General features: G+C 36.8%; 4 protein-coding genes across 8 annotated transcripts in view; 1 reads left to right on the plus strand and 3 right to left on the minus strand.

Annotated features, from left to right (window-relative positions):
- The window catches only part of dnajb9b (DnaJ heat shock protein family (Hsp40) member B9b), a 3145-nt gene extending 1134 nt beyond the window's left edge, over window positions 1-2011 (minus strand). The window contains exons 1-3 of the mRNA XM_073838241.1: window positions 1949-2011; window positions 1092-1322; window positions 1-994 (exon numbers count right to left, since the gene is read on the minus strand). The exon at window positions 1-994 is cut by the window's left edge and continues 1134 nt beyond it. Coding sequence (XP_073694342.1) covers window positions 567-994; window positions 1092-1308 — 645 coding nt within the window. The 5' untranslated portion in view covers window positions 1309-1322; window positions 1949-2011 and the 3' untranslated portion in view covers window positions 1-566. The remainder of the gene's footprint in view (window positions 995-1091; window positions 1323-1948) is intronic.
- Window positions 2012-8170: 6159 nt separating this feature from the next.
- Window positions 8171-12815, minus strand: avpr2l (arginine vasopressin receptor 2, like). Its single transcript, XM_073838063.1, has 2 exons — window positions 11966-12815; window positions 8171-8475 (listed from the first exon to the last, which is right to left on the minus strand). The coding sequence occupies exons 1-2, from the start codon at window positions 12813-12815 to the stop codon at window positions 8396-8398; spliced, it is 930 nt and encodes a 309-aa protein (XP_073694164.1). The 3' UTR covers window positions 8171-8395.
- A 3684-nt stretch (window positions 12816-16499) lies between these two features.
- apaf1 (apoptotic peptidase activating factor 1) lies at window positions 16500-58327 on the plus strand. Its single transcript, XM_073838065.1, has 27 exons — window positions 16500-16636; window positions 18468-18688; window positions 18766-18955; window positions 19034-19231; window positions 19889-20078; window positions 20184-20296; window positions 20634-20765; window positions 21254-21492; window positions 21630-21797; window positions 22452-22583; window positions 22694-22807; window positions 29336-29520; window positions 29631-29757; window positions 29841-29966; window positions 30092-30232; window positions 31885-32010; window positions 32650-32802; window positions 33051-33179; window positions 34554-34679; window positions 34785-34904; window positions 34985-35110; window positions 36992-37117; window positions 38703-38831; window positions 39687-39812; window positions 40591-40716; window positions 41637-41783; window positions 56691-58327. Exons 2-27 carry the CDS (start codon window positions 18551-18553, stop codon window positions 56847-56849), a joined length of 3786 nt encoding a protein of 1261 aa, XP_073694166.1. The 5' UTR covers window positions 16500-16636; window positions 18468-18550; the 3' UTR covers window positions 56850-58327.
- A 12936-nt stretch (window positions 58328-71263) lies between these two features.
- The window catches only part of anks1b (ankyrin repeat and sterile alpha motif domain containing 1B), a 258420-nt gene continuing 257594 nt past the window's right edge, over window positions 71264-72089 (minus strand). For all 5 annotated transcript variants that reach the window (XM_073838818.1, XM_073838817.1, XM_073838816.1 and 2 more), the window contains one exon: window positions 71264-72089. This exon is cut by the window's right edge and continues 469 nt beyond it. The gene's annotated coding sequence lies outside the window, so the exon portion shown is untranslated.

Here is a 72089-nt window from a genome sequence, read left to right on the forward strand (position 1 = left end):
AAAATATGGTTCTAAGGACCCTAAATCTTGACTTTATAACAAATGAAAGATAGTTTAGAAATAATCAACAATTAAAGTGCCATTTCAACCCCCCTATATAGGCTATATACAATTTTTTTTATGGGCAAAATATATTTCACATCATATTTCACAGGAAATATATTTTTTTTTCCAAACTTTAGTACAAAATCAGACTTCAAGGGACAAGCCAATACATTTCTAATCTAATTCCATATATAAAATATTTAATTATAAACTATATTTTGCCATTTTTATATATTTTGGAATATATTCAAAATAAATCTGAAAAACTTTTTTGCCATATTGGTAAGGTCATCATGATTACAGTAAATAACCGTTAATGTTAAGTGTTGATAACATTATTAATGTTGTGGATGGTGAATTTTGTATAAAGTCAGACTTAGGATCCCTAAACTGAGGATGTTATGCCCAGAAACGATTTTAACGAGGTCATCAGAGCTGATCCAAAACACACACACAAAAAAACCCCCAATGAATTAGACTTTCAATCAACACAAACCATAGACATTTATGTGTGTGTGAACTCAAGAGCAGTCTGTGTATGTTGTAACCATGTTTCCCCTTCGCTGTGTGACAGTCCTACAGTGCTGCCTGCTGGAACCGTGAAACTTGCTCTGAGTCCGAGTCTGGTGTCCACTAAACGAGAACATCTTCTCCATATCCTCAAACATATCATCAAACATGCCACCACTGAAAGAATGCTGAAAGTGCCTCTTGTGCCTGCTACGTGCTGCCTCGTGGGCCTGAAAGTGCCTCTCGAAATGTCTTTTATTATGCAAATGAGAATTGTGTCCAAATGTGTCAGAGTCTCTGAATATATCATCGAAGTTGAAGCTAAAGTGTTGACGGAAGTGGTCACCCCCGCCGCCTCTCGTACTCCCTCTGGAGAACGGACTGCTTCTCATCTGATCGTACTCCTTTCTCCGATTGTCGTCTGATAGTGTTTCATAAGCTGGGAATGAAAAAGACATAGCTTTAATAACTGATCAACACATGAATTGTTTAGAAAGGTGTGCTCTGAATAGTTTTAAACAGGTATGTTGACTCACCCTCAGCGATTTCTCTGAACTTTGCCTCTGCGTCAGGGCTTTTGTTTTTATCTGGGTGATACTTCATGGCTAGTTTATGGAAGGCTTTTTTGATCTGCCGGTCAGATGCATCTTTGGGGACACCCAGGATCTCGTAGTAGTCTTCCTCGGCCAGAATGAGCTCTGTGATGAGCAGAATGCTCACAGCCACAGTAAACACTGACTGAGCTGTTGCCATCTCTGTGGTCAGAGCTGTAAACACGAAACAAAAAGCGAGATCACAGTTCTTTTGTTGGTTTTGTGTCATGAGACAATTCATTATATACATTATACACACACACACACACACACATATATACACATACATACATACATACATACATACATGCCTAAAAAGAGATGCAGATATATTTTATTAACATTAACAGTTGTCAACTATAAATAATAGGTCTTAGTCTAAATTTAATGTGAACATTTTATTTACATAGTTATTGTGAAAACACTTTGCCTCTGTTAAACATTTTGTGTCTAAGCGACATAAAACATGTCATGATAGAGATACAACTTTAATTTAATAGGTTTAATATGATAATTTTATAAATTTAATAGGTTTAATATGATAATTATCACGAAAACAATATCACGAAAAGGCTTCATTGTCTTAAAGCGAAATATAATTTTCTATTTCTTTTGATGTATGATCTTAACTTGTTCTTGACAGTTTAAAAACTGAGTTATGTTTACCCGTTTATCATTATCCTCATACTCAATACGTGCGACACAACTGAATGAATCTCTAACATGTCTAAACAGCTATTTGTATAAGATATATCTAAAAATAAACAATAAGATATCAGAATATGCTGCTTTAAACTTACCAGTTGCTGGTTTCTGTCTGTAAGTTACATCAACCGCAGAACAGCTGATCGCTTTTCTGAACGCTGTGACAGCGCTAAAGTTACTGCACCACGACTCGCAACGCGATTGGTTGATTCCTGCGATGAATGACTACAAGCGTTTTGATTGGTCCAGATCAAGGAGCACATGGGAACGCTTGTCCGAACGTCACGTCCTGTTTCTATAGCGGGAGTGAGCGCTGTCAAACTGCAAAACAGAGGAACGCCCTTAAAAGACAATGAAATAGTTTTTGCCCGTTAGACTTATTTTTGTAAACTTTTTCTATGCGCAAGAAATATATATATATATATATATATATATATATATATATATATATATATATATATATATATATATATTTAAATTACAACAGTTTTAAAACGTATAGTATAAGGACTTTGTATGTTAATTTAGGTTAATTTTGTCTTATTCCTTATCAAATCAGAAACTTAACATTACATAACATCTCTTTCTCTGTTTGTCTGCAATGCGGTCACATGACAGCAGCATCCAGGTCATCAACTCCACCCTGGAAAAAAAAAAACCAGGTGAGATTCCTAAAGCAGACTGAGCCTGCAAAAGAAGTGCAAGGTGTCTTTGCCAGTCATGATGACTTGTTTGTTGTCCTATCTCCTTCTGAACATTTTCCCACATAGAATTTGCTTTCAGGGATTATATAAAAAAATACAGCATTCTAGATGCTCCTGTTATAGAGACACAGACAGTGCTCAGTTGTAAAACAAACAAACAAACAAAAAAAATCTGACAAATTTTGGCTGATATGGTCTCCCCTTTGGGAATACATAAAAAAGCTCTCTTGATGTACATATAACAATCTTTTATTTACCTTTAATTTTTCTTTAATTCTTTATTTAAGGACTGCTTTGAAATGGTGTGACCCTTTTTTATCACTTGTTTTTTTCTTTGCTTTTTTCCATTATTTTTTACTTTTAATTTTAGGGTTTTGAACATTCTGTAACCTAAATATATGATGTGATATTGTTAATGTTATATGTTTCTGTGGTGGGCAAACACTAAAAAAAAGGGGGGGAATTTATGGGTAATAATTTAATGAATAATCACATGGCCATCTGGGCACTAAAGAGGTTGAGGTAATAGTGTGGTAACGTTTACATTTGGACAACAATTTTGGTAATTTACAATAAGCAATGCATCCTAACATTCTTCAAAATTGGGTCTGGCAGATAGGGGGCCTGAGGGAATTTTTTTAATTATGCACAAAAATTTCGCTTTTCCATTTCACTGGGTTCTGGAAATATTTTTCACATTTGTTTTTGTGCTGACATTAAATTAAATAAAATAAAATAAACAAGCTTTATTAAAAAACAGAAAGTAAAAACATACAATTTTGGGGGCTGACCTGCATGTCAAGTTACCACTAACAAACATCAGAGAAATGTCAACATGTGAATAGGTTGTTAAATGGCTACTTAACCCAGAAATGAAAATTCTGTCATTAATTACTCACCCTCATGTCGTTTCGAACCCGTAAGACCTTTGTTTATGAACACAAATTAAGATATTTTGTAAAGAAATCCAAGAGCTCTCTGACCCTGAATAGACAGCAACGCAACTATCATGTTCAAGCCCCAGAAAGGTAATAAGAACATTGTAAAAACATGAGATGTGATACTTGCTTGTCAGAATTAATTCTAAAAACGTCTAACAATGTCCCCCATTCATGAGCAAAGGTTAAAGCTTTTTAAGTCTATACCTTTCAGTAAGACTTTAATATTTTTTGCTATTATGTTGTGGCTTTGCTGAAGTGCGAAAATATGAAATGGATTTAATAGAGCCTGTCTTTCTTTCCATACATGCATGGCCACACGGTGTCAGTGTGGCAGAGGTCACCTCATTGTTACAGCAGTGATGTTCATTCACACTTCACAGACTGGCAGAGGGAGCTTAATAATAGTTATTCATTCAGTATGGCTGTGACCTACGGTAAATAACAGTGTTTTGAATAGTAAAAGGCAGCGAGAGTCTTGAGGGAGAATTATTGATGGAAGAAAAAATTGGTGCATTACGTACTCTTTGAAACATTTCAGTGTCACTTTAAAAAAAAATAAACTCTACAGTTATATCGATCAACACACTGCTAATGTGTTCTGTTGGTGTTAGTATCTACGAGTGCACTGTTTTTTAAATGTACACTACCAGTCAAAAGTATTTGAACAGTAAGATTTTGTTTTGTAAAGAAGTCTCTTCTGCTCTGTATTGCAAAAACAATACAATTTTGAAGTATTTTTACTATTTAAAATAACTGTTTTCTATTTGAATGTAATATGTATGATCAAATCTATATTTTTTAGCATCATTACTCCAGTCTCCAGTCACACGATCCTTCAGAAATCATTCTAAAATGCTGATTTGCTGTTCAAGAAACATGTATTATTATTGTTATTAACATTTAAAACAGCTGAGTACATTTTTTCAGGATTCTTTGATCAATAGAAAGGTTCAAAGATCAGCGTTAATCTGAAATAAAAAGCTTTTTAACATTATACACTATACCAGTAAAAGTCTTGGAGTTTTTGGGGGAAAGAAATTATAAAAAATGTATACTTTTATTTAGCTAAGATGCTTTAAATTGATCAAAAGTGATGATAAATACATTTATTTTCAGTTTCAGATAAATGCTGTTCTTCTGAACTTTCTTTTTATCAAAGAAACCTGAAAGAAATCTACTCAGCTGTTTTCAACATAATAATGAATGTTTTATTTGAGCAGCAAATCAGAATATTAGAATGATTTCTGAAGGATCGTGACTGGAGTAATGGTGCTAAAATTTGGCTTTGAAATCACTTGAATAAATTACATTTTAAACAGTAAAAATATTTAAATTTTTTTACTGTTTTTGCTGTATTTTGGATCAAATAAATGCAGGCTTGGTGAGCAGAAGAGACTTTTTTGAAAAACATTAAAAATCTTACTGTTCAAAAACTTTTGACCGGTAGTGTATCAGGACTTTGTCTCGTTTGAGAGGTCAGACCATATCATTGTCACTGTTCTTTGTGCGCTATGATGCTGGTCTATTCAGTTTCAAAATAAATCTGCTGTTTGTAATATTATCCAATCTAATGATCTCATATTTTTCAGAGGCTATTTCCTAAATTACGTAATTTACACCGTATTGTATTTGATAAGGGGCATAAAATGCTGTCTTATCCTGACTTCAGCCTTCCCTCCCGCCCTTCGACTACAATGTCTCCTCCATTTTTTATCAGCCTCTTAATGCTCTAATTCCATTTCCCAGCAGCTACCTTGGATACAATGGCCTTAGGCTTCCATTTTGCTTCGAATCCAAACAAAGTTTGTGCAGAGAAAAGGCAAACCAATTATGTTGTGTCATTTGGCAATTCCATAAAGGTTAGATACTTTTTAGTATGTTTTTACAATTGTAACATAAGCGCATTAACCAAGACCCTTTTATGAGTTAATTTGCTTAATTGTTTTGTAGGAAGAAGTCTTTTTTTTTTTTTGGTGCATAAATGGGATTGAGTTTTTTAACATGCTATAAGTGCACAATTAACTAAATATTTAAATATACATATTTTTAGAATAATTAAACCCAAGAGACTCTTCAACCAAAAGATAATCTGTTTTTAATCTACAAATGTGTGAGGGACTATATTCAGGTGTATTAAATATTTAATATTGCTCTATTATTTATGAGAACAGAGAGAATAGAAGCATATACATTTTTGGAATCTATATCTGATCGCTGATGTTTGTATGAATTTGGGTTTCCTAGTAATACAACATTCACTTTTCAGTTCACTTTATTTAAGGGTTCAAACGAATGAATGTGAAGGCATTCTCCACACAGTTACTTTCACAGAAAACAGGCTTTGCAGTACAAAGAAATGTGTGTGCGTGAAAGTACAAGAGCAACACAGTGACTATGGAAACGGTCACACATAATTTTAATCCTATAGAACTTTATATACACAGGCGCTTTTGTATTTTCATTTAAATGAGGAATGGAAAATAACATTACTTTAATCACATTAAATGGATTGCAATTTACATAGGTCAGGTAAAACAATTCACAGTGTTTTAGAAATTATACAAAAGAACAAAATGTGACCCCCTGACCAACATTACAATGACAACCTGCAGTACTAAATGCGCTAAATATATCAATTTTTATGCATACTAAGAAAAAAATACAATTCTATCTTGATTTTCTTAAAGTAAGAGCCATTTTTCTTGAAACCAGACTTTATGATGTTAATGAGTCATTTAATGTTGAATGGCTGGTTCATTACCTGTAAATCACAAGGCATATTGCCACACAAAGGCGAGGTGCCATTACTCATATCATTTGTCAGAAACTCCAAGGAAACCTCAGTCTGTGAATATTCAGTTGCTTATACATTTACCTTAGCACATGCACATGCAGCGATGAAAACGAAAAAGATCTCCTTTATTCACTTGAAAGCAGTACAAGTATTTATTTTCTTTTTTTAATTGGAACAAATTATCCTGCCAAATTACAGTACATTGCGAAAGTATTCATACCCCTTCGTTTTTTTTTTTTTTTTTTTTTTTTGGTTTTTGTTGATGTCTTATGTTAAACTGCTTCGAATTACTTTTTCCCCACATCAGTCTACACTCCATACACCATAATGACAAAGCAAAAACAGAATTGTCACAACTTCGTAAATTTATTAAAAATAAAAAAACTGAAATAAGTACATTGCATAAGTATTCATACCCTTTACAGCCTCATGTCTTTTTGGACACAACAAGCTTTGGTCATCAGCATTTGGCAGTTATCTGCCATTCTTCCCCTCACCTCTTTACCTCTCAAGCTCTGTCAGCTTAGATGTGGTCAGGCAGACATTTTCAGGTTTCTCCAGAAATGTTTGATTGGGTTTAAGCCCAGGCTCTGGCTGGGCCACCCAAAAACATTCGCAGAGGTGTCTATAAACCAAACTTGCTGTGTGCTTTGGCTCATTGTCCTGTTAGAAGGTGAACCTTCTGCCCAGTCTGAGGTTCTGATTGCTCTGGACTAGGTTTTCCTTTTGGTGCATTGAGCTTTTCTTCTACTTTGACGAGTCCCTTAGTCCCTGCCACTGAAAAACAGGCCGCATGTTGAGATGGTACTCTTGAGAAGGTGATCAGTGTCTGGTTTTCTTCAGAAATGATGCTTGGAATTGAGGTTCATCAGACCAGAGAAACTTGTTTCTCAGAGTCTGAGGGTCATTTAGGTGCTTTTTTTGCAAATTCCAAATGTGTCTTCACTAAGTAGAGAATTGAGTCTCGCCACACCGCCATAAAACCCAGATTGGTGGAATGTTTCAGTGATGTTTGATCTTCTGTACACTCTTTAAAATAAAGGTGCTTTAAAAGGTTCTTCAAGCGATGCCGTAGAAGAACCGTGTTTGGTTCCACAAATAACCATTCAGTCAAAGGTTCTTTAAAGAACCATCTCTTTCTTACCTTTTTATAATCTGAGGAACCTTCTTTCGACACAAAGAACCTTTTGTGAAACAGAAAAGTTCTTCAGATCTTAAAGGTTCTTTATGGAGCCATTTAAACAAAAAAGGTTCTTCTATGGCATCATGAAGCACCTTTATTTTTAAGAGTGTAGGTCTCTCATTTCTCCACATATGATCATGAGGCTCAACTAGAGTGACCATCAGGTTCTTGGTCACCACTCTAACCAAGGCCCTTCTCTATGAATTGCTCAGTTTGGCCAGGAGACCAGCTCTAGGAAGATTCCTGGTTGTTTCAGACTACTTCCATTAGGGTTAACGGAGACTACATGCTTCTGTGAACCTTCAATGCATCAGAAGTTTTTCTGAACCCTTCCCCAGATGTGTGGCTTGATCCAATCCTGTTTCTGAGCTCTACAGGCAGTTTTTTGACCTCAGGGCTTGGTTTTTGCTCTGATATGCATTTTTCAGCTGTTAGACCTTTTATTAAGATATGCGCCTTTCAAAATCATGACTGTTCAAATTAATTTGCCACAGGGTAACTTCACTCAAAGTGTAGTAACATCTACAAGCAATATGAATGCTCCTGAGCTAAATGTCAACTGTCCCAGATAAGGGTATGAATATTTATGCAATGGAATCATTTAACTTTTTTATTTTTAATACATTTGCAAAAATGTTAAAAACCTGTTTTTTGCTTATGGCATTATGGCATATGGAGTGTAGATTGATGTGAAAAAAAGTAATTTAAAGCAGTTAACCTAAGGCAGCAACATGACAAAATGTGGAAAAAAATGAAGGGGTATGAATACTTTTGAAAGGCACTGTATGCAGCAACTTTCCATAGCCAAAATCACTTCAATTATTAAAAAAGGCTGGAAATTGGTGTGTAAGTGTGTGCTGAGACCATATCCATGCACTCTTCAACAGCAGGAATAGTGGGTGATCAGCAGCCATGAGGTTTTAGCTGTAGTACAGGTAGATCCATGGGTTTGTGCAGCTGTTAAGACTGGCGAGGAGCATGATAGTGACAAACACTGGCCCTGTTGGATAGATATGAGAGTGTAAATAAAGAATCACACACATTGCACATATATAGGAAGTGTTCAGACGTGGAACCTATTGTGTGCTCTGTGCAAAAATATTGCCTGTGTGCACTATCTGGTGTCTACACATGATTCGTTTTAATCTGATCAGGCTTTTGGTCGGCTAATAAATGGTTTTACTAATGCCAATGTATCTGCTAGATCTGAGGCTGAGCGGAGGTAGACAGTTCCCACAACAGAAAATGGGAATATATGACGTATTCACATGAATGGGCCTTTAGTCACATCTGTTATCTCATATCTATAATATGAGAGCTAAATATTGCCTAACACACTGTAAACATGTGGTTATATACCAGTATGGAGACCTTTTATTATTTGTTAGGGGAATTATTTTATTAATCATTGACTAAATAAAGTGTACTGTATAAAAAAAAACTGTTTCCCATATAAATGCATTTAGACCTGAACATAAAATAATATTTAGAAATTGCCCAAATATGTATAAGTAATTTTTAGGTCTCAGCACTTTTTTTATTTTATATTGTTATATTATATTACCATTATATTTTAATTTAAATTATATATTTTTTAATGCATTTAGGTTTAAACATAAAGATGAAATATGAAATTTTGAATGCATTTAGGCCTAAACATAAATATGAAATATTTTTTTTTTAAATGACAAAAGTAAGTATAAATGTTTACAAATATAATATATTTTAAAATATTTTACAATAATATATGAAACTAATGTTTAGGATTCAGCACTTTTGTTTATGATTTTTGCAGATTTGTGGACAAACTTGAGTTCAAAAGTTCTGCGGTGTGAAAATAAAAATATTCCTTTTAAAAATATTTAATTGTAATGCATTTAAACCTGAACATAAAAAGAATATTTGGAAAATGCCAAAATATTTATGTTTACAAAAAATATGTTATTTTAAAATATTTTACAATAATATATGAAACTAATGTTTAGGATTCAGCACTTTTGTTTATGATTTTTGCTGATTTGTGGACAAACTGAGTTCAAAAGTTCTGCGGTGTGAAAATAAAAATATTCCTTTTAAAAATATTTAATTGTAATGCATTTAAACCTGAACATAAAAAGAATATTTGGAAAATGCCAAAAATATTTATGTTTACAAAAAATATATTATTTTAAAATATTTTACAATAATATATGAAACTAATGTTTAGGATTCAGCACTTTTGTTTATGATTTTTGCTGATTTGTGGACAAACTGAGTGAAAATAAAAACATTCCTTTTAAAAATATTTAATTGTAATGCATTTAAACCTGAACATAAAAAAGAATATTTGGAAAAATGCCAAAAATATGTATATTATTTTATTATAAATATTTTACAATAATATATGAAACTAATGTTTAGGATTGAGCACTTTTGTTTATGATTTTTGCAGATTTGTGGACAAACTAAATAGAAAACCTGTGGTGTAAAAAAAAAACCCCATAATTATTTTAAAAAATGTTTAATATTTTTAACGCATTTTGACCTGAACATTTAAAGAATATTAAAAAAAATATTTTACAATAATATATAAAAGTAATAATTAAGATTTAGCACTTTTATTTATAATATTTGCAGATTTGTGGACAAACTGAATACAAAACCTGTGGTGTGGAAAAAAACTTAATTCCTTTTAAAAATATTTAATATTTTAAATGCATTTAGACCTGAATGTTAAAAGAATATTTAAAACATAATGTTTTAAAATATTTTACTATATTATCTGAAAGTAATATTTAGGAATTTAGGCACTTTTTTATAATATTTGCAGATTTGTGGAGAGACTGAGGACAAAACATGTTCCTTATTTAAAATATTCCATATTTTTGTGCTTTTAAACCTGAACATAAAAAGAAGGGTTTTAGAAAAAATTGTGGGGGAAAGTATGTATAAATAATTACTAATTTAATAATAACAAATTATATGCTAAAAAATTATGCATTTAGACCTGAACAGAAAAATAATATATGCCCAAAATATGTATAATTGTTAACAAAAATATATTTTTTTAATATTGTACGATAATATATAAAAGTAATATTTTAAATTCAGCACTTTTAACTAAAATATTTGTATATTTTTGTAGACAAACTGAGTACAAAATTAGTGGTGAAAACAAACAAACAACAAAAACAGTTCTTTTTAAAAATATTTATTTTTTTAAATGCATTTAGACCTAAACATAAAAAGATTTATATTTAAAAAATGCCACAAATATGTATAAATGTTTACAAAAATACTATTTTAATATTTGATATAATACTTGGAAGTAATATTTAGGGTTCAGCACTTTTATTTATAATCTTTGCAGATTTGTGGACAAACAGTACAAAACCTGTGATGTAAAAAGGGGAAAAAAAAGAGTTATTTTTATAAATACTTAATATTTTTTCAAACTCATTTAGACATGATATATGTATAAATGTTTAATACATGTATAAATGTTTACAAATGTAATATTTTAAAATATTTTACAAATGGAAGTAATATTTAAGATTCAGCACTGAATGAAATGAAAATGTTTGCATATCTGTGGACAAACTGAGTACAGAACCTGTCAAAAAACAGTCCCTTATTTAAAATATTGCATATTTAATACATTTAAACCTGAACATAAAAAGAAAGGTTTTAGAAAAGTAGTGGGTGGAAATATATATATAAAAATTACAAATATAATATTGAAAAAGTAGTATTTAAAAAAATATTGAATATTTTCTTAATGCATTTAGACCAGAACATAAAAAAGAATATTTAAATGCCAAAAATATGTTTACAAAACATAATATTTTAAAATATTTTACGATAATATATGAAAGTAATATTTAGGATTCAGCACTTTTATTTATAATATTTGCAGATTTGTGGACAAACTGAATACAAAACCTGTGGTGTGGAAAAAAAAATAATAATAATGCATTTAGACCAGGATATAAAAAGAATATTTTTAGAAAATGCCAAAAAAAAATGTATAAATGTTTGCAAATATAAAATTCGAAATAATTTATGATAATATATATATAAGTAATATTTCAAATTCAGCAGTTTTTATTATAATATTTGCACATTTATGGACAAACTGAGTACAAAACCTGTCAAAAAACAGTACCTTATTTAAAGTATTGCATATTTAATGCATTAATGAAAGGTTTTAGAAAAATGTGGGGGGAAATGTGTATAAATATTTACAAACATAATAGTGCAGAATATTTATGATAACATTTCAAATAAATATTTAAGATTCTGCACTTTTTCTATAAGTGGTGGGTCACATAATCAAAGACATTGATCATATGAACTCTTCCATTAACATTTATAATGTTCTTTGGATCTTTTCAGTGCATCTTTACACTCATTATTAAACTGACAGTATAATTTGTATCGAAAAATGTCGCATAAAAATGCTAACCAGAAGCATATCACACTTTTGGACTTTGGAAGCATAGCAGACTTGCCTTGCGTGGGCGCACTGCTTGGACTCCAAGCTGACCAGAGCTGGACCACGAAGAATGGGCTCCAGCAGAGGGTGTACACCAGGATGATGATGAAAGTCATTTTGACAGTCTTCAGCATTGCGCTTGATATCCCTTTAGAGCTGGAGCGCCCATCACCTGTGCTGCCCTGCAACGCTTTCCTCTTCATGTTGAAATAGATCCCTGCGCAAATCTTTATCTGACAATACATCAAGATCAAGGCAGGCAGAACAAACACAGACAGAGTGATCCACGTTATGTATATTCTGCCTCCCCAGGGCTCAATAAACGTCGCCCAGCAGTCGAAAACATTCTTCTCAACTTCTTGGAGAGAGAAGATGAACATCTGCGGAGCGCTGAACGCCAGGGAGACGAGCCATGCCGCGCTTATAGCAACATACCTACGGAAAGACCCTCTAAAGAACGACACCATCGGTTTGCAGACCGCGTGATAGCGATCTATGGTCATGGCCACGATCATGTACGTGGACGCGAACATCCCGACCACTTGAAGATACTTAACTGCTCTGCACACCAGGTCGGAGCCTTTGAACCGGTGCGTAATCTCCATGGATAACTGCGGCAGGACCTGGAAGAACGCGACCACCAGGTCAGCCAGGCACAAGTGCAGAAGAAAAAGCTGGGTTCGAGTGCGTCTTTTCCGTCTTTTCCAAAGGGCATGGAGGAGGAACAAATTGCTAAATGTTGCCAGCACGAAAATGCACCCAAGAACTGCAGCTTTCACGAGCGCAAAGTGTCCCTCGGATAAACCAAACGCTTCCTGGTGCGCACTGGAGCAGTTACCGCCGCTGCAATTAAGGCTATCAGCCATTGTAAATTGAATCCTGCCTTAGAAACTTAATGTGACTGTTTAGTGTGTTAAGTGAGAAGGGGTTTGACTCCTGCAGTTGAGCGCTGACGCACGCGGCACGGTGCGCTATGGCGCAAATTGGTCCTACAGGTACCTGTGTTCACGCACGTCAGGCATTCAGTCATATTCAATTACGCGCTAACCAAACACTTGAAATCATTTTTTTTTTAACCGTTGAGCTAATTATTATAATTTTTTTGAGGTCATTGACATCACCATACTAAAGCAGCCTTTTGATTTAATTTCCATAAGGGTTTAAGCATTTCTATGTAATTTATGATTTGGATATTATTAGGCATGAAAGTGACAAAGGAGTACTGCAGTGTGATAAATGTGTTCTATATCCACCTTTTTCTTCCTGCAAGAGTACAGTTTGTTTTTCTGCTTGATGTTGTTAATTGGTCTGTTTTAACATGTTATTTTAATGTATTATCTTAATTATGAACACACTGGTTATACAGTTTACTGCATGTTTTGATTTTTCTCGTTGTTTCCCTATAGTGGCTAATGAACCAAAAGTGTCGAACATAAGCTTATTTCTACTTGCGTTGAAGAAAAAGGTGGATGAAATGACTTTAAACTGTCTTTTCTGTTTTCTGTTTATAATGCAATTGATCTGCAGTGAATAAGTGCTGTCAGAATGAGAGCCCAAACAGCTGATGAAAACATGACAATAATCCACAAGTAGTTCACACGACCCCAGTCTATCAACGTCTTATAAAGCGAAAAACTGCTTGTAAGAAGCAAATCCATCATTTAAAGGGGTCGTCGGATGCAAAACTCACTTTTACATGTTGTTTGAACATTAATGTGTGTTGGCAGTTTGTGTACACAACCACCCTACAATGATAAAAATCAACCCAGTGGTATTTTTTAATCTTTAAAAGTAATATCCCCTTTTTAAAATCAAGTCATTCTCAGCTTCTTGTCGGTGTGACGACACATCGACAGAGGCCACTCCCACGATAGTAGATTGACATGAGCGCCTTACCTTAGACCCGCCCTCACCGACTCCGAGCGCCATTGTGTGACTCAGGTGCAGGGGAAGACAAGAATGTCTCTGATTGAGCGATTTAAGTGTTCTGTTGAAAACTGAAGACGCAGAGGAAAACGTTACTTTCGTTTTTAAAAGGAAAACGCCAACCCTGATCTACATATGCCTCTATGTTCATGCGAATCGTTCCTGATGCAGCTTCACCCCCAGCAGAAGTGAGTGTACAGGTTTTTTATGCATCTTTGCAAACTGCCTTACTTAATAACGTGCTTGTTGGCAAGTTTCGCCACTAAACGTGGCTAAATGCGGCTAAAGTAAACATTACGGCTCATAATCCCACATCAGAGAGGGGCGGGGCGAGCAGAGCTCATTTGCATTTAAAGGACCATGCAATAAAATTAGTTGATATTTTGCAGAGCTGATTTTGACAAGGTAAAAGGGTGTTTTTTTTACATTACTATGGAGAATTTTTAACCAAAGTATAGACTATTCATTAAGACCCTAAAGAATCATATGAACTTGTGAAAAATGGCCATCCGATGACCCCTTTTAACTTTAAAATACAAGCCGATAATTCATAATAATGCTTCCACCAGTGAAGACATCCATCCCCTGTTGTCCTCTCACATCAAAATCCACCTACATACTTGTTTTGGATTGTTTTTGCTTGTAAAGGTTGCTTGATCTGCATATTTCTATCCTGATTCAGACGAGACTACGTTTTGCTTTACAAGATGTTAAGTGATGGACTGGAGTTGTGAACTACTTGTGGATTATTGTGAGGTTTTTATCAACTGTTTGGACTCTTATTCTGATGGCACCCATTTACTTTACTGCAGAGAATCCATTGCATGGTAAGCAAGTGATGTAATGATGAATTTTTTCAAATATGTTTTGAAAAACAACAAAAAACAAACGCATCTACATCTTGGATGGCTTGAAGGAGAGTTGTTTTATTTTTATTTTTATTATTATTATTATTTTGAACAGTAAGATGTTGAATTTTTTTTAAAGAAGAATTTTCTGCTCAGCAAGCCAGCATTTATTTGATTCAAAGTACAGAAAAAAACAGTAAAAATCTGAAATATTTTTACTATTTAAAATAACTGCTTTCTATTTGAATATATTTTAACATGTCATTTATTCCTGTGATCAAAACTAAATTTTTAGCATCATTACTCCAGTCTTCAGTGTCACATGATCCTTCAGAAATCATTCTAATATGCTGATTTGCTGTTCAAGAAACATTTTTTATTATTGTCAATATTTAATACAGTTGAATTTATTCTTACAGGATTATTTGATGAATAGAAAGATCCAAAGATCAACATTTATCTAAAGCTTTTGTAACATTATACACTATACCAAAAGCTTGGAGTCAGTAGTTTTATTCAGCTTTTATTTAGCAAGGGTGCTTTAAATTGATCAAAAGTGATGATAGAGACATTTATAATGTTAAAAAAGATTTCAATTTTAGATAAATGCTGTTCTTCTGAACTCATCAAAGAAACCTGAAAAAAATTATACATGATTTCTGAAGGATCATGTGACTGGAGTAATGATGCTAAAAATTTAGCTTTGAAATCACAGGAATTAATTAAATTTTAAAATATGTTCAAATAGAAAGCAGTTATTTTAAATAGTAAAAATATTTCAAATTTTTACTGTTTTTGCTGTACTTTGGATCAAATAAATGCAGACTTGGTGAGCAGGAGAGACTTCTTTAAAAAACAAAAATAAAGCAGAACATTTTGATGTGACTACACTGTGTGTGTGTGTGTGTGTGTGTGTGTGTGTGTGTGTGTGTGTGTGTGTGTGTGTGTGTGTGTGTTTTACTTTCAAAACACTGGTAATGAATTGACTTTGATATTTGATGAGCACTCTGAATGAAGAGGTTGTGACTAATGAGCTGTTATAACTGTATGAATTATTTGCCAATTATTTCAAGCTTTTTTTTTTTAGCACCGCAGCAGCAAAGTCTTATAATTTAGCTGCCTCACTGCACAATTCTATATAATCTATTAGGCCTATAATTTAATTAAGTAGGAATATGTGTTTCCATTTTACTACAGACAAAATATTTATAAATATCTATAAATAAATATCTATAGTACAAGCATTGTTTCAACATTTCCTACAGACCTCACCTGTATATTTTAAAATATTGGATCATTTTTTAAGTCACTATTACCTTTGAGCAAATAAAAACAAAAAAAAATTAGCATTAACACTTATAATATTAACATTTATAATATTAAGAATAACAAAAAAAATAAAGCTTTCTTAACATTTGTCAGTTTGAAAGACTAAATGAGAAATGAATATTAAAATACCTTCCAAAATAATTTGGAAATCTTTTATGAATTAAATATTTACCACGCGATGTAAAATAATAGCTACCTACTATTTTACATAAATATGGAATTTAATGTTCTTATTATTTACATCTTAAATTTTAGTTGTATTGACTTTGGTAAAAAAAAAAAAGAAGAAAAAAAAAGCCATAGTTTGACGTTAATTCTGAAGTGACTTCATTCGTTTCTCTGCCTAGTTACAGACAGATGCACTTCTGCATTACCTCAGCGCGTCACGTGACTACACAGCGTCTCGCTATTGGTCAGCTTCGCACCGGGGAAGTTGTTTGTGTCAAAAAGCAGGAAGCGCACATTTTAGGGGCGGACAATTGGGTTTTTAAATTCTTTGTAATATCATACTGAAAGTAATTTGTCTCTGTCAAGCAGTTAATAATCTCTGATGTCTCTCTGATTTTTCTCGAAGCACTATATCTGTAAGTATAACCCTGTCTATTCAAATTAATTTAACGTTAGATGTTTTACTAACTGATCTGAAGTCAGTTAATAAACACTACTAACGTACCATAGGTTGATTAACCACACCTGAGTCTATAAATTAAGTGTGTCGACAGTATTTTCTTCTTGCTAGGCGTCCTAGTAGTTTCTCCGCTGAGCTAAGTTAATATTATTATGTTTTTTGGACGCGTGTATTATTCGTTGGCATTAATTATTCGTAGCTTTTTTTTCTTTCTTTCTTTCTTTTTTTTTTTTTTTTTTACATTGAGAGACCGACCGTTTGTCTTCTTACTCAGTGACATGCCCGTGAGTACACTACTTATGTAAGATGTAAGATTACGAACAGCTGTATTTGTGTTAGTAGTTTTAGTTTTGCTTTTAAAACACTTGTTTAACAGGTATGCTACTCCTATTGTTCATTATCTTGTGTCATGTTGTCTGTTTTATGGGTTACGTTTGATTAAACATGTTATGCATTGACGTTAGTTAACAAAACAGTTTAAAAAGTTTGGACACACTTGACTGAATATGTTTGTTTAAAGGTAGTTGTTAGACACTACGCATTGTAGAAATTTGTAGCCATGGCATGGCTGTTATTTATCATAGAGCAGGGCCTTAAAGTAATAAAAATATTAAAGGCATAATATATTATTATTAAAACGGAAAATGCATCCTTCCGCTGAATGGTATAGTGCCCTGCTTAACAGAATTAGTGTTTTGAGCTGTTCAGTTTAATTAAAAATAGTTATATATTGAGAACACATGTTGTATTATCAATATTTAAAAAAAAAATAGTCCATGGGATAATTGAACATTGTTGGTTCACATAAGAGCATCTGGAGATTTGGTTTGGTCCTCACACTGCACAGTGTGACCCATGAAAACTTACTATAAACAATAATATTAATAATGATAATAGTGATGGTCAATAATAATTTCATATACATTTAAATAAACTAATACAGTGTGATAATATAATATTTTCAAATAAAAAGGGAGTATTAAATAAAAATGCAATTGTTTTATAGTAAACCTAAAAATAAAACGCAAATATTTACTTTTATACACAGAGTCAAAAATCTTTGAACAGTAAGATTTTTATTGTTTTTTTCAAATGACCATTATAATGTTTTTTGAGCAGAAGCTAAATCAGAATATTAGAATGATTTCTGAAGGATCATGTGACTGGAGTAATGATGCTAAAAATTCAGCTTTGAAATCACCAGAATAAATTACATTTTAAAATGTATTCAAATAGAAAACAGCTATTTTAAATTGTAAAAATGTACTATTTTTGCTGTACTTTGGATCAGATAAATGCAGGCTTGGTGAGCAGAAGAGACTTCTTTTAAAAAAAGCTTAAATCTTACTGTTCAAAAATTTGTGACTGTTTTCATCATTTAAAACTTAAAATCATCAAGCTTTTATTTTGGCAGGCCACATATGCATTGATATGAATCAGCTGTTAACATTTGTTGGATTTTAATTGCTGACCAATCAGCAGCCAGGATCGGAACTATAGCATTTAAAAATCATTAGGGAGCAGGTTAGTTGCCTAAAACTTTAATTTCCAAGTGAACCATGTGTACATGACTTTTGTTGAACTCCACAAGTCTTTCCACTTCCTCAAATTGTTCTGAAAGTGGTTCCAATGGTATAATTTCTGTTACAGTTGTGGTGTGGACTTAAATTAGGATCTGAAAAATGAAATCTTCTAAAGATTCTACCCGATTTCTAATCCAAGTGTTCAGAGTTCCCGTTTTTTGTGTTCGCAATCAAAGTGCTTAATTTGTATGTTCTCTCTCACAGTTCGATGTATCCTGCACTGTTGCACTAAGTAACTGTCAGTTAAGTGCAGTGTTCCTCAGAAGAGCACTGCGGCTTATGTGGAGATGGAGGAACGTGCTCGCAGCTGCCTGCTGCGCTCCAAAGCCACTTTGGAGCAGGACATCAAAGCTTCCTACTTGATGGACCACATGGTCAGCGATGGCGTCTTGACGAACGACGAAGAAGCAAGGGTGCTTAGCAAGGTTTGTTGTGGCGTTCGAGCTCCATTTTAATTCTATAAAAAGTAAACGCAAGTCAAGTTTTCCTTTTCCTCCTCTAGCCTACTAGAAGAGAGCAGGCTGCAGACCTGCTAGAGGTGCTGTTGAGGAAAGACAACAGGGCCTACATCTCCTTTTACAATGCGCTGATCAGGGAGAGTTATGGAGATCTGGCTAACCTTCTTCATGGTGACCTGCCTCTGCTCAGCCCTGAGGGAGAGAGGAGCTTTGCTGATGGAGTGTCTCACTCTGGTAACCACATGGACATGTATGAACTTGTTTTTGGAAGTAGGTTAGTTTGAGGTTCTAGAGTTCTTGTTTTTGTTGTAGTCCAGGCGATTCTAAGTGAAGGTGGGGTGCCTCAGAGACCTGTGGTGTTTGTGAGCCGACCCACTTTGCTCAACCTGATCCGGGAGAAGCTCTACCGGCTGAAGAATATGCCGGGATGGGTCACTGTGTTTGGCATGGCGGGCTCAGGGAAGTCTGTGATGGCTGCCGAGGCGGTTCGAGACCATGCCCTCATTAAGGGTAATGACTTAAAACTGTGTTTTTATTCATTTAATTATATTTTATATTTTATTTATTTTGCATTAAGTTTATTTTTTAAATGGTCTATTTTGGGTGTTTCTTGGCATTTATTTATGCATTTATTATATTGTCTTATTTTTTTATTTAGTTTATTTTTTTTCAAATTGTAATTCTATAATATTCTAAAAGTGATAGTGGATGAATCAATTGAATTAAAAACAAATTAAAAGTGTGTTTTAAGATTTTATTTTTTCTTGAAAGTGTCTATATGATGTCTTATTTTTGCTCTTATTTTATTTTGTCTTATGTTTAATTTAAGTTTATTTATTTTTGTATGTATTTGTTTTAATTTATTTTAATTTGTTTTTTTTATTGTAATACTATAATATATTCTAAGAGTCATAGGGCAAATTAAATTAAAAATAAATTTGTGAAAGTATGTTTTACAAGTTTATTTTTTGTTTTAGTGTTTTTTAAAATTTTTTTATTTAGTGTATTTATTTGTTTTATTTTATTAAATTGTTCTATAATATGTTCTAAAAGTGATAGAACAAATGAATTTGGCTAAATAAATTGGAAGTGTAAAAGTATGTTTTAAGAGACTATAGAGCTGAAAGTGCCCATATAACTAACTAACTATTTCTCTCTATTGCTCAGAGTGTTTTCCAGGTGGTGTTCACTGGCTTTCTGTTGGCCAATGTGAGCGGGCAGACCTGTTGGTAAGGATGCAGTCTCTATGTTTCCGTTTGGAGCAGGGTCAAATTTCAGATGCCAGTCAGCGGCCACCCTGCTCCGTGGAGGAGGCCAAAGAGCGGATGCGGTTCCTAATGCTCCGTAGGTTCCCGAGGTGAGTGCATAAAGGATATGGTCTTAGTTCACTTACTCCGAACATGTAATTTTTTTTTTTTTTTTTTATAGATATCAGTTCCTTTCTCTTATGTTTATCCATCAGGTCCTTGCTGATTCTGGACGATGTCTGGGACAGCTCTACTCTGAGGTCCTTTGATATCCAGTGCAGAGTTCTTATGACCACTCGCAATCGAGGTCTGGCTGACTCTGTAAGCGGTGAGTAGTTCATTTTTAGCGTATCCAGTTTGCATTTCACAGATGGATTCTGGATCAACTACACAGAGTGGTTATTCCTAAATGTCTAGTGTCGAGGTGGATCTTGTGCCTGCTTGCGTTGCTGCTTCCATTTGCAAATCCGGAACTAAATGAAGTTACATAAAACTCTGATAATGGAAAGCAGCTGGGCTTAGAGATAAGCTATTTTCAGCTGAGGTTATGAGAGAGATGCTGCTTTGTCTGCGTTTGCGGTTATCTTGCTTAATTCATTTAACATCCTGATTTCATTCAAAAATAAGGTTCATGTTTGTGTGTGCTTCTCTCTGTTTGTGTGTAGGTACAAGGTTTGAAGTGCCTGTTGAGAGCGGTCTAGATGAGGAGAAAGCCCTGGAAATTCTTGCGTTGTATGTTAATGGGAAACTGCAGAAACTTCCAGAACAGGCCCGCAGCATCGTGAGCGAATGTAAAGGTACAAATCACCATTTTTATGCAAAACTGAAAATCAAACAGCTGATCACGTGACCCACATGTTTTTTTTTTTTTTTTAATGCCAAAAAATCATTAGGATATTAAATAAAGATCATGTTCCACATTTCCTACCATAAATATAAAACTTAATTTGATTAGTAATATGCATTGCTAAGAACTTAATTTGGACAACTTTAAAAGTGAATTTCTCAATACTTTGATTTGTTTTTGTTTTTTTTGCACCTTCAGATTCCAGATTTTCAAATAGTTGTATCTTAGCCAAATATTTCCCTATCCTAACCAACCATACATCAATGTAAAGATTATTTGTGTAAATCAATTAAAAAAAAACACTTATGGCTTTTTTTTTTTTAAATCGCCTTTGAATAACAATTTGGTAGTAATAATACTTAATACTATGGTTAATAATTAAGTACTATTAATGTTGTACTTTACACCTCTGACCATTGTAAACGTTTCTCCTGTTAGGTTCTCCACTGGTTGTTTCTCTCATTGGAGCTCTATTGAGAGAGTTCCCTGACCGCTGGAGCTACTACCTGCGACAGCTGCAGAAGAAACAGTTCAAGCGGATCCGCAAGTCATCTTCATATGACTATGAAGCTCTGGACCAGGCCATGAACGCCAGCCTGCAGGTTTTGGAGCCCGAACACCAAGATCTGTACAGAGACCTCAGCATCATGCAAAAAGATGTCAAAGTGCCTGCAAAGGTCAGACAGAAAATCTGTTACCAACTACTAAAAACTTTGATATAACTGTGATATAAGGATGGGTTTTTTAAATTGCTTTTTTTTTTTTTTTTCATGTAAATGAGTACTTTTGTTGACTTCTTTTATTTGTCATGCAGGTTCTGTCAGTGCTATGGGGTCTTGAGTTTGAGGAAGTAGAGGACGTCCTACAGGAGTTTGTGAATAAATCTCTGCTGTTTCGAGACTGTAACCAGCGGCCATATCACTATTACCTTCACGACCTGCAGCTTGACTTTCTCATCGAACAGAATCGTGATCAAATAGCTGTGAGTTACTTTGCATCTCTTTTTAAACGTGACATATTAGACAATCTCACTTTTTAAGTGTTTAAGTGTTATAGTGTCCCTGCTACATCCAACCCAGAAAACTTTCCCAGCTGTTTGCCTTGAAGTTGAACTCAAAGTGCCTTTTTAGCTTTTTAGCTAGTATTTGGCAGTTTAAGTGCAATAAGACATGAAAGAGAACTTAGTTTAGTACTCACATGCTGTGTGACAACCGTTTTTTGTCTGCGTGCTTCGGATGTGCGCTCAGAAAACCCTATATCAGAATTTTAAACTAATATGGTTTAAAACGCAAGATTTCTGCATGATAGACATGATAAAGCCAAACATGTTTTTTAGCAGAGTACATGAGGTACGAGCTATAAAGGCACGGCCCTATTCTGGAAAATGGAGCAGGGTGCAGCAGCTCATTTGCATTTAAAGAGACAGACATGTACAAAAACGGCACATTTATGCTTCCACTCAAAATAGGCATTTTCAAAATGATATGATTTATGGGGTATTTTGAGCTGAAACGTCAGTCACAATCTGGGGACACCCAAGACTTGTATTACATCTTGTAAAAAGGGTCTCTTTAGTAATAGGTCTCTTTAAGAGAGACCACCAGAGAACATGGTCTGAATTGTCTATTTCCTCTAGGAACTGCATAAAAAGATGGTCCGTCAATACCAGGAGTTCTATAATGAAAGGCCACCCAACTCTGGAGATATAGACTGTTTGTATTGGTACCGCTTTCTCCCGTACCACATGGCTAAAGCAGGACTGTCTAAGGTAATGTTACAGAGTGTGACCTGCAGTAACGTTTTCACTCCTCTGGAGTTTATGTAGAATTTTCTAATGATTACTGGTGAATTATGAACATTCAGTTTTTTTCATTTCAGGAGCTTTATTTACTGATGTTTTCCTTGGACTGGGTCAAAGAGAAAGCTCAAATCATGGGATCTGCCCATCTTATCAACGACTATGTAGAATATGGTGCTATACTAGACAAAGAGGTATTTATACTGTTAAAGTTTGATTTGTATTTGTTCCTCACAATTGCACATCCTAAATAGTTTAGAAGTGACGGACCAAATGAGTTTTTACATGAAACTGGCACAGAATACAGTTGCAGATTGCCAAATGTCACTTTATTTGATTGTTGTGCCTCAGTTTGGACACCCATACGTGTGATAAACATGTTTGACTTTCAGACTTTTTATTTTTTTACGTTTTAAACTTTGTGTATAAATGTGACCCTAGACCACAAAACCAGTCATAAGGGTACTTAAGTTCTTAGCAATTAATATTACTAATCAAAAATTAAGTTTTGATATATTTACAGTAGGAAATATGCAAAATATCTTCATGGATCATGATCTTAATTTCCTAATGATTTTTGACATACAGATCTGGCCATTAAAAATGCGTCTATTTTCACGCGGCAGCCTGCAATTCGGCACGCGTGGGCACGCGTCCTGCCGCAGCGGCTTTTTTAGATTTTTTTACAACGTTGTTGCACTTCATATAATATCCACCAGGTGGCGCAAGGAACAACATTCTGTAGCCAAACACCATGGCCAGCTCTAGGGGGCGTTGGTCACAAATACCAGTACAATAGTTCAATGATTCCTCTTTCCTGAAATTATGGTTCAAACCAATAGCAAAAAGATAGCCTATTCATAAGCAGGTGCAGTTGTATTGTTATTTTGTTTTCTTTCTTTGTTTTCCTGACGAACATTTATTAGACTGCATCGGAAACAGAAATGTTAATTTCGGTTATTTTATTTCTCCAACCGACAACTGACGTAAACCGCTAAATTCGTTTTCAGGGATTAATTATACACAAGCAAGAAGCAGCATAAACATCAGAACCTCACGCGCAGAGCTTATGCACAGAGAAAAACCCAATAAACCTATATATAATAATAAATAAAATAGGCCCACATAAGAAATATATGTTTTTCTTTTCTGAATGAATAATAATTTAACAAATTAATAAGTAGCAAGCCTATATGCAGAATTTTAGGCAATTTCTGTGATGCGCCCTTAAACCAGCATCTTGTTTCCAATTTTTTTTTTTTACAAATAGCCTACACGTTTTTTTTTTTAATTTTTTTTTATTTTTATTGTGATTGTACACAAATAACATAAATATGTAAAATATCATAGTTTTAAGCAATGCCGTACTCTTGAACGAGTATTGTAAGCTGTATCCACTTTATTAAGGGGAAAAAAATCAAGTGATCCTGACGGCGCCGCGGGCAGTTAAATTACTCGACAACTTTCACCTTCAGAATAAAATACATTAGGCTATATATTTCAGCGTTTTAAAGCAACATCAAATTAAGATATGCATGTTTAAGAGGTAGTTCGTCTTTTTCTTTTTCTAAGATACACAATTTTAGATACACTGACAATTAATTTGAGTAGAGACAGATAGAAATGGGAAGGATAAATATAAACTACAGTATTTTTGCGATTTTGGTGCTTAGAAATTTATTCTAAGCGGGCCGCGGGCGAATAATATAGTTAATATAGCGCAGAGCGGGTGGATGCGGAATAAAACCTCGTGGAAGCGGGACTGGAAAAGCACTTTGTTATATCCTATAGACTATTTAGATACTTCATCATCAAGCAAAAATTTATTCATAAGCAGGAGCAGTTTTATTATTATTTTCTTTTATTTTTTTCCTGTTGAACTTTTATTAGACTGCATTGAAAATAGAAATGTTAATTTCTGTTTTTTTTTTTTTTTTTCCAAACGACAACCGACGCGTTTAGTTATTATTAACGACAAGATTGTGTTAAATTACATTTAAATTGAAACGTGGCTGTGACACATTAATAACAGTTAAATTCGTTTTGAGGGGTTAATTGTACACAAGCAAAAAGCAGCATAAACATCAGAACATCACGCGCAGATCTTATGCACAGAGAAAACCAAAAAAAGCTGTATGTAAAATAAATAAAAATGCCCAAATGCGAAATATAAATTTCTTAATGAATAATAATTTAACAAAACGAAATAAAATAAAATTAATAAGTAGCAAGCCTATATGCAGAATTGTAGGCAATTTCTGTGACGCGCCCTTGAACCAGCATCTTGTTTACATTTTTTTTTTTTTTTTACAAATAGCATACACATCTGTTTTTTCGTTGTGATTGTACACAAATAACAGAAATATGTAAAATAGCATAGTTTTGAGCAATCCCTTACTCTTGAACGAGTATTGTAAGCTGTATCCACTTAATTAAAAGGGGGAAAAAAAACGTGATCCTGACGGCGCCGCAGGCAGTTAAATAACTGGACCACTTTCACCTTCAGAATAAAATACATTATATATTTCAACGTTTTAAAGCAACATCAAATTAAGATATGCATGTTTAAGAGGTAGTTCCTCTTTTTCTTTTTCTAAGATACACAATTTTAGATACACTGACAATTAATTTGAGTAGAGAGGAATAGAAATGGAGAGGATAAATATAAACTACAGTTTTTATAGAGTTAAAAATTAATTAATTTATTTATTAGTATTATTACTATTATTATTTTGATTTGTTTCTGCGATTTTGGTGCTTAGAAATTTATTCTAAATGGGCAGCGGGCGAATAATATAGTTAATATAGCGGGAGCGGGTGGATGCGGAATAAAACCTTGTGGAATCGGGACTGGAAAAGCACTTTATTGTTATATCCTGTAGACTATACTTCATCAAGCATGGGCGTCGGAAGCAAAATAAATGTGGGTGGGTCCTCCCCCAGAAAAATAAATACTTTAGTATATGCCATTTTCTGTAGTCTGGTGCCTTTTATTTAATGTTTTTACACAATGCAAATACTCCATATTTACAAATATTACAAAAGACGGCTATACTGCAACATTTTCAGTGGCGTAAGTGATAATACGAGTAACATATCGTTTTTGACGCGGGAGACCCGAGTTCGCATCCGCCTTTTGGTGAAATCATTTTCGAAATCGTCTCCCTTTTCACTTATATCATATCGGAAAGGCATTTGTTTATTAGTTAATTAATGAAATAATTGAAAAGTTGAAATAAAGTATCAACTAGGGTTAGGTCACCTACCGTAAGTGTATCTGAGCACTATACTGTACTTTTAGGAGTGTTAATAATTAATTTTATTATTATTATTGTTATTATTATTATTATTATTATTGTTGTCTTTAGATTGTTCTTACATTTTGATGCCGTACATTATTATGACGCACTGCCCATGCAGTTTTTTTTTCTTTTTTCTTAAAAACTAATTGAAGTGAAAGGGAAGAAACCCATGTAGATTTGGCCTAATGTCCATAAATACTATAGCCTAGTATTATATCCTAATATAGAAAATAATTTAGACAAATAAACAGAAGGCTCACTTTTCAAAACAATAAAGCTTTATATGACTGACAACGAATACAACAATTGTTAAGTATCAAAAGTGCTCCAGTGAGTTATGCAATTTTTTTCCACCTTTTTTTCTTTTTCTTTTTTTTTAAGTGGAAAAGTAGTTCTTCTATTTCGGAGAAGTTCATTAAGTCTTTCTCTTAACAGCTTCCAGTCACGAACTGCGGGTTGAATCTCCGACCAACGATCAGTAAAAGTTTTTTTTTTTTTTTTTTTTTTTTCATCTTTAAACAGCTCCGATTTACATCATTTTAGCCTGGAACTAGGCTTAAGTCTGTTCTGGGAAACCAAAGGGAAGTGTATTTTTTTTTTTTTTTTCAGTTTTCTGAAAAGTAGCCGTTAATGAGGCATCAGAGTTAAGCGGCATGCAGTATAAAGAGCGAAATGTTTATGAATGGCAGAGTGGGGGTGGGGTGGGGTGTTGAATGCTGTCTGTTGCCTTGTTGTAATCAACATTTGGAGACTTGGGGGTGCTGGGGGCGGATTCCGACTGCATTCAGTTGCATTTCGAATTCAGCATTCAAATGCATGCCAGGGAGAAGGGGAAAGCTTTCCTCACACGCTCCACTTTTTTCAAAACATTAGTGTCCAACCTGACACGCGGGTCAGTGGATAAACAACCCGAACCCGACCGTTTTCAAATAACCCACCCGCAACTCGGACCGCAGAATAAAAAAAATGAATACTGTACCCGACCCGCCTCCTGACCCGTATGTTTAATACTAAAGTGATTAAGCTGTGGAGATGCAGTCTGAAATATCCCGACATCAGAAATCCATTGGTGTACAAGCTAAAAAATAAAATTAAAATAAAACAATGTGTCCTGTTGTAAAGTCGTTGCCGTATTGTTGTGTATGAAGTTCAGATGTTATTATTTTAAGAAATATATATGTTTTAGGATTCTCCTTATTTTTGTTTTAGACATCCATCAATTACGGTGAATAAAAAAAATTCCGCGCTGGTGGAAACAAGACTTTCGCTTCTACTTTTGAGACCGGTGTTCGGACGTTTTTCTAAAAAAAAAATAAGAATTCAAAATTCAAAATTTATTGTCATAAAAACAGAAGGTGAATATAATTCAAAAATGTTAAGTATTTGCTGATTAAAGAAAACATGAAGGATGCTGCTTAATATTTGGCTTTTACGTGAACTTTAAAGCATATCCCTCATTCCATTTGTTTTCTTTGTTTTGTAATCTTTATATTATTTTCGTGAAATGTATTTTTGCTCAACATGCATTTCTCGTGGCCACGAGTTTAATGAATAAACCAACCTGCGTGACATTAGTAACCCAGAATTATTTGAGATATTTCGTTTTGAGTTAAGAAATTGTTTGCCTATATTAATTGTTATAGAAATTAATACAATATTAAATAATTATACAGGCGATGCTGTATATGCTAATGCTGTCTGTGCGCAATGTAGACAGCTTTCACAAGTGTTTACATGTATTACATGTTGGCCTACTTCAAATTAAATAGCCCTGCAAGAAACATTTCATGCATCCCACAATCTTGTCCATTGACTGACCTTCTTTTTTTCCCATTATATTTGTATTATTCGTTTGTATTCGTTATTTTTTCCTTCATTTTGATCTCGTTACATAACATTCTGAATGTAAATGATACTGTAAAGGTGCTATGACTGGGGTTTTTACTGGAATGCAGTTTAAAGGTTAAATTTAACATATATTGTATTTTATTTAGTCTAACTAATAGACAAATAACTGAAGAGTGAATCATTCACGTAGTTTCATTTGTAAATGAAAACATCATGTATCGTCACACACGGGGATAAATACAATCAAAAAGTCAAAACGTAATTGGCATAATTGTCAGGCGTTAAAAATAAATAGCCCTAACCAGGTATTGAAATAATAATAACCTATAATAAGAATAAATAATAAGTGATTTAGAGCTATCTACTTTTTTCTTTATTGTGAATCGCTTAACCTAAATAACTTTATATATGCTATTTGGCATATATTTAGCAAATATTGTGAACTACAATTATGCCAATAAAGTTTTGACTTTATGATTGTATTAATGCCCGTGTGTGACCATACGATTTACAAATGGAACGTGAATGATTCATTCGACAATGAAACACTATATAGGTTATAATTAGACTAAAAATGAATATATGCCATATAGTATAATCAAAGCTTTCATGGCATGACAGCATTTATCATTTAGATTCGGAATGTTAAGAGATCGAAATTAAGGGGGACATACTGAATATAAACGAATAATACATTTATTACAGAAAAAAAGGATCAATTAATGGATAAGACTTAAGGATGCATAAAATGTTTCTTGCAGGGCTATTTAATTTGAAGTACTTATATGTAATAAATTCTTAATAAACTTTTGAATGCTGTCTACATCGCGCACAGACATTCGCATATACAGCATTGCCTATTGTTAATATATAACTTAATATTGCATTAATTTCTATAACAATTAATAAAAACATTTCTTAACTCAAAATAAAAAATATTAATAAACCTATCTCTGATAATCCTGGGTTATGGTTACGCAGGTTTGTTTATGCATTAAACATAAGGATGTCGTTACCTTGACAAAATAATCTTGTGGCCATGACATAATATGACATTCCCAGGAATTAATATCTCGTGGCAATGACAAAAAGTAATATGACGTTCCTACGAATTTGTGTGGCCACGACAAACATAAGTGAACCGAAGGTGTCCCCTCCAGGTTACCGTACCTTTTAGTTTGCAGCAATGTTTTCAGCCTGCTCCAGTCCAGTGCGTTACATGACTGCCCCCTACTGATCATGTCTTTCCTATGTCATTGTATTTTCCGTGTTCCTTTGGAATACACCGGCGTCACGCGAGACCACTTTACTTCCCGCGCGCATTTTAAATGGCCAGATCTGTAAAAGAAAAATCAATAATTTTGACCCATACAATGTATTTTTAACTATTGCTACAAATATACCCGTGCTACTTAAGACTGGTTTTGTGGTCCAGGGTCACGTATATATTTGTAATTAAAATCATTTTAAATTGATAGTAAACATTTAACTTAAAACTAATAACTTCAACTGTTTAACTCTTTGTCCTTCTGTTCTGTTTAATGAATGATAAATTGTGGCTTTTTCACACAGAATAGTGAGGTGAGATTGCAGTTTCAGGAGTTCCTTTCCCTAAACGGACACCATTTGGAGCAGAGGCCGTTTCCTGACGTAGTGCAGTTGGCTCTGTCTCAGCCGGCACATTCAGAGGTTTACAGACAGGCCTTAATGCAGGCACAGAAAAGAGCCAGCAGAGGGCAGCTCTATCTTGACTGGGTGTATGTATCTCACACTGCCTCAAATTGTAACTTTCATGTAGTAGATTGATTGAAAATGGATTGGTTTTAATTGAAAGTGTTTTGATTTTGTTTTTTTGGTTTTTTTTTAGGAACACAAATAATCAAGACAGTTTGTCCCGGCTGGTCATGCATCCTCATCAGGGATCTGTCTTCTATGCTTGCTTCTCCAAAGATGGGAGTAAAATCGCCTCTTGTGGGGCCAACAAGGCACTGCGGGTAAATATCCAGCTGTGTCCTGTTGTTCGTCCTGACACTGCAGTATTATCTAATGGCCAAATGTATCCATTTGTACTCAACAGGTGTTTAAAACTACCTCTGGAGAGAAACTTCTGGAGCTTCAGGCTCATGACGAAGACATTCTGTGCTGTGCCTTCTCTCCAGATGACCGTTACATTGCAACCTGCTCTAGTGACCGGAAGGTTAAGGTTAGTGTGTTACTGTTCCTTTCTTTTGTTGCTGGACAGACCTGGTCACTTTATACTTTGTGGAAAAGTTCTGTGAACATTGTTCAAAAATCAGTTAGGAGAATGAGAATGGTTTTGTGTTGTAGTTGTGGAGTGTTGAGCGAGGTACTCTTATCAGAGAGTTTGCGGAGGAACACGAGGAACAGATAAACCACTGCGAGTTTACCAAAACGGGTCGACGTGTCCTGCTGGCCACCTGCTCAAACGACACATTCACCAACACTAAGGTGAGATGTTTTTACAGTTTGAATTTTTTTACTTTTTTTTTTTTTTTCTTTCTTCTTAGTAGCATAGTACTATAGTTTTAAGAATTTTTACTAATTTAAAATTTTTCCTCAATGTTTTGGAATCCATGTTGGATTTTTGTTTGTGTTTTTAGATTTGTTTATTTGATTTACATTAAAAAAAATTGACTGGTAATGTTTAAAAGTCTCTCCTGCTCACCAAGCCTGTTTATTTTATCCAAAGTGCAGCGGTAAAAAGGTAACATTTAGAAATTTGTACTAGTTAAAATGACTGTTTTTAAAAAAATTATCTATACATTTTAATATTTGAAAATATAATTTCAGTGGTTTCGAAGCAGAGTTTTAGCATCATTACTCCAGTCACATGATCCTTTAGAAATCGTTATAATATTCTGATTTCATGTGTTCTTGAAAACAGCAGAGTAGATTTTTTTTTTTTTTTTTTCCCTTCCCACAAAGGTTTCTTTGAATCGAAAATTTAGGAGAACAGCACTTTTCTGAAAAAAAGTATTTATTTCTATAATTTCTTTTCTTAAAAGTAAAAAACATTTAAAAAAAAAAAAAAGTAAAAATTTAGCTTTGATCACAAGAATAAATTACATTTTAATATATTCAAATAGAAAGCAGTTATTTAAAATATAGTACAAATTTCCCAATATTGCTATTGCTGTACTTTGGATCAAATAAATTCAGGCTTGGTGAGCAGAAGATAATTTAAAATCTTACTGTTCAAAAACTTTTGACTGGTAGTGTTTATTTTACAATTTTGAGCTATTTTAGTGCATTTTTAATACTAGAATGTTTACTCCTTTATTATCAAGGTAATATTGTAATGAACCAAGTATGTGTAACACCTAGGCATATTCCTTTACAGCCATGAATTGTTCAGTAAGTTGGCAAGTTATTTCAATAGCCACTCCAGTGAAATTTTCTTCCAATGTTTTCGACTTAACTTGAGTTCACTGCATTTGAAATTCTTTATTTAACTCTGCTCTAAAGAATGGCCAGTGCATAGCAGTGCAGAAAGCAGGTGTGTAGTAGTGGTGCTCCAAAGAGTTCGATAATTAAATCATCTGCACTTTTTTTTTTTTCCGCTCCCATTTCCTCTTTCCACATTTAGAGTCAGATTTGGTGAACATGAGTAATGAGAATGACAGCTGGTAGGACGCTCGCTCGGAACAGCAGAGGAGGGGAACGGGGTAGCCGTGTAATTTTACAGCTTGTGAAATTTGCAGAGAATTGTGGGAGATCTGTAGGAGTGTGACAGCAGGAGTCTGCAGTTGAGCTGTATTCATTTGAGGGTGCGAAAACGCAGAGTGAGCGAGCACGGGTGTCAAAAACGTAATGAGAGCACCCCCCCCAGTGGAGGCGTGAGCACAAAAGGGGCATTTTGTCGAATATCTCGGCATGAGGAGCGAAAGAAACACCCTGAAATGAGATTTGGAGAATGTAACCGCAGATGTGTTGAACACAAGAGACATCCTGCAGACTAAATATGTTCTTCTCTTATATAGGCTGTCCTATTCAATAGACCCTGACTGAGTGATCAAGACCCCTACACAAAGCATACGATATCCCTTTGTTCTATTCGTCCTACCTTTTTGCCTTCTTTCATTTCTTTGTTTTTCTTGCAGCTGTGGAACCCCAACAAGTCGACCTCTCAGAACACTATGTTTGGACACATGGAACCTGTTAATCACTGTTGCTTTTCTCCTAACGACGCTTACCTCGCCACTTCATCCAGTGATGGCACTTTGAAGGTTACTTGACTGTTTCTTTGCTTTATTGGATTTGCTTATTGGCAACTTTTTTTACTTGTCTATTTGTGACACCTGGACCTCAAACCAGTCATAAGGGTCAATTTTTTTAAAATTGAGATTTATACATCATCTGAAAGCAGAATAAATACGCTTTCCATTGATGTATGGTTTGTTAGGATAGGACAAGATTTGGTCAAGATTTGAAAATCTGGAATCTGAGGGTGCAAAAAAAAATCTAAATATTGAGAAAATCGCCTTTAAAGTTGTCCAAATGAAGTTCCTAGCAATGCATATTACTAATCAAAAATTAAGTTTTGGTATATTGATCTTTACTTAATATCCTAATGATTTTTGGCATAAAAGAAAAATCTGTAATTTTGACCCGTTAAATGTATTTTGGCAATTGCTGCAAATGCTACTTACGACAGCTTTTGTCGTCCATTGTCACATTAATTGAATTTGCACATTATTAATTTGCTTGATTAGTTAATGCCTTTGCTATAGAAAATAAACACAAGATTTGATCGACAACCTCATCGATATATTTAAATTCATGTTTGTAAGTGTCAAACTGCTGGATCTTCTCTTATGGGTTCTCTTATCTGGGTTTCTTACACTGTTGTCTTTTGTATCTGTCAGCTATTTGAGGTGCAATCTGCGAACGAGTGGAAATCAATTGATGTCAATAGTTTTTTCCCGGAGAGTGACGAGGAAATAAAAGCCATCGTGAAATGCAGCACTTGGTCGGCCGATGGCTTGCGCATCATTTGTGCTGCCAGAAACGCCGTGTTTGTAAGTGATTTTGCGAGTGATGTTGTGAAATGAGGAGTTGGCAGTGCTACTCAATATTTTTGATTTAGTGCCTGTAACAGCTTTTATAAATATATGTATTTTTTTTAATCTGATTCACATCAATCACACAAACACTTAAATTTAACATGCGTAGTCGTATAATAATGTACTTCTAATGCACCAAGTCAAATGAAATGATTGCTGTATTAGTTTTAACTAATAAACTATTGTTTGTTGTATGCATATAGGTGTTTGACGTGGAGACATCAGACATGCTGTTGGAGATGAAGACGAGTCGTATGAGCACAGTGCAATACTGCCACGCGTGTCCCAACAGCAGCCTGCTGGCCGTTGCACTCTCCCATTACACTGTAGAGGTATATAGCACACCATGAAGTGAAAACATTTTGTTAAATTTCTTTGTAGCCAGCATTTCCTTACACATTTTGGCCTCTTCACTTAATTTAGGGTTAGCGTTTTGGTTTACATATAATAGCTTTGTGTGACCAAAAGACAAGTCTTTAATATTCACTTGAATTTATTATTCACTTAAACTTTTTTTTTTTTTTTTTTCCCCCGAGGCTGTAATTATTTGATTAAAAATACGGTAATATTGTGAGATTTAAAATAACTTTTGTTCTTTAATGTTTAACTTATTCTAGTAAAAAAGCTGAATTTTCAGCAGTTATTACTCTAGGCTTAACTGTCAGATGATCCTTCAGAAATAATTCTAATATGCTGATTTGATGCTAAATATTTTCTTTAGGTTAAACTGTTGTGCTCAAGTTTTATAGAAAAGAAATGATTTCCTTTAGATTTCTTTGAGTAGAAATTTAAAAATAATAAATGCAGTTCAAAAGTGCTATATTTAATGGAAAATCATTTGTAAATGTCGTCATTTGACCAATTTAATGCAGCCTTCCTGAATAAAATAATTAGTTCCTTTAAAAATCCTACTGACCCCAGAGCAAAAGTGCAGACTTGCGTAAGTTAGAGCCCTATGGCATTAGTTTTATTTTTTGTCCCAGATTCAGTTTTTTCCTAAAACAGTTTTATCATAAAACTTATGATATTAAACAGCAGTTTATTAAAGGTTTAACAAATTAAATTAAGGCACTATGAATTTTTTTCTCTCTCAATTTGGTTTTCATTAATTTTCTAGATTCAGTATTAATGGTTTCATTAAATATTAATAATCAAATACATCTCTAATTAACTGATTTTATAATAAAACAATTATTTTGTTCAGAAATACAGTCTACATTTTTCTGCTAAAAATGCTGGTAAACATTTTTTCTGGTAAATGTTTGGTAAAAAAAAATATTAGTACTATTATAAAATTAATATTTCTGTCACAATTTCTTCAAGTTAAACAACTTTTATTTTGACTGGTTGCTGTGTAGACCTTAAGTTTCTGTTTGTATATGTTATGACAATAGTTCTACTCAAAGGAAACTAAAACAAACACTCAGAGTGACTCTCAGAGCAGTTCTAGAGATTGTTTGTTCATGTACTCATATATTGAGGTGGAGGCTGAAAACACCACCGAATGCTACATGCACATCAGTATGTGTGCTGTAAACGAAACATTCGTTCAGGCAGACACGCAGAACATGCTTGTTTTGGTTGTTTTGCCATTGTTCAATGTTATTAGCCACATACATTTAAGAATAAACAATGCAAAACATGGGCTAAAGTAATCCTGATTTGTGCTAACACTGGGGCTTTTTTTTTTCTTTTTCCTTTTCAAGTTGTGGAACTTTGAGACCAGTAAAAAGAAAGCTGAATGCAATGGTCACCTAAGCTGGGTTCACTGTGTCCAGTTTTCACCTGACGGCTCACTCCTGCTGTCCTCCTCTGATGATCAGACCATCAGGGTAAGCTATCTTCAGTCCCTCTCTTCCTGTAGCGTGACAGTTTTTCACAGTTATTCCTCGAACAGTATTGACCTGTTATCACAACAAGTGTTAACGCTTGTCTAGCTGTGGGAGACAGATCGGGTTCACACTTCCTCTGCCGCGGCGCTGAAGAGGGATTCTGATGTTCTCTTCTCCCAAAGTGATGTTACAATAGTTGCACCAGACAGCAGAAACCGATTACAGGTACAGTCCACCAGAGACCTGCGCATATAGTGTTAGCTTGCTATATATTTGACATGTAACGTTGCATTGTGTTCAATCAGGTACGGACCGGATCGACAGGAGCCGTTGTGTTCGAGAGTGAAGAATTCCCGTCTAGGATTCGCTGTACGTGCATCAGCAGAAATGCTTCATTTGTGGCCCTGGGAACTGAGGACGGAACTGTACAGGTATTTCAGCTCACCTGTAGAGCGACATTATTAGTCTCATCATAATATACTCCAATTTCTTGGTATTTGGATGAGCATGCAAAGCACTCTGGGTAAAAATAGCCTTTAGGATGCTTGTGGGTGTTTTGACTCACCTCCGGCAATAAGATTTGCCACGGCTGTCAGCTGCACTCAGCCCTCTAATCTCTCGCCCTTCCTTTCCCGAACCCGTCCCTTCCCTTCTTTCTCTACTGAATGTCGTCGTGCTGGAGGCGAGCGTTGTCCTCCTGTGTTGCACAGTGTGTACTGTAGTGTAATAGATGTGACTGGTGCAGCGGGGACGCCTAGAGGTAACAGCTGACTGATAGAATAAGCGGTGTGTACTCAATCTTGTGCTACACCCGTTTACTGCCAAACAACCGTTTATTTAGATTGCTTCTCTCCATCTCTGCCTGATTTGTGTTCACTGAAAGAGATGGACAGATGGATTTCGATGAGCAGTGAAATTAATAAAAGTTGAATTAAAAGCTTGAATTGAACTACAAAAATTAACTGTCAATTACAACAAAATGAACAAAAAATTTAATTTAACTTAAATTACCTTAATTTAATTTTTAACGTTTTAACAAACATTTCTCTAAACAATGTTTGATCTAACATTTCTATAAAGTGATTTGCATTTTTCTTTTTAATACAAATAAGTCATCCCTTTATCTGCATTAATGTTGGTGCCATTGAAACACCAGAGGGCGCCAGATTGTTACTGGACTGTGCAGAAAATGCAAGCATTAACAGCTCCCTATGCAAGCAAATGCCTTACAGTAAATGCAGTTAGTCTGTAATGATGGATTTCTTCCCCCTCTAAGGAGAGCCCTGGCATTATTGAAGTGAGTGGAAAAGTTGAAAGATGAGGTTTTTGTTTGTGTATGTGTGCGCAGACAGGAAGAGTGAAAGTTAGACAGTTTCTGAAGAGCGTTGGATGGAGAGCCTTGGAGCTGCTGAACTTACAGCATGATTTTGTGCTGGCACTAGGGCTAGAGACAGGTACAGTGCAGGTATGGTGAGTGGCAAGTGTGTGATATGTTACGGGGCTGTTCACTTATGTATGACCTTTTCTTTACAATGTTTCAATTTAATGCTGTTGAACTTTTCAAAGAATTCTGGGGAAAAAAGCTTTAGATTTTACAACAATATTAAGCAGCACAGCTGTTTTCAACCTTAAGAAATGATTAAGTACCAAATCAGCATATTAGACTGATTTCTCCCAGATCATGTCTTTAATGCTGACATTGTTATTTGCGTCCTGTACACATTTATCCTTGACTTCTAAAATCTGCATTTTCACTGCATTTGATCAAGCAAGGGACGCTCTCGCAAGACCAGAACGCCAGCCCGCAAGCACCTCTTATTTATTTTCCAAAAACACAGCACGCTCTCCTGTAGCCCCAGGCAGCTTTTGAAGTTTGTGTTTTGAAGTTTAGATGCAGCAGAGAGGGCTGATAGTCAGTCTGGCTTTCTGAATGCCAGACACAGAGGGGCAAAGTAACCCGCCTTCAAGTGTGCACTTAAAAACCTAATCTTAATCACACTTGGATGTATTTACTGCTAAACTTTGAGATTATAGTGTAGAGTGTCATCAGTAGTTAAAGGTTATTTTGAGTTCAATGCAGGGTACAGATATCTGTAGTCTTTTAGAAAATGCATTCATTACTGAATACGGTCTCTACTGAATGTCTTTTTTTAGGGGTATGTCAATGTCACCTTTCCCCCCTTCCCCTTTTTTTGTCACATTTGGCATTTTTCACTTTTTAAAGGGTTAGTTTTGAATTTACATAGTGCAAATAAAATGTTCAAATGCATTTGCAACTTTGTCAATGTTTTACATTGTCTATCTCTCTGAAGGTGTTGGAGGTTCCATCTGGAAAAACATCACAGACGCTCACAGGTCACACTAGGACTGTTCACCACTGTCAGTTCACTAATGATGGTGAAACCCTCATCACATCTTCAGAAGACACCACTGTCCGGGTAATTCACACTTAACTGTTTCTCATAATGAAGGTGGTTTGTAGTTCTTAGTCAGATGTCTAAGGCTGCATTCACTGCAGGCATTTTTTAAATATTTTTTCTCTCACATGTGGATTTTAGAACAGTTTTTCCTCTTTTCGATTTGTGACACTTCCATATGTAGTACTAAATCCAATGCAGGTCAGATGCTTTGCAATGCGACCGCGGTGTGAACAGTCATTAGCATTCATAAGACACCTACGTCACTCTAGATCAACATTTGTTACAATTCTGCACTCCCCACGAGTTATCAAGACACATTAATTACAGTGACAATCTTATTTACAAACAAAATTATGATCATAAGTTTCAGAACTCCCATCACATCCTTGTTTTTATTTTTCATACAGTATTTCCTAAGCATAATTTTGCTGGCTTCTGTGGCAGATCACATGATAAATGCAAAATTGCTTAGTTTATGTCCTCAGTGTTGCCAAGTCCACAGTTTTCCCACAGAATTGGGCTTTTTCATTGTTGTCACAGGTTGTTTTTCAATTCCGTGGGTTGAAGTGACCACAATAATGTGATATTTAGCCCCCAGAACACAGTTGGGCTAGTTTTGGACTAGTTTTATGGCAACCCTGTTTTTTTGTTTTGTTTTTGTTTCACATGTGGGCCATTTCAGAACCACAAAAAATGTAAACACCTGTACAAAAAATCGAATTGAGCAGTAAGGCTCGCAGTGTGATAATTGTGCATAATTTTGCTGTCTTCTGCGGTAGCTCACACTGTAAATGCATAATCAGTTTATGTCCTCTGTATTAACTTCCACATTTCAGTGTTGCCAAGTCCACAGTTTTCCTGCAGAATTGCGCTACTTTTTCACTGTTGCCGCAGGTTGTTTTTCAACTCCTTGAGTTGAAAAGACCCCACTAAGGTGATATTTACCCCACTGAACACGATTAAGCTAGTTTTGGACTAGTTTTGTGATGCGATTGGGCAGATTTTGTGAAAACCTGGCAACCTTGTTCATGTTTTTCTTTTGCAAATGTGGGTCAGTTCAGAACCATGATCTGTTCACACTGGAAATCTGATATTGGCCAAATTTAAAACAAAAATGTGAACTGCTATACAAAATCTGAATTGAGCACTAAGGATCACAGTGTGAAAGTAGCCTAAATGTCTGCACTTAATGTCAGTTAACACGTTTGGTATAACCTTTTTATTTGCATTGTTTTTTGGCCGTGAGGAGAGTTGAATGACAAGTATACCAATTAGCAGGTGTAATTTAGTAATTAAGCCACATGCTCACAAACTTCTGCACCAGCTGTTGTGATAGTTTGAGAAGTTTTAGACACTGGGTCATTACAGGGCTCATTGATTCATTGTGTCATTGGTGACAAGCACAGGGAACTGTTTAGTAATTGATAGTTGTGAACAACTGCATGCACATTAGAATTCTGTGAGATTGGATAGTAGACCTTCAAGATGTGTAGTTGGAACAAAGTTTATCACTTTGAACCAAAATCAGTACTTCAGTGCCATCAGGAGACCTTAAATGTCAATGTTAACCTTTTGAGAGAATGAACATTATCTTTGTCTGCAGGTGTGGAAGTGGAGGACGGGTGAGTGTCTGGTGCTGGAGGGCCATACGGAGCCGGTCAGGAAGTTTTACCTGTTGAACAACTCTTCTTCCTCTCACCTGTTGTCATGGTCATTTGATGGCAGTGTTAAGGTAAACAGAACGTTAGACTTTTCTGCATTTGCCTATGAATCAATGTTAAGCACATGCAGAGTGTAAAGCATGACGTAAAGACCTCATTTAACTCTTCTGATTTCAGTGCAAAACATGGTTATCAAGGCCAAATTGTGGACTCAAAGCACAGTCAATCATGATAATTAGGTGACACATGCAGTTAATCAGCTTTTTTTAAGATCTCAACAACAGTAGTCATTACGCTTCACCCCAGTAGTAATCAGGGATTCTGTGGGAAAGATTGTTTACATGGTCCACAACTTCCTGCCACTTTCCACAAATAGGGTGCGAAGATGGGCCTGAACCACTTAAATTTGGTCTATGAAAAGAGGTGCTTAACCTTAATTCAAGGTCTCTCGATTTTGTTCCATTTATGAGGTTGAAATAGTTTGAAAATGATTTTGGTAGTAGTGTAATTTTCTAGCAATATAAAAAGAAACATGAATGAATTTTTTTTTTTTGTTTGCTCTTTTATTTTAGTAAAAGAAATCATGTAAAAAAAAATAGATATAAAATTGTTTTTTAATACAACTAATAAAACTAAACCATGAAAAATGTTTAAGAATTATAGATTTTATATTTATTTTGTGTATGTTTTGTTGTTGGATATGGTCATCTGAGTCAAGATGGGCCAAAAAAAGAAAAAGTTTAACGACCTTTCATATTAAGTTTTTTTTTTTTTTTTTTTTTTTTTTTTTTTTTTTTAGATAAGTTTAATTGCCATACACTTCAATTTTCAAAGTTTTGTTAATCAAATCATTGAACGCTAAAGTGTACAATATTAATGCAAATTTCCTGCTTTTTTCCTGCTAAGTCTGTTTGTATGTATTGCAGGTCTGGGATCTGAACAGAGGGCACATGCTGCAAAACCTTGAGTGTCATAAGGGTGCTGTCCTGTCATGTGACGTGTCCTCTGACGGATGTCTCTTTGCCACCACGTCGGCCGATAGGACGGCTAAGGTCAGAGAAGAGAGCACAAATTTATACATCAGATCCGTGTCAGTGGATGAAATATTGTTCACATTAAACGCTCAGAGCTTTGGCTGCCTGTGTGTTTAGATCCTGGACTCTGACTGTGCGAACACCTGCTCCCGTTACACTGTTAGTTTGTGTTTACTCTAGGTGCGAGTCTGTGTTTGTACGGTGTAAGGACTGTGATAGGTGACTACCTGGAGTATCTTTACAGAGCCCAGGGTGCTTGCGTTAATGACGCCATGTACGGCCAAATACTGTCTAATTAAGTCTGCGTGAGGCATGGCGTCCTCTGTTTGTGGTTTCGGAGGTCAGAGTCCAGTCTGCTCATCTGAGAGCGTAATGAGATGAAGTTCTCTCGCTCTGTACGACACAGCCTCTACCAGAAGAGCTTTCTAATGAGATGCCACGTTCACGTCTGTCTGCCAGAACTTCTCAACAATGAGAGGGGGAGAGAGGACTGCAAAGTGAATTTGGAGAGCTGATCAGAAAAATCATTCATGCCAAATGGAGCCGCAACAATTAATGACTAACTGTGACTAAAATTAGAGATGGGAAAATTTCAAGCAGCACTTTTGATAACTTGCTCAAACTTGTTCTGAGTCCATTTATTAAACATTGGATTGGATTAAACATTTCACAAAGAGATCTGTCAAAATTGAAATTAGATACCTTAATTATTTTACAGCACAAAATAGCAATGTTATCTGCTCTTGTTCTGTTAATGCAGTTAAATGGCTAATAATTGCTGATTTTGTTTCCTAAGGTTTGGAGCATTGCCTTGTGGGAGATGACGTTTTTGCTGACGGGACACAGGGACTGTGTCCGTAGCTGCCGGTTTTCTTGGGACAACAAGAGACTTGCGACGGGCGATGACAACGGGGAAATCAGGGTAAATAAATTCTTAAGCTGCTTCAAACTGTCAGTCATCTGAGTTAAAAGGAACAAAGATCTGATTGCGGCCTTGATCAAACTTTAAAAAGATTTTGCTTTGTGTGATGAGGATTTTTAATATTTGTGACCCCATCCTTTTTTTATTCTATTTTTGCCATTAATGATGCCTAATAAAAGGTGCTCTTTTGTTAAAACTTCAATAGCAGTACAGTATGTATTACAATTAGTTTGTGGTCCTGATGGTGACTTCCCTGTCAATTTTTTTTTTTTTTTTTTGACAGTTCTATACATCAATTGCATCATGGTTGTAAAGAAGTTGTAATGGCAAAGGTTGAATTTTGTATAACTGTGAATGTGAGCAGACATTATGGCCACACTTAGACAAAATGGAGATATTAAGATAAGTGATGTAGTTACAAATGCATCTTGATGCCTCAAAACTCAAAATCCCCTCCTTGTTAGTTCTGCCAAGCCTTCTCTCTCCCTGAGTTTTTCTTGTGGGGAGACAGGCCCCAGTGCTCAGAACTGTAAAGCAAAGGTCTACCTCATCAATTAAAGATGCAGCTCACAAAAACAGAAAAAGGAAAATGGAGAAAGTGAGAGAACCACAAAAAGAATTGCAGTGATATAATTCATGGCCTGTGGTGGTTTTTCAAAGCTCACGTCTCCATTTAACACTGTTTACTGCCGCAGAGAAATGGCAAGTGTGAAACTCGCATCACAGTGTAATCTCTGTAAATCAAGCTGTAGCGCTGTTAAAAAAAAAAAAAAGGATATATTTGTATATGGCAAGTTTTAGCTTTTCACAATTGATTTCTGATTTATAAATGAAACGATGCTTTTTTTTTTTTTTTTTTGTGGAATCTACGTTGTGCTGAATGCATTTAGATTTGTAACAATGTATTTTGTGTCTTTAAGTTGTGGAGCATGTTGGATGGATCTCTTCTGAAGATCTGTTCCCGAGACACCAAGGACTCCATGGACTCCTTTCACGGTGGATGGGTGACTGACCTGCACTTCTCCCCTGATAACAGAGTACTGGTCTCTACAGGCGGATACATCAAGGTACGCGCATTATATAACCTACGAATGTCGAAACAAGGGTCTGATTTTGTCCCAATCTATCTCAAGTTTAAAAGTCGTTTATACAACTGTTCAGTAAATAAGAAATTGACATTATATTTTACACAATATTATGTGTTTTTGGTCAATTTCGCAGTAAACATATTACCTTTACAGCCACAGCAGAATTTTGTGACTCCGAGCAACACGTTGTTTAGTTTCTGAATGAATACGCGTTTTGAACGAATCGTGTGATTCAAAGGCTCATTCATAAAGAGCCATATACTACTTTCCTGAATGAATCAGCCGTTTGAACAAATCATAAAGACATTTATTGCTGCCTGCTGGCAGGTTTAGTTTCTTATTTAGAGTATAACATCATTAAGAAAATAATAGAAATATAAAATAAGAATGAAAACATTAAAGGGATAGTTCATTTACTCATGTCGTTTCAAAACTTTATTTTGTGAAACAAGAATTTTGAAGGTTGGTAACAAAGCTGTTATCTTATGTTCCATAGTTTGTTAGGCTGTTATAGCCTAAAAGTTTGTGTAGTTTAATGTTGAATTAAAATAAAATATCTTTCTAAAGCTACAATTTGTAATCTCTACTTGATACTTTCTCATTTAACACAAAAATAGCTTTAAATCACCTTTTGTGGTACCCTGGAAATCCAGAGGTCTCGTGAGAGCACAATTTGATGCACGTTACTGCATTACGTAAGCAGTTCTGGGAACCAATTAAATCGTTGTATCTGATGTAGGCGGGCCAGAGGAGAGCTAAACTGATGACGACAGCGCTGCGACGTCCGGAATCATTTAGTAAACATTGAAAGATGGCTACAAATGAACACCAGTTGTTTGAAACGGCTTTGGCCGCTACAATGAACGAGTTAGACTTGGCTTTTCATATAAAAGAGGAACAGAAAACCACACTCGAATCGTTCCTTTGCAAGAAGGACGTTTTTGCCGTTTTGCCGACTGGATACGGCAAGAGTTTAATCTATCAGTTCACACCGTGTATTGTTGTGATTGGTCGTGGCATTATCCAATTGCCTGCAGTGATAGTTTCAAATGCATGCTTGGTGCTGCCCCTCGAGTTATTTTCATGGCTCGATGCCAGACCCTTAATCTTAATAGATTAGGGTCTGGATTTTTTCCAGGCTACTTTTGTGGGTGTTTTCAAAGTCAAATTTATTTAGCAGTTAATTCGATTAATCTAAACATGTAATTAAACATTTTAATTGACTGACAGCCCTAGTTATCGCCATTAATTCCATTGCCCTGCGATTTGAAGAGTCATGCTAATCTGCAAAAGTGCAACCAAGTTGAAGTCTCTCCAGTGTCATTTATTGTGACGTCATGACTATTTCATCTGTATTATCAGGCAGACGCTTGTCCAATCGCTCATGTCACAGAGGCACATTATCATGTCAGGAACGGAGCGAGACTAACTTCCATCAACAATGTCAGCTATTATCCATCACGCGTTGCGACTTCTTTATTAATATACTCGGAGCAGTCTGTACATTGTGTAAGTGTCACCGGCGTAATGATGCTTCATCACGCATCAATCTGTCAGTTTATCAAATGCGTCTGCCCCTACGCTCCTGACCCTCCGCTCGAGTGCGTGAGCGAAGGATCCGTCGGAGACCCGATAATGAGCTCTGATTGATCGCCGGCTGTCCTCGCACTCGGGATCCCGCTGTCTGTAATATCAAATGATAAATTAATCATCTTGCCACATCCCCAGCCAAACCTCTTCATCAGACCCAACCAAACCTGCCGTAAATCTGCTACGACCACACAAAGGAAGGAGGTGTGTGCGAGACGCGACTCGTCACGCTGCGCTTCCTGCTGGAGATGCGCTTCTGTTGTGATTTGAGAATTTACGTCGCCTGCATGATCCGGTTATATATCGGAGCAGATGTTGTGTGAAGTTGTTTTTCATTGCAATAGTTAATTAGTAGTTTCCTGTGGTATTTCATTTCCTGTCCATGTAGTCACTTGCTTTCATATCGCAGGTGTGATATAGACAAACACTAATGTTTTTAAAGCAAGCTTTTAAAGGCCTAGCAGTTTGCACATAGAGTTCTAGTGCTTGTGTAATGTCACAAGTTTGAATTCAGCTTGCAACATTGTATCTTAATCACCAATTGCATCAATAAAATGTTACAAAGCTCTCAAAGATTTAAGAGTAGTAATGAAGTTGAATTTTGTCAAATGCAAAGGGACATCAGCCTCGTTTGCTCTGTTAAACTTTCAGTTTAGCTTGTCATTGAGATGGCAGAAAGTCTTGTGTATATTGCCACGACTGAGCTTTTTCGGCACGGCAGCTTTCTGCATTCACTTTGAGGTGATTTGCCTTTAAGCCGCATCTGTTTTTTTTTATGTCTGCCTTCCGCAGTTTGTCTTTGACGTCTCTATTTGTATCAAGCCGTCAGCAACGCTTGTTGTTTGACACCATTTGCAGTTCAGTCCATCAGAGTACAAAAACAACTGAATTGACTGGCCTGCCGCCATCCACGTTTAATTTCACGGTATGAAGTCTTAGTTCTTGTAGAGTCAGACAGCGAGTCAGGGAATCATTAGTAATAGCATTAGTAAATGGTCAGATTCAGTAATTCAGATCGATTCAAACTAATTTGTGAGGCATATGTACGGTTTGAGTCTTGATCATTAGCTGGATCTGGCTTTTTTTTTATATGCTGTTCAAGTCTTACTGGTGATATTAAATGTTTTAGTATTTTTCATTAGGATGAAGTTCAGTGAAATTGTGTAGTAGTGCAGCATTGAGTTATTTTATAACATTTTAAAGTGGTTAATTTTTTATTTTTTTTTTCCTTTCATCCTGATGTAAACTAATGATGGGTCAATGATTAAAACTAGGCCTATTTTGACTTCAGATTTTCACTACATGAGCATCATGACCAAAGGAATTCATCATCATTAGTGTTGGGGGTAATGCATTACAAATAATACGAGCTATGTAATATTACTTTAATGCATTTACTTTAGTTTAGGAAAAAAAAGATATTGGAGTTTTTCAAATAAGTAACACCAGTTACCCATTTTTTGACTGACAGCTCTGCTGTTCCAATGTTGAGAGAAATCGGAAGTTAAGTGTAGAGGCGTTGTGTGCGTTGTGTAAACATGAGGGGGACTGTAATTGTAGACCATATTTGAACATGCGTTTACAGAATCAATATGATGCAAATAATTAAATGTTAAATAACACAAATATCCTTTATTTAATCCCAATTTATTAACCAATGTCTTTGCTGCTGACCTTTAATCCAGTTTAACCATATCAAAAATGACTTTAGATATCTTTTTTTTAATTTGCCCAGAAACATTTGACAGTTACTTTTTTATGGAAAGTAATGCAAAAGTAACGTAATGCATTACTTTCCATAAAGTAACTTTTTTTCCATAAAAGTAAAGTAACTAAGTACTGCAATTAGTAGTTTCACACTTCAAAAGTTTGCTACAAGAATAACCACACTGCTGATGTGATCTTATAGGTTGTTTGCAATCACGTGGTTCTGATGACGTGCAAAATGCAGCTGGAGGGCAGGAAGTTATTTTTCGCCATAGGAATCACTAGCAGAAACTCGAAATACATATGTTTTAAGTTGTTCATGGAAATTGGTCAAACTTAATTAGATTTCTTATCGTGTATGAATATATGATGTTCATAAGGAGGAAAACGCAAAAAAATTGACTGAAAAACACAGAAAAAAGTGGCTTGTAAACTTACGTTTGCGGACAGGAGGAGAGACGGATAATGCTTGTGTGTGCAAATGGTTAATAAAAGCTATAATAATAAGATATAAACAAATATATGAATAGATACAGGGTGAGACAGTGAGAATTCGCTAAATACCACAGTAGACGCGATGTAAATTTGCAATTGATTACAACGGAACCTTGTGAGATTGTCATAAATTGAAGTGAGTGACAGCCTTTTAGTGACTATGGAAGCGATATTTCCTCGCTTTACGTGCTGCTAACAGGGCCAACAACGAAAACTCTGTACAGCAGTAGTTTCAGGAGTGACGTATATCCTGCATATAAATGTGGGAATCACTTTTGAAATGGTTTGCAATCAGGCTTACTTAGCTTATATTTACAGCCTCGATGGCAGGCAACTATTTTAATTTTGTTGAAAAAAATCTTCATAACGTAAGGATCACATCCAACATATGTTGTGATTTTCTGTTTATACCTTTCTGTAATGGCTTCTAAACCAATACAGTACAAGCTTTCCTCTATCTCATCCGTTCTGCTTTTTTAGTCACGCACGTAAAGCGAAAGTTTTATTCAAATTCTGAACTGATTATAGCGTAGAAAGCGGGCAAATATCGCTTTCACATAGTCACTAAAAAGCTTTCACTCCAATTTATTGCAATATCAGTTAAGCTCTCGAAACTACAAATATACATTGTGTACACGTGTCGTTTAGCATTGAATAAATTCTCACTGTCTCACACTGTATCGATTTACAAATTTCTTTATTAATATCTTAACATTATTATATCTTTTCTTAACCATTTGCACACACAACCCAGCAAGCAATAGTCGTCATTTCACCGTCTGGGTTTACTATAAACCCGATATAGTCCGGCTATGTGTAACCCACTTCCAGCCCAAATAACCTTGAATTTGGTTGCATGCCAATTTTTTGGCAAAATAACTAGTTAGATGTATGATATTCCATCCTGTAAGCAAACTCCGCAACGTTTACAAGGTTTTATGGTTTAATTTTTTTTTTAAATTTTTTAATTGATGACTAGTCTAATATTGGGATATGTTTAGACGTCTATTACATTTTCACTGACAGACCAAATACAAACTTGTTTTAGCCTAGACGTCTGTGCTGTGTTTTCACAGCTAATAGACGTCTTTTAGACCAAAAATTGCTTGCTGGGAAGTATTATCCGGCTCTCCTCCTGACCGCAGACGGAGGTTTACGAGCCACTTTTTTTTTTTCTGCGATTATCGGTCAATTTCTTACCTTTCCCCCGTTACCAACAGCAGATTTTCATGCAATGATAAAAGCTCTGTGTGGTTTCTCGGTTTGACCAATTTTGAGCGCCTATAAACAACACAAAACATAGGCATTTTAAGTTTCTGCTATTGATTCCTATGGAGTAAAATTTACTTCCTGCCCTCCATCTGCATTTCGCGCCACAGTAGTGACGTCCTGTGCAAACAACCTATTGCTAGCACATCAAGAGCATTTTTCATTTCGAAATGATGCCCATGTTTGCATTTTAAGCCAATTGTAATAACTGTCCAATATAGCGCATCCCTACTTGTATCAGCAGTACCAATGGCACCCCTAATTGAAACGCAATGTAGTTTTAATCTTATTTTGGGAGCATTCTGTCCTTTTGGCTCTGTGTCTGTCCTCATTGAGACAGGACACGTCCAGTCTCCAGTCCAACCCACTTTCCTCTACAGAGGACAAATCAGCAGGGCATCTGTCTTTTTATGCTGTTTCCTTGTCTGTTTTTCTTCAGCTTTGTTTTCAGTCTCATTCATCATGATGTCTGCATCAGTCTCTTTTTGTCACTTTTTTTTTTTTCTCCTAAATCTAGCCAACATACTGTAGGGTAACATTGATGTAGCATCATTCTTTATGCCCATTTTATGTGTGAGTCTAAAATAATTTTTCCTTCACTCTGAGAGGTAAATGTTTTCTGGTTGTGTAGTTGAGTGATATAAAGGCCTCTTTCCATTTTAGCTTTCACTCATAAAACACATGGTTATTGTAGCTGTGTGTGTGAGTGACAAAGCGTTCCTCTGCATGAGACTGAAATATTTCCTGGAGGACAGGAGAAACGGATGAGGAGGTCAGCCAGGATATTACACCTTTAGCGAGGAAGAGGCTCGAACGCATTAAATCACACAGCCCGACTCCCTTTCTTTCACACACATATGGCGTTGTTTGTCCTCCGGAGGATTTGGCCGCTGTTGGGAGACTCATAGTAATTCACACACATCAGCTCCAGGGCATCCAGACCTTCACCTCTAGCAGACAGAATGTTTATATCACAGTGGTTTATTGCTTTGAGTCCCACCACAGAGTTCACCTGCAAATAAGAGACTCTTTATTTCCTTTGTCTGTTTCTACTGTTGAACAACAGTGAGAAAAAAGCTGTTTGATTTGTTTTGTAGCAGTAGCGACTGTAGACCCAACGGCATGACCAAAACAGGCCAAGCGCTGTTTTTGAGGGTTTTTTTTCTTCACAAATCCTCAGGGGTGTCTGGATGCGTTAAGGAGATGGACTTGTTCTCGTCCCTCTCTCCCAACTCTATTCTACACAACGTTCGACAAAGTGACTAAAGGAGGAAATGGAGGGATAATACAGGGGGAGATTTGGAAGCGATAGATTTTTCTTGTGGAATATGCAAGGAGTAGTTGACTAGTAGTTGCCTGTAGGGCTGGGTAAAAAATATCGATTCTCCGATTTTAATCTATCTTCAATTTAACGCAACTATATCGATTCGGGAAATCCCCGAATCGATTCTTAATGCACGTGCTTCAGCTTCACGTAAGAGGATATGAATATTCACCTCTCCTGAAGGTGTCACCATCAGCTGCTTTTTTTGCAGAAAAATCTGGTGATCAAAAATGATTAGGCTGTAGTTAAGAACTGTTAGTTTTATGAACAGTTAGAATGTTTTGTATTATGATTGGCCTGTTTTGAACGTTTTGAATTTAGAAAAGTGTTTTATTTCTTAAACACGTTTGAAGTTCTTAATAGATTTCACTGTTGCACATTTACAGTCTTTTTATTTTTTACAGTAATGTGCATTTTGCAGTTTGTTTACCTGGTGTACAATGGATGCACATATTTATGACTTGTTACAGTGTTCATTTAAAATAAAAGTTGTTTAAAATTAATAACTGTGTGCACCCTATTATTAATTTAGATGTGTATTTCAGTAATAAACTTGAGGAGAGTTTCAGTTACCAGCATTTATCAAAATATGGATCCCATGTCTGCAAAACTAATATTTTAAATGAAATATTGATAGATAATTGATATCGAATCGAAACCATAAAAAGAATCGAATCGCCGAATTGGTCACAATACCCAGCCCTAGTTGCCTGTAATAAAGAGTCGCTTTTTATTGCGAGACATTTGTATTTTCTGATTTGCGTTCCTAAAATTGTCTTACAGAAGCAGTTTGTCACTGTTTAACTTGAAGGATTTTACTTCCAGAATAAAATTTTCCTGATAATTTACTCACCCCAATGTCAGCCAAGGTGTTTGTCTTTATTTCTTCAGTTGAGGAAAACATTTCTGGATTTTTCTCCATATAGTGGACTTTAATGGGGGTCAGGTGGTTGAAGGTCCAAATTGCAGTTACAGAGCAGCTTCAAAGGGCTCTACACGATCCCATCTGAGAAATAAGGGTCTTGCGTAGTGACTTCAGTTTTCCAAAAGAAAAGTCAAACACTCTTTACAAAGGTAAACCGACGATATCAGACGATATTGATTTTGAAGAAAATAAGATGGAGTTTTTGGCCTTACCTTGCTTTTTTTTTTTTTTAACTGAAGTACACAGACGAAGAACCAACCACACATGACCTTTCCAACATGATTTACGTAATGCCTGAAGTTGTTGATGCGCATTGCAAAGCTAGTGCAAGATGAGCATTTGTGGTTTATAAAGTATATAAATGTAATTTATTTTTTTTTATTAGTTTTTTTAGAAAATGGTTCTTTTCACTAAATGAGATCCTTATTTGACGTCTGGGATCGTGTAGAGCCCTTTGAAGCTGCATTGAAATGGCATTTAGACCTTCAACCCGCTGATCCTCAGTAAAGTCCAGTATATGGAGAAAAAGTCATGAACATCTTTGACGTGAAATTTTTAGTCTGGAAGTTAACTAATCCTTTAAATCCTTTTTTTCTTTTTTTTTTTTGTATTGCACTTTGCGATGGGAAATATTAAAAAAAATGATCTGGCATCTTTAATCCAAATGAAAGTTAGACTTTGTTTGTAGGTAAACAAGCATTTTTCTTTTGATTTTGAAGCCCCCCCGCCCTCTCACACTTTTGGTTGTAGCCTTTCATTTAAATGAATTCATTCATGTTAGCGCTGCCCCCCGATAGTTGACTAGAAGAGGCTTGGTCAACCAAAATTGTATTAGCCGCTTAGTTGCAGAAAAAAGAAAGTGGCAAAGTCACACAGCCAGTGACTGACAGATCGTTAACAGCTGGTCTATGTGTATATATATATATATATATATATATATATATATATATACACCACTAGGACATCCAAATGCTTGCCTATTATTTCTCTACCTCAAACATAGTGGTAGCAACTTTACACTCAATGTAATGTTAACCTAGAAAAATGTGTCCGTGTGAAAGCTGAACATTAGCATGCTCACTGCACGATAGACGGAGGTGCCGGTGCAGTCACTTGCTCTTAAACTACTTAAATTTTTGGTCATACAGATTAAAGTAATACCTCCTTTCAAATCTGTAAAGACTGCGTTTATTTGTGTGCACTCAGAATAACAACGAAACGTTGCGCTTTTGTAAAATAAAGCAAACAGTATGCACTTTGTGCCATCTCGGTCTCCGTAAACTTGAGCGTGAAACTTTGAAACTCCATGTATACTTTCCTTACAGACATGAAAAATATATCTATAGAGAGTGAAATGTCCACTTTTAAATGAACCAGTCCCAATATAAGAGAAATATTGTCAGATTATGTAATTCATATGAAACATGCAGGCGCACACACTACCGTGGAGATGACGAGTCGGTGTCGCCGACTTCCGCTTTCTTTATTCGATTAAAGAGATGTAGTTTATCAATAAATAAATGAAATGTTATTGCAGTCATCTTGGCGTTTTTTTTCCCTGACACATTCATAATTTCTGCCAGTATGCTGGGGCAAGCGTTTTGTGTGCGCGCTTGTGTGCTTATTAGGGTATGTGGGCAATTAAAGGTTCATTATTATGATTTAAATGGTTTATTAATAAATGTATGTTGACTAAAGCTTAAAATGAACGACTACTAGTTGACCAGAAAAATCTTTAGTTGAGGACAGCCCTAATATATAGAAAAAAATTGTTAAATGTTTTCCTCACAAACCTTTTTTCTTTTTTGACTGAAGACAGACATGAACACTGCCCCCTCCCATACACACACACACACACACACACACACACACACACACACACCTTTGTTTGTAGCCTTTCGTTATTCAGTAGTTTCTGAGAGAATTGACTCAGACCATTTGTTTGTCTTTTCAATGTTTGCCAGAACATCGCAGAACGAGCACCTGTACCGCAGGAAGCTTGACGCAGATTGCAACACCTGTCACTCGTCACTCGAAGGCTCTGCTTTCTTCATTTCTCTCGCGCGCACGTAGCGCTGCGACGGTAGTGGCCGCTTTGCCCATCGATTACATAAACTGTAGCAGTTTATTGTTTGAAGAGTTCAATCACCTATCTGTTCTGTAAAAGCATGGCTTGTGCACTGTATTGTAAGCCTTGTGAAACCGCATGACAGGTTTGTACGAGTAACGGAGCGAAATTGTAATTTTAAGTGGTTTGCGTGATGTTTGGCCGAGTAGATTTTTCACTTTTGGATGAGCTGTCCCTTTAACTCGCTATTAAAATGTCATCTCGCACCCCCTGATGAATCGTCCCGCATTTCAGTTTTATCCAGAGGGGAGACGTTTGACTTTGAGAGAAATGGCTTTTTGTCAGACGTCGGCCATTGAGAAGACAACCTTGAATGCAGATGCAGCTTTAAACTTTGAAAACGTACACTTTCAAAAGATTTGAAACGCCACGAGTTCTGATTTCCATCGGCTGTAACGACTCAACTTTGACTTTATCTGTTTGTAAGCGATCTGAATGTTTCGCTCGGGGCAGGGAGACGCGCACACGCCGGTGACACGACTCTGCAATTGGGTCCTGACTCCTGGCAGATGACCCGTCAGAGCGCGTTCACACAGGAAAGACGTTACGGAGGGCCGACAGCACGGCGCACACCCCTGTTCCTCTCCTAGCAGAGGATTTCTCTGCACAACGCAGACAAAGGAAAGACAAAGACGGAATAAAAGAGATTGTAGGAAAGAAAGAAAAGGGATTGCGTGCGTGTGAATATTTCAGCCTTTGGAGTCTTGAATAATTTAGCTTTGAAGTCTGAGGCGGGTTCCCCTCTTCTCCTGGTTTCTTCCCTGCCCCTGTGGAAGTGTAGTTAGACGAGGTATATGGTGTTATTCTTATATAATGCGACCAGCCCAAGTGCTGTTTTTACTGCAGGCCAGAGAATTTGAAGACCATTTTGAGTCGAGTCAAAAATGGATGCCGTGACCGTTGCAGGCAGCCGAGATATTCCCACGATGCTGCGAAAGCCTGCAAACGTTGATGTTACAATTGTAGATTACAAAAGAGAATACAAACAAAAGCATTCAGTGATTTGGAATATCCGGTTTTTATATGGAAATGTGACTTTATAGAGACGGTCAGTTTTTGACAGAAGCAGATGTAGCCTGGTCAACCCAGTCACTGTACACACAGCGTGTAACCCAAAATGCACAAAGGGTGAGAGCAAACGAGTAGTAACAGGGCTGCTGTAGCTGCTACCTCTGACCCCGGAGGTGCTGTGAAGTTGAGTGACACGCCTGAGGGTATAGAAGATGACAGCTGACCCCTGATCTTCTGACTTGAACCATCCCTCTCTGCTTGTATGTGTGGAAATGTGATTTCTCAGGAGATTTGCAGTTCTTCACTCAATCCAAGGATAAAATTGTCCTTTTCTTGTCTTATCATGCAACGCACTCTCCTTGAACCGTTCTCCTTTACTCAGACAAGTTGCGTCTTCTGTCGTTAAGAAACTTCTATAAATCCACCCGGTTTGTTTTGAGTGCATGGCAAATTACTTATTCTGTGGCTTTTAAAGCACACGGTCATGCATTTGAAGACAAGTAGAGCGGATGGAACGGAACAAGGTCAGGTCTGTCTCTCCAGACTGTAGTATGCAGGGCGCAATGTAAGAAACAATGCAGCTTTTGGAGTTAAGATGCGAAAAAGTGCATGAAAATAAGAGTAGGAGACTTGGCCTTGGACTGGTAAATAATTGAACAATGTGGTGACATTTTACTCTTGGTTGCATAATGGCACGTTTTAGCCTGAATTTGCAAGTTGTGTTCACGTTTTTTTTTTTTTCCGTACGTTGTAAATGTTATGGGTCTGGCTTTCGTTCTCATCTGCGTGTAGCTATTTTTAGCAGTGCAAAAGTTGTTTTGCTGCTTGAAATGGCATATTGGTGTGCTTACCATGTTATTTTAATGTATTATCTTAATTATGAACGCACTTGTTTGTAGCGCAAACTGTTTTCTCTATAGCGGCTACAAACGAAGTCTCGCCCATTGACTTCTGTGTTAAAGGAAATAAGGTTGATGTATATATTTTGGGAAATTTTGCGTGACCAGAATGTGGCTGCTGTTTGAACATGCTTTCTCTCCATGTGCTGTGGCGCTTGGTCTGTTGCCTTTATGCTGACGTCAGGACACTGAATGAGTTTCAATGCTAGCATACAGCAGAAGTGTCCTATTTGTGCACGCAATGCTGTTTAAGTCATTTGTTTGCTTTTAACAGATGCACTAGCACCAAAACATCAGCATGTTTCGTTTGGCAGATGCGGTCTAAAGATGTACGAGTCCAAAGTTTGTTTCCCAGACACAGGGCAAGTTAACTTTTTAAGAATACAGCACGTTCATCCAGCGGAAAGAATAAATGAGTGTTAAGCCCTATTTGGACAGGATTAGTTTTCCAGGAGGAGCTCAGGTGATTTTCTTAATCCTGTCTGAATGCAAAAAATGACCGTTTCCAAATGTAGCCTTAACTAGCATCAGTCTGCATTGCTTGCATCACACGAGCTGGAGCTCAGATATCTGTAGGCTTCAGTGGCATAGAGAAACATCAGAAGATCCTAAGCTTTAGTCGGTTTAATGGCGTTTGTGCTGCAAAATAGTGAAATGGTGTGCCTGGGGTAGTTGTGACACTGACTGGAATGCATTTTATTATTGACCAATAATTTTGTGGTCGTCAAACTGTCATTAAAGGGTTAGTTACCCAAAAATGAAAATTAGGCCATTATTTGCCATCCTAAGTGTATATGAGCACCTCCTTTCAGATAAATCCAATCAGAGTTATATTAAAGAGTCCCGGCTTTATCATAATAGGTGGGTGTTTGTCTTGAACAGGTCAAAAGTCCAATAAAGTGCATCCATCCATCCATAATAAGTGCCTACGTCGTGTGGCCGGAGCTGCATCTGTGTATAACAGTGAGCGCAAGATAGATTAAAGTGATTAAAGTTTTGAATATGGCTAATTTTCTGACAAAAATGCATTGTTTTGCTACAGAATGCCTTTGGATTGATGGATGCAGTTTATTGGAGTTGTTTTGACCTGTTGAAGAGAAATGCTCACTTATTGCAATAATAAAGCTTTGAAGAGCCATATATAATTTATTTTTTTTTTATATACTATAAGTCTGATTGGATTTGTCTGAAAGGAGAAAGTCATATACACCTAGGATGTATGTACCGCACTGTAAAATTGAAGTCAGTGTTGATATTGGATGTTGTAGCCTAATCTGTGAAGATGAGCTTAAAATGAGGTGCTTGCATTGCAATCTGTAAACCCTCTCTTCTAAATGAATAATGTTACCCATCATTTTTATTTGAAGATGTTTTTATATCTCTCCATGGCCTATTGAAGTGGTACTTGAGTGGTCCTTGATGAGAGGTGGTCGTTTTGCGTCCAGAACGCATGAAAACCATCTTGGGCTTGTCTGAGACAGCAACAGTAACTAAGGGGGGCGGGGCTTACGATGGGTCAAATGAGTTAAGCGATATTGTATCCACAAGCGTGTAGCTTGAATTTACTGTGAATTGCACCTGTCGAGGGCAGGAAACGGATGTTCCAAACATATCACGGTCAAAGTAATGAAGCGGCCGCACGAATGAATGAGTGGTGTGACTGACTGGGGTTTTTGGGTGCTTTCACATCTGTGGTTCGGTTCATTTGGTCCGGACCAAGGGCAACAAATGATACATTGTAGCATTTTTCTGCCGTTTTGGGTCCTTTTCACACCATACTGATTGCTCTGGTCCGAACCAGTTGAAACGAACCAAAATGCAGTCATGTGACAACATCCACATCACTCGTTGGCCAGATCGTGTCATTGAACCACTGATCTATAATAGATCTATAATAGAGAATTATATAGATCAGTGTATTGAACGTAGGCCTATTTTCTAAACTGTTAGGCAGGTTTTTTCAATTCGCGAACGCTGCGCATCGAGATAAAAACATCTCAACTTTTCAGGATGCTGCAAGTGCAGCGCAGGTCATGTGACATGAACCAACCAATCAGCTTCATCCTTTCCCTTAATAACATTGAAAGCACTGGCAACTTGGAGAAACAGCTTATACAGGAATAAACATTTTTTAATAAATATAATAGAGCTACTGCAAGCGATTTTTAATGCTGAAAATCCATTTATCCTTTGCTGAAACTTTAGCGTATTTATGGAGAGCGCAGGTCATGGTTGCTTAGCAACGGCAGACGCCACTGGAGCGCAAGCTTTCCACGCGTTTTTAGGCGCGACATGTGAACGGCCCCTTAAACAATGAGAAAGATTGTAATGTTCTTGTGAGTTTTTGAAAGTTGGGACCTATCTGATCATCAGACCAAATTTATGAGGCTCCGCATCTCCTCACAACTCCAAGTTTGTCCGCGAGCTGTCAAGGGGCTATGTTGCTAAAGCGCTAACTGTCAACAAATACTTGTCCTCATCTCATAATGAATAGTGCAGCAGACTACGGCAGCTGGATTAGTCCAAAAAGGTGCAGTGCTTTTTGCGGTTGGGTCTGTTCAAGTTTGGTTCATGTTCTCACCATAAACGAAGCGCTCCAGTGTTCGTTTGAAAGCGTACCGAGACCACCTCTTCAGGCAGGTCTCGGTACGCTTCTTTGGTCCGCTTTTGGTGCGCACTCGAGTGCGATTACTACATTCACACCTGCCCAAACGAACCGTACCAACAGGGAAAACGAACTCTAGTGCGATTCAACCGAACTAAATAAGGCAGGTGTGAAAGCACCCTTTAAATGAACGGTATGTGTGTTTGGTTGGCCCACGCTGTAGTGCTGACCCTGTGTTATTGCTTTGAGTTTGAAAGACCGTAGAGACGGAGCAGACTATTTTAGCTGAGATGGCAGGCCATGAGGGGAAAAATGTATATTGTATTTTTCTTTCTTTTTTTTCTTTTTCAGAAACTGTATGAGTGAAGCAATGTGCCATATTTGAACATTGTGTAGTTGTGTAAGTGAAGGTTTGGTACACCAGGCAGAAAACCATCTCGCCCAGTGGTGAGTTTCAATGTAAAGCTGTAAGTGGGGGAATGAGCTTGTTACATGCAAACGAGAGATGGTAATTCACCGAAAGGGCGCTGTGATTAACGAGCTTGTTGGGGCGGGGGGGGGGGGGTGTTTGCGCACGTGCATGTGGAGCCCGTAAAAACAAGCACTGCAGTTGAAGGCATCTGTGGAAGACTCTGCTGACGGTTTGGCCGGTAGCTGTGCGGTGGCCTCATTTTGTCAGCGTGCCAGAGTAACAACGTTCACGCCGCTTAGGTGCCGTAACCCCACAGCGTTCGCACTTATTTAGCAGTGTTGTGATGTTTCCTTTAATTTTTTTGTTTGTCCCCTACAGCCTTACAGAAATGCTCAGAGACCTTGAAGTGTTGGTGTCTGTAACTGTTGTAGCATTTTGAACAGCACAACACATGGAAAAGCGAATGACATACAGACACTGAGAGCAGGGAATGTAGCTCATTGTATTTCTTTGCGTTGCAGTGGTGGAGCGCAGAGACCGGAGAGGCCTTGCAGACGTTCTACACGATGGGAGCCAATCTGAAGAAGATCCACGTGTCTGCCGATTTCAGCACGTTCGTCACTGTGGACGGCATCGGACACCTTTATGTTTTACAGAAGGTGGAGGGAGGAAGCCTATAGATGTTTTTTATTTAATGGTTTCAGGCCTCTACAATGTTGGAAGAACACTTTATCAAAGGCTTTTTTTGGTGACTTTATTTTTGAAAGCCGTTTCATAATGCTGAACTGAAGAATGTGTCCTTTTCTATGCCACTGTCTTTGTACTGTTGTAATGGAAGGCAAGTACTCTGAGCCACATAAACAAAAGTGTTATGTTTTATTGTCTAATTATTTTTTCGAGCGTGGTATTTCCTCAGAGCCCACAATTGAAGCAATGCCTTAATTAGTGTAAAAGTGTGTGAGAAAAGAGCACATTTTGGGTAATGTGCTTTTTGTGACTTGTTTTTTTGTCATTTGAAGGTCAGTTCCAAAACCAAAATGTCCAGATAATGTACTGACCTCCTTGTCATCCAAGATGTTCATGTCTTTCATTGTTCAGTTGTAATGATTTCAGGATGTTTGTCCATATAGTTGAGTTCTATGGTGGCCTGAGTTGAAACCTCCAAAATGCAGATTAAATGCAGCTTGAAACAATCCCAAATGTGTATGTGAATGATCCCAGCTGGAAGAAGGATGTTATTTAGCAAAGCGATTCCCAAAACCTCCCCAAAGAAGTGAAATTGATATACTTTGTAACCTGAAAAAGTCATGTCGTCTTGCTCTGCCTGTTTTTTGTGGTTGAAGACGGCGCATTTGTAAAATGTCCCATGTGATTATCTCCCTCAATTTCCAAATGGTCGTACATGAGTTTTAGCATTTTTGTAAATGTTCCTTTTTTTTGCACGGTCAGTTTGCAAACACTGGGTCGTAGTTCTGCAGTGATGTGTGAGGATTTGTAAAGGAGTTTTGAAGTTGAGGGAGAAGATGAGGTGTTTTATTTTTTTTTTTGCCTACCCTAACTGTTTTGAAGCAGAGATGCACAGATTACTCATGCACATTGCAGAGACAGAGAGATGAGAAGAGCATGCGAGTTTCCAAAGTATATTGTAATTATTTGTGCATTTGGGATTGTTTGAAGCTGCTTGTAAACTGCATTTTGGAAGTTGAAAGTCGGGACACCATAGAAGCGTATGTAAATGTAAAATATTACCCTCCAGAAGCCAAAGTTTCTGAAGAAAGACAGACATGAACATGTTGGATGACAAGGGGGTGAGTACATTATCTGTAAATGTTAGTTGTGGAAGTGAAGTCACCTTTTAATTTATAGCGAAAAGCTGAGGTTTGGTTTGTGAGTTTTAAGCTGAGGGCTTTAAGTTGGCTTGCCAATGAAATGTGGAAGACTTGTAACCTTATGACTACATATTTGATATGTAATATATGTGGAGAAGGTGCTTTGCTGGGGATGTTGCACATTTTGTGGGTGTGTGTTTGTCACACTAGATGAGAAGCAAAGCATACCAGATGTTTATTTTTTTTGTTTATACAATGTAATGTTGTGGTGCTTGTAAGTGCATGTTGGAATGTGAATGTGAAATGCTAATACAATCAATGAAGAGCAAGGCAAGTAGTCTGACTGTCATTGTTTTGAATGTAGTTTTGGCATGTTTTTTTTCCCCCAGGGCTGTACAGCAGGAAAGCAGAGGAGCACGGGGAGTTTGATGTGCGCACATCCCAGGTAAGAAATGCGAAAGGCCAGAAAGATGTTGATGTGTACTGAGTGTGCGTTTGAGAGGGAGGAGGGCGGCATAACGCACGGCAGTGCTGACACAGCAGCGGTCACGCTCCGTCTGTTTCTGACACTTCCTGTTGGCAGCTGGCTGATGAGAACAGACAGCGTAGCGTCACGTCCAAATGTCAGTGTCAAGCGGAGCTGCGCTCTGCAATGTAGTCAGAGCAGGAGCGACGGCTTGCAGTAGTTGTTTGCAGATTTGTGTGAGAGAAGTGCTTTTTGTGGTAAGTAGAGTGCTGTAGCGTTTGGTCGGAGGTGGGAATATGTTTTGCGTAGGATGGGTTTTAGTGAAAAGTAGCTGGAGCAGGATGTTGAGGTGAGGTCGATGTGAAACCGGGTGAGCGTCTGTGTTTGTGAAGTCCAGTTGTAGGAACAATGTGAAACATGGTGTGATGTGGGTTGTTAGAGCTAGTTGAGGCAAAAGTGTCAAATCTGTCATTAAGTCCTCTGTGCTGCTCCAAACCTGTAAGACCTTTGTTGATGTTTGGAACACAAGATGGTTTTTGGTGAAATGTGAGAGCTTTGCGATGCTCCATAGACCGCAAGTGTAGTACCGTGGTGAAGGCACAAGTGTAGTAAGGACAGTGTTCAAATAGTCCATGTGACATGAGTGGTGCAAGTGTGACTGTTGAGCAATTGTTGTCCTGTGAGTTACTGTCGTCTACCATTACGGACAGTACCATGACGCATGTGTGTGCAGCACCTTGTTTGACACATGAGGAAAGCACAAATATGTGTTGGTAGTGTCCATAATGGTTGAAGAGGGTAACCTGTGGGCAAAGAATTGTTGAATAAAGTGTTTTTTAGGTAGTTTTGTGGAAATGTTTGAACTGCTGATGTTACATGGACCATTTAAAGCATGTAGTTATGTTGACGAAGGTCTTCCAGGTTTGGTGTGAGATGTGACAGGGAGAGTCAGTCAGGGCTGTAGTTTGAGCTGTAGTGCTTCCAAAGCTTGTCCCTTGTATCCCCAGCACTACACATTTGGTATGTCCTATGTACTGGCCGCCTGATTCATGTCTTTCAGTCATTGCTGATGACCTGAAGAAGGTGTGGCAGTGCAGGAGACATAGTAAATGTGTGGTGCTGAGGATATGGGGGAAAGTGTGGCCTTGGGGGGCCTTTTTTAGAGCAGAAGTGTAGGAAATACTTAGATATATATAATAGTGTAGTATGAATGGGGAAGGGGGCAGAAATTGCACTAAGTATAAATACTTGGCCACTTCAGATCACTTTGCCAAGTAACTTTTGGGAACATTTACCACAATAAAAGGCATAATCTCACTTTTTTTTTTTTTTTTGGCCACTACAAAAATAACTGCATCACATCTGCTCTGTCCATCATACACTGCTTCTCCAGCTGCTAATTCTGGCTTAACCTATCTCGCTTTTAAAAAAGATATTTGTCACAAACACAACAAACCTAGACTTCACAATGATTAGTGCTCACTTTAGTACCTTATTGGTGATCAAGTCTGGGTTCAGGTACAACAACCCTGTTTCTGGGGACCCACCACCCTGAAAGGTTCAGCTACAACCCTAATCAAACACCTAAAGCAGCCAATCAAGCTGCTGTGCTAATGCAGGTGGGACACTTGGTCCCCAGGAGTCAGGTTTAAACCTCTGCACTATAGTGGATGTGCCAATCGCAAATGACATTCAAACAAAAACTCACGTTATGCTACACCCGAGATGCCAAATCCTGTCCCTGGACATACAACTTCCTTCACACTTCACTTCAAATCATAATCAAAGACACCTGTCTGTAATTATCACTATTTTGGAAATGATCTCTGCACGTACGCCTCCGCTAAGTGGCTTGGGCACCTCTGCGCTACATTTCCCGCGTGTCACCGACAGGCCAGGCTTTCGATTACAGCACACGTTCTATCAGCAAAGCCAGCTCATCTGCAGTATGAACAACAGTTCCCTCTCGTTACATTTCCAGCTCTTCTCTAGTAAAATGTTGCTGGAGGTTCAATGCAACCGCTCGCATTTCTCTACACCTGAGGTCTCAAACTCTATTCCTGCAGAGCTTAGCTCCATCTTACACCTGTTGGAAGTTTCTAGTAGACTTGGAGTCAAGACTGCCTAAACCGAGACCAAGACACTACCAAAACCAGAAGGTATCGAGACATACATCACTAGTTTCTAGTAATCCTGAACACCTTAATTAGCTGGATCAGGTGTGTTTTATTAGAGACTCTTCAGGATAGTGGGTCTCCAGGAACAGGCCAGGGTTGAACACCTCTGCTCTACACTATTACATAACCCATCACAGCATCCCACAACTGACGCCTCCTACAGTCAAATTCTGCTTTAGTCTATGCTTTTTTGGCTCCTTTTGGAGATGTAACAACTCAGTTTTGGAACAGGCAAGGTGCTTTTCTCTTCTAGCCTTCCTCGGTGTGTATTGATTGTTCAGGTACACTGATCGTTTATCTTGGCTACACATTTAAAACCATTTCTTAAGCAACATGATTTTACCCAAACACTCATTTCACTTTTTACTCTATTTTGCCCAATTACATAAACTACTTCAGCTAATAATAAAGCTGTGTGAGTGACACAATCATACAAACAAACAGATTTCAACTCGAACTCTCTTGTCTACACGCAAAGCACACATGCACCTGATATTATTATTGTACTAGTCGTCTCTGACTAATGCGCACCGGCATCATCTGTCCTCTGCTCCCGCTCCCTGAACCTTGGCCCGAGAACGGTTCCTGTCAGCTGCTCTCGCCGTTGGTGCCTGCTTTATTGCTCGCTCTCGTCAGGTCAAGTGGCACGGGGCCAAGCTTGCGAGTGTATGACACAAACACCGAGAACCAACACCACAGCCACAGGTCAGGGTGCCGTTGGTCTTTCCTTCCGCATCCCTCACGGCGTGGCGCCGTACGCTGCAGCGACAGGCGCTCGCAGAACTTTGGATGCGAGCCCGCTCCTGAACCTGATTCTAATCCTGCTGCAAGCAAAGCTAATTTGCTGATAAAATACACTACCTTTACCCAAAAACACAAATACCATTATCGCTTACTCACCCAAATGACTGACATTCTTCTGAAGGACACAAAACAACAATTTAGAGCACTGATGGACAACTTCATATTCATGTCTTTCTTTCTTCAGTCAGTCAAAAAAAAAAGGAACGCTTTTCAGGAAAACTTTTTTCCCCCTATAGTGCACTTCAATGGGGATCTGCAGGTTGAACTTCCAAATTGTACTTTCAACGCAGCTTCAAAGGGCTCTACACAATACCACACAAGGAATAAGGGTCGTCTTGTCTACAAAAACAATCACCCATTTTCTACTAAATAAACAAATATCTATACTTTTCCATACTTCTAGCTCTGCATCCACAACTTCACTCATTACATGACACCATTGGAAAGGTCACATGATGTAGGCGGAACTACCAACCCAGTGCTTACAAAGTCACACGTACAAAGACAGTCAAACATACTTTACAAAAAAACTACAACAACGTCAAACAATTTCAAAGTTGGACGACAAAACAAGATCCACATTTTCAACCTAAGCTTTTCAACCAAACTACACAAAGAACTCACAGCACCTGACCTTTCCAACATGATTATGCCATTTGTGCAGTTGGAGATGCCCACACTGATTATCCCACTACATAACACCATTAATCCTCACCCTTGAAGCTGCAATAGAATTGCAATTTTGACCTTCAACCTGCTGATCCCCATTCCAGTCCACTATATGGAGAAAAATCCTGCAACATTTTACTAAAAAACCTTCATTTCTTTTCAAAGGAATACAGAAACACATCGACATATTGGATGGGGTTACTACATTATCAGGACAGTTTCATTCTGAACTGAACTAATCTTTTAAAAACAAAACAAAATTACACTCATTCGATGAAAACTGACTGCCATCCACAGTAGCTCAAAACTCAAGATGAACATGTCCACTTTTGCCATTCCTTTGGAAGCAACACAAGATACCTGCATGTTTCCCACAAGACAAATTAAGTACAATTGACCTTGATCTTATAATTCAACGTGGATCTCAAAATCATAGTCACTGCTGGAAGAATCTGCAGGACCTGGAGGATTTTTCACAAGAACAGTGCTCAACTGTTCAGAACAAACAAAGGGACTCATGAACATCCATCACAAAACAAAAAAACACTCATACATCATCTAGGTAACCATACGCAGCATTAAGAAACAAGGGTTCTTTTAATATTTTCTGCTTTTGGACTTGTGCAAAGTAATTGCTTCTTCAAAACAACTGCTAGGCACACATCTCGCAGCTAAAGTCTGTGGCAAAGTGGCCATCCGGGAGCTGGATTGGACACCCCTGTTCTAAGCTTAACTTCAGTCCTATGATGTTAGCCTTAACTTCACTTTGTCTTAAGACCACATTTTGGACAGCAAAAACTCTGTGACCTGGAATCTTTCCGTGACAGACAATGGGGCGTTTCTCATCCCACCTACGCGGTTTTCAGCTTGCTCAAATAAAGGTGTGGATAAAGGCCATTTTGCTCTGTTAACGCCTCCTCGCGCTTCAGGCCGCCTTTGTCCTTTAACGACCAAATGTGTTGAGTCAGGAAAACGCACCTTTCTCGCAAGTGACCCGTTAGTGCTCGCGAGTGCGGTGTGTTCAGACAGGCAAACTCTTGAGGACTTGGCCTACATAGGATTGTCCTTACACTGATAATCTGCACACTCAACATTTTCTTCTGTTCCTACGATTGGGTGGACTTTTTTCAAATGCTGTTATGCTGTAACAAAATGGGAAATGGCAATAGAAACCTCATTTACCCTTTTGAAAACTTTGACCTAAACCAGGATGTGCCAGACTGCAACTTATACTCTGCTTTGGGTGGGAGGGAAAGCTAAAACTTTGCCCCTTCTCCAAACGCGTCTGGCCTGGTTCACGGATAAACGTGGATCTTCGGCAGGTGCCGTTGCTCTTTCGCCTCTCCCGTCGCTGACCGCGGGGGAGGTGAAGCCCTAAACGGGCTCGTGGCCAGCGTTGCCATGGCAGCTGGCTTTAGGATGCTGGGCGTCCTCCCAAAAATGTCCTTTCGACTCACCTCCGACAGTGGTGCCGGGGGTACTCGATGAGTTTGACCCCGCAAAAATAACACTTGTTATCGCATCTCAACTTTGGGATAGGGTTCAAAATACACAACAACAACAATTAGGACAACATTTTCACCTTCAGATGGCAACAGTGTTTGAAAGTGTGTAGTTATTTGGGACCCTGGACCGCAAAACCGCTTCAGAAGTAGCACGGGTATATTTGTAGCGATAGCCGGCGATGCGTTGTATGGGTCGAAATGATTGATTGTTCTTTTAGACCAAAAATCATTAGGATAAAGTAAAGAGCATGTTCCATTAAGACATTTTCTACATTTACTACCATACATATAACAAACCTTCATTTTTGATTAGTAATATACATTGCTAAGAACTACATCTGGACAACTTTAAAGGCAGTTTTCTCATTATTTTCAGCTTTTCGCACTCTCGGATTCCACATTTTTAAATAGTTGTATCTCAGCCAAATATTGTCCTATCCTAACAAATCATACATCAACGACAAGTGTATGAATAAAAATTAAAGATTTCACTAAATGGACCCTTAGGACTCGTTTTGTGGTCAGGGGTCACATCAAAATGTGACAGTGTCTTAATAGGCTAATTCATGCCAAATACTCTAAGGTGCGCTCGATCTTGCTCATATATATATATATATATATAGCAATTTTGTTCCTGCTGTAACACATTTGTCTTTAAGTTTCTGCTGAAGACTAATTACCTGCTTCAATACAGCTAAACTTCAGCATTCCTTTCGAGCATCTTCAGGCTTGAGCACGGTCGCAGCATTATAGACAATGTTTCTGGTAACGAAATACATTGAAATGACAAGACTGAGCAACATACATTAGGCCTACGTAGTATCACTGTTTTATGACTAGCTCATAACTTACCTCACAATTGCACAATCTTTAGCATTTTATACATACACCTACCTTCTTTGTGCAGCACCTGCAAACTTACAGTCTTAATAAGCATTGTTGCTCATACTGTGAATGATTCATTGCAAAATAAATGAAATGTTTTGCAAAATAAGCATATAGAGTCAAACCAAAAATTATGCAGACACTACATAGTATTTTTGATATTTTTACTAGTGGCTGCAGGACACTACAGTTAATTAAGTAAACTGTGACATTATACCCAAAAAATATTCAAACAGTGGACTACCAGTAAAATTCAGACAAATCTGGGACCACAAATTATTCAGACACTTCCACCTGACCATGTTTGCTTAAGTGTTTTTTACTTAAATTGCTAATGTGACCATTTTTACACCACAGACTGAACAAAATTAAGCACTGCTTGGTCATTTCTCAAAGTATTAATAGTTCTGTAAATATTACTAACAGTTGTCCGAATTTTTGGTTGACTGTAATCCATTACATATCTTTCTATCAAGCTCATCTGACATTACGAAGATGAATTTGTTCTGCCACTGTTTAACTATAATGTCATCATTTGAGAAATGTCCAAGGTGTCTGAATGAATTTTGGTTTGACTGTAAATGACATACAGGAATTTTCAAGCCACTAACAATTAGGTTACAAAATAAGGACAACCTAAAATCTATCAAACAACTTTAGTTAGAAAAGTGGTTACTTTGGAGCAATTTTCACTATTAACTTGTAGTTTATTAGCAAGCAAAGCACTTGTTAATGCCTTATTCCTTAATCATACCACAAACCTAAACTTAACTTTGACTTTTGCCTCAATAAACTCCTAATTTGCTGCTTATTAACAGTCATGTGGTAGTTAACAGTTAGTTCATAGTGAGAATTGATCCACAACCTAAAGTGTGACCTAAACTTCTTACAAAGACTGATAACATTACTTCAAATCTTGATGTACTGTTTAAAGTACAGACCTGGTTTTATTCATGAACAGAAAAGCGACAACCCACAAACCCATTGCTAACTCCAAAGGGAACTCACATCTTTATCCTTTTCTCTTCCATTATGTGGTTTAACAAAAAATCACGTTCCACTTTCATTAAATGCTAGTTGTTGGTTAGCAGTCGTAGTTGGTCAAAACAGGACATAGCTACACAATGTTATTGTTACGCTTAAGGCAAAATGATAAAATACTCACTGAATGAAATTGCCATAAGACCACAAATTGTCGAAGAAATGAAGTTAAGCCGGGCATACACTGTACGATTTTTGACCCTTTTTGCCACGATTTTTCACTCGTGCGAGAATTTCTTGGATCGGGCCGATTTTCAGCTGACTCGTGCGTCTCACATCGTGTAGTATACACAGGGTAACGAGAAGCGATTACCCTCTCACGATCGACAATCGTATGGTCGGATGAAAATCAAACTGGTTTGAAATTCTGGTCGGCCCTCGTGAGTGTATCGCACCGTTGAAGCAATGCTACGAGCGTCTACGACCTGATTACCCCAAAACTCTGGCACTGCGCCTGTGCAAACACGAAAGTGAAAGTGAAGGAAGTTCGGATCATTTTACCGACTCGGACCTTTGAGTCTCGTTCAGCAAAATGAACGAATCTTTTTTCGAGTAATTTCGTTCATTTTAACAATAAATATAATTCAAATGTTAGCCTTTAACCTCCCTAACACATCTACTGCTGACACAAACGTTAATCACACTTCAAACAAAACAAAACAAAACAAAACTATAATGCTATAAGAAACAGAAAATATTAAATCATTGTTTGCCTGAGTCTTTAGTCTAGAGCCCTGCATTTGAGTCCGAGCCCGTCGGGGCCCGAATTTTTTTTTTTTTGGCCCCTAGGGCCGGGCTTCGGGCCAATTTTCACGTCATAACTTGCACATATATCGGGCGTGATTTCATGATTTCATGATTTCATGCGTGCGTCCCCGGAAGCGCCAGTGATTTCTCGCGCATAGCAGAGTATGAGCGGAGCGCGGAGTGGAGCGGTGTGATTTTGAATGGAGGAAGGAGCGGATTTTTTTAAAAGTCGGAGCGTCATGGTTTTCACTCTCTTCAAGAGCGCTCCACCACCGCTGTTTAGCTTGATAGAGATGGATCACTCAAATCAGAAATAATGTGATCTGTAGGTAAAATAACTGACGAAAACGTATTATTTTCATTACAAACTTTGCACTGGATAAAGCAGCAATACTCTTTTAATGCTGACAATTATTAGCTGTGGTCGGAACAAATATTGCACACTATGTTTGAAACTCTCCTGTTATTTTATTTTATTATATTTTATGAACAGGACTGTTACATTTCAAACATACTTAATTTGTTTTTTGTTTTTGTTTTTGTTTTTTGACGCGGAGCGGTGTTTCTGACATCAGTGAGAGAGGAGTGGAGCTGGATTATTAAATGCAAGGAGTGCGGGGGAAATTGTTGCCGCTCCACTGTGCTCACATACCGCAGAGAGATTTTCAGCCACGTGGTAAAGTTGTGTTTTTTAAGTTTTCTATATTATTATTTATTCTTTATATATTTGTTCAATATTCGTTTACTTTACCACTGCGACTTTGTATGTTCCGGTTTTGCGCAGCAGAACTGCCTGCCCTGTTTGAAATGCCTTTGTTCTGAGATGGTGATAATAAACTTTAAATCTAACATTTTGCTATATTGATGTTTGTTTTATATCTGTGAATTGCATTGTAGACTAGTCAAGTGTTGATTTGATATATGGTTAAATTGAGTAAACACACTGTGGACCACATACCGCTTGGATATCGATGTCACTTAAAAAACTAACTTACATTTAAAAAACAAACAAACAAACAAACAAAAAACTCCAAACTTTTCTCTAAATTGTTCTGATTAAAAAAAACGAAACGAAAAAACATAAACTTTCTATTAAATACGAAATCTGGTCTATTTTAATGGCTGTAACAGTATAAGCTGTTTGGCGGAAAAAAAGACGGGCTTCGGGTCGGACTCGGGCCAAAATTTTTGATAAGCTGTCGGACACGGGCCGGGCTACAGCCTGTGCGTCTCGGACCAGGGCCGGGCTAGGGCTTAGATTTAAGTCTATGTCTACTTTAGTCTATGGTTCGCTCACCTCGCCTAACGACTCTAAAAACAGGTGAACTAATTCCAGTAATAGGATGTTGCGCATGCGCGACTGAACGAATCACTCCCCGAGACGACTCGTTTGTCCCGAGTCACATTAAAGATTCGTTCAAAATGAGCGAATCGTTCAAGAACGACCCATCACTAGAAGGAAGCAACATGTTCTGTTATTTCAAAAGTTCAATAAAAAAAATAATAATAAAAAAAGAACATTCTTCAGATACAAATAACATCATAAAAAAAAAAGATAAAAAAAGTCCATGCGCTTACACGAACTCACGGAAAGGCACGAGATCGAGCGCTTTTTGCTCTGGTGACCCTCATCATTCCTTGTCAGCATCCTACTACCGTGTTTTTGTTGTTCTTCTTCTTCTGTTTCAAGTCCGACGTGCGATATTGGACGCACAGTGTGAGCGGTAAGATCGCATAAGAGCATCGGGTCGTACAGTGTGAGAACATAAATCGTGAGCTGCGAACTTTTACACCCTGCGATTCTGTCGTGCAGTTTGAGCTAGAGCCAAGAGCAACGATTGATAATATCGCACAGTGTATCCCAGGCTTTAGATAGATCAGGACTGTAGCCACACCGAGCGCGACGCTTCCCGCCAACACAAATTCAGATTAGCTGCCGGTGTAAATTTAATCTGAAATGATGCTAAACGTCAATATTTGCTGACATTGTTAGGTAAGTACACTTTGTTCTTTTTGTCAAAGATGATAAATGCTAGGTGAGGTGCTGTTTTTGCTCCCTGCAGTTTGATTGTGTCTGTTCCTAAAGCGGTGGCCCAGTTCTCGACTCTCTCGCGTCTCTCTTTGTTCTTTTTATATCAACGTGACTGAACTGGTTGAACGATCGCAAAGCCCCCTTTATTTTGATATCGCGGTAGAAATCTATTTGGCACATCCTGTAAGTGGTAATTAATTGATCTGTAAGATAATTACATAAATGGTTATCCCCTGACGCTTCGTTTACTCAAAGGCTTCGGGATACGCACCATCTGGGACACGAGACTACAGTTATCTCATTATCTCTTTCATTCTATCTTTGTTGCGAGAACACGATGAAATGGAAAGTGAAGGATATTTCACAAAAGGTTAGGATCTTACCTTAAGAACATAATAGAAACTTTGTAATGTAAAATGCCCTTGAAAGCCCGTGTGATATACAAGGCTCTGACATAAATATGCTGTAAACACTACAGATTGTCAAATAAAACTATAAATGTCTGTTAGATATACATCTCATCGAAAAGCTTTAAGAACGTCTCTATTGTTTGATTTAAACTTTATAAAAACTCTAAAACAACTAACAAGCAGCCTTTTCGGTCTCTGTGATTTAGGTTAACGTTACAGTTCTTTAGGTTTTGCTTGTTCCGAGTCGTTGGTCTTACACTAGCTGTGTAGCTTCCCTTCGATCTGTAACTGCAGCATGTATGTGGAGAAAGAAACGAGCGCCATGGAAACAAGAGTGCACAAGAAGTGAACCGTATGTCACCCCGCCTGAGGGTGATATTATCCTGAAACGAACACTCACGTCCTTATCAGAACACATCTTTTAACACGATCTCTGGCTGTACTGAATCGTAATTTCTTGCAGCTCCCCAGAGGCCACTAATAAATACACAAACAACACGAACAATCGTTAGACATGAACACAGGACAACAGGTAGATACACAGAACCATAGATAGATAGATAGATAGATAGATAGATAGATAGATAGATAGATAGATAGATAGCAGAGCTGGGGAGTAACTGATTACATGTAATCTGGATTATGTAATCAGATTCCAAAAAATAAGTACTTGTAATTAGATTAGGCAATATAACATTTTAAAATGCTCATAATCAGACTACACTCACTTTTTATGGTTTACAGGATTAGGTATTATTTACACTTATTAATCATTTATTAATTCTTCTTAAAGAGATAGTACACCCAAAAATGAAAATTTGATGTTTATCTGCTTACCCCCAGGGCATCCAAGATGTACGTGACTTTGTTTCCTCGGTAGAACACAAACGAAGATTTTTTAAGGAAAACCGGTGCAGTCTGTCAGCCAAATAATATGAGTGGATGATGGGCACCAAACCTTACAAGTAAACAAAAACATGCACAGACAAATCCAAATTACACCCTGCGACTCGTGACGATACATTAGCATCCTAAGACACGAAACGATCGGTTTTTGTGAGAAACTGAACAGTATTTATATCATTTTTTTTTTTTTTACCTTTGATACACAGCTACGTCCATCTCTCCTGAGCACAAGTTTAGCATCCGGCTTGTGACGTGTACGCGCTCTGGAGTAGAATACGCCATTAGTCAGGTGGCGACACAGCATTTGACCACTGATTTGCAAAAATCGTTTCATTTTTAACAAGTGTTTAAACATTGTATTACTGTAACTACTGATGAACATTATTTTTTATTTAAATTATTACTCAGTAGGTTTTTTAACCCTTTAACTAAAAATGCACATTTTATAAATTCATGAACAAAAACATTTTGTAATATGATTTTGATGTATCTTTTCCATGGTAACGCAATGTCTGATTTTAAAATGGTTTCAAAGGATGAATTTTGAGATTTGAAGTTTTTAATTGATATATAATTTCTTAGGATTTCTAAAACGAAGAAAGTCAATTGTGACTAAAGTCAGGACTCCTGTTATGATGTACATTTTAGAGGTGCACTCTTGTCATAAATTTCTTTTTCCTACATAATTTGTAACACAAAAAGTAGTAAAATATCTATTTAGGAGGAGTCTTAGACCTTTCCAATGATATATAGTTTGTCATGATTAGATTAGGATTAATTTGTAATATGGTGAAGTAAATTTAGGTGTCCCACTGAGGGGACAGGTGACAGATATATTTTTGTCTTTGGGAGGCTTTTGTCTTTCAGACACATTAAATGCACAAATTCACAGAAACTTTTTTTTGGTCATCTGATCCTCTTTCACCTAATATTTTGCTTGAAGCACCCTTGAGATTTTAAAATAAATATTTTAATAATTATGCATCACATTTGCATGTTCATTGGTTCTCTTTATGGTTGCATGACATGCAGATAAACCACAAAATATTTAATATATATTTAATAAATGTTAATATTGATTTTGTATTGTTATTTATTTTTTATTTGGAATGATTTTACAATTATTTCAACTGAACATTTTTAGTGATTGAATTAATTATTAGCTTTTCATTAAACTCATAAAAACCCCTGCAGTTCTTTCACAAACTCCAGTAAGGTATAATGCACTTCATGTTGTTTATAAAAACAAATGTAATGTATTTTTTTAGGCCACTGTGGTACAAGATTATCCTATTGTGATAAAAGAGTTACGTCAAAAGTAATCTAAAAGTAATCTGATTAAATTAATTACATTACTAACTACAATTTTTGTCATGTAATTTCAAATCAGTAACAAATTACAATTTGTAAGTAATCTACCCAGCTCTGATAAATAGATAGTTATATTAGATAGCTAATTTTTTTATTATGCTTTTTATACACCCACCAATTTGGTAATTAACTGTAGAGGCTCTGTATTGAATCTTCTATTAAGACACAGATCAGCTGATATTCAAAGTGTTTAACTCCACACTCAATACAATAGCTGAACAAAAACAAATGAGAATGGCTCAGAGAAAGGACAATGGTTCTACAATCTGGATTTATTCCGTGTGCTTTGCAAGAATATAAATAAAGACCAAACTTACAAAATCTGTGTGCTGGAAGCCCAAGCCTATCTACACATATGTTAGTCAGCAATGATGTCACAAATCCACCCTTTGCTCATACCGTTTTGTGTTGCACTTTGAAATTTGGTACCTTGTTTACCAATGCAATTTATTGGATTTTTTTTTCTTCTGTCATTCTTTATAGACATTTTTCATTTTTTTTTCATTTTTTTATTACATATATGAACAATGAGTCAACAAAATATTTATTTACAGAACTGTGGCAAAATTCTACAGTGACAATGAGTGAAAATAAGACATCTGTTTTTATATTTTCATCAGGAGCCATCCACAAGTTCGCTTCCTCTGTAATACTAGAATAATATTTTTTAGTTTTCTCGGATGGCTGCGTATTCGAGCTCGACGCGTCATATAAAAATAATGTAACGTTAAGACGACATCAGACGAGAATTGCACAATAAGAAGAATAATTATATTAATTGTAAATGTTACAGTAATGGTAATACAGTTCTCTATTAAACAGTAAAATTTCTTGCCGATACATGAATATCGATCTGCGTTGCGTCGCCAATTACGTCAACGACCGTTCTGTAGTGATTTTGGCACGAGACGCGTCCGTTTTGTGGTTGTCCAGTGCAATGAGAATCCGTTCACATTGTGCATATTCATATTTTTAGATCAATAATCACAAACCAAATAAAGAAAGGAAGAAAAAACAAAGGAAAGAAAAAAAAAAATACAGCAATTCATATAAATGTCCATTTTTTTTTCCAGTCCAG

The sequence above is a fragment of the Garra rufa genome, chromosome 4 (assembly GCF_049309525.1).
Source record: "Garra rufa chromosome 4, GarRuf1.0, whole genome shotgun sequence".
In the NCBI taxonomy this organism is placed as follows: domain Eukaryota; kingdom Metazoa; phylum Chordata; class Actinopteri; order Cypriniformes; family Cyprinidae; genus Garra; species Garra rufa.

Excerpts from the sequence above, each read along its gene's own strand:
- avpr2l (XM_073838063.1), bottom strand. The coding sequence starts at position 12,815 with ATGGCTGATAGCCTTAATTGCAGCGGCGGTAACTGCTCCAGTGCGCAC. Across the intron at positions 8,476-11,965 it reads AAGCAGTGCGCCCACGCAAG|GGCCAGTGTTTGTCACTATC; the intron begins GCAAGTCTGCTA and ends TCTATCCAACAG.
- apaf1 (XM_073838065.1), top strand. The coding sequence starts at position 18,551 with ATGGAGGAACGTGCTCGCAGCTGCCTGCTGCGCTCCAAAGCCACTTTG. Across the intron at positions 29,967-30,091 it reads CTAGTGACCGGAAGGTTAAG|TTGTGGAGTGTTGAGCGAGG; the intron begins GTTAGTGTGTTA and ends TTTGTGTTGTAG. Across the intron at positions 35,111-36,991 it reads CTGAGGACGGAACTGTACAG|GTGTTGGAGGTTCCATCTGG; the intron begins GTATTTCAGCTC and ends ATCTCTCTGAAG.